Here is a 72,089-nt window from a genome sequence, read left to right as displayed (position 1 = left end):
ATCATCTGCTCTGCCACTTCCACCTCCACTCTCTTAAAACTAACTCAGGATACTTTCTCTTATACAGAACATTGGATGTTAGGTAACCACCTATCACTCAATGCATCAAAAACTAAAATCATGTTATTTACCCCTTCAAAAGGTACCAATATAGACAAGAACTCATTCTCCATTTCTAGTCAAAACAATACCTCTCTCAAGGTAGCATCCCATACAAAGCTTCTAGGAGTCCTTATTGATGAACAGTTAAAATTCAATACCCTCCTAAAAACTAATATAAAGGAAACTCACCAGAAACTCGGCATGCTCTGCCACCACAACCGCTATATCACTCCCACTGCTAAGTTTGTACTCTACCACCTACTTTACTCCTTCTATCCTGTATGGTGCCCCACTTCATATTAACCTTCAGTCTTCTCTAAAAACAAAACTATCCTCCTATTATAGCAAAATTTCTAAGTTTGCTACAGGCTATAAATCCTCCTCTCACCACTGCAATGCCCTACACCAACTAAATTGACTAGAACTACCCAACCATCTTACCTACATTCAACTTACTCATGTCTATAAACTCATCTTCAGTTCCTCCTTCTCTCTGCCTCTCCCTTGCCTCCTCTTTCAAAATGCATCTACCCAATGGACTTCTAAGATCCAATAAGCAGAATTTGCTTGAACTGCACAAGTCTGCTCGCCCACCAGGCAAACACCTTCTATTCTTTTCCCTAACTCGCCTCTGGAACTCCCTGCCATCACTTATTCGTACTACACACAACCACTCTACCTTTAAGACCCTGCTTCACTCCCATCTCAAAACCCCCTGGAAATGTTCCTGCTCTCATCCCACATGACTCACCTCTATATTATTCCCCATTTTTCGCACTTCTTTAATTCTCTCTTCTCTTTCGTCATACTGAGCTTGGCTGACTCCACCTTTCTTTTCACTCATTTTTCTCCTACTCTTATATTGCTTTTTTTCTTACTGTCCCTCCTTTCTTACATTTAACAACTAACATCCTACTATAACTCTGCTAAGATTACATGTAACACTCTTTTGCCAACCCTGTGATATTTCCAATCTGTAAACAAATCTAGAAGTAATATCCACCTATGGTTTTCCTTAATATAATTGACTTATATAAATATTTCCTTTTTTTTAACTGAATCTTCACTGCAGAACATAGATTTTTATGCTATGCAATACCTTCATTCTTCACCTGTATTACAAAATGTGAATGCATTCTCCTAAACCTATATTGTTGTCATGGAGTTTTTCTCCCCGGGACTCCATTAAAAATGAGATCTCCTTGGCCCAATGGATTATCCCGGTAAACAAACTGTAAAATAAATAAAATAACTACAATTTTCTGATGTTCTCAAACTCTGAAATTCAAATGTATGTTATTATTTAGTGACTCTGTGGTTATTCAGTTTAAACCTCTTACTGCAGGTTAGTAATGGGATATCCAAGGAAGGACAGTATTTCCTGCTATTCTGAATCATAAGAATGACTTGAAACTGATAGTGTAGTTAGTCGGTAATGTGCAGCACAAGGTTGTGGTGATTAGTCACGTTCTATCAGGGGATAATTTGATTTTCAAAAAGAAAGCAAAATAAGTGAGTGAGGGAAAATAACTGATTATTTAAGGCCAGACCAAAACAGTGGACATTTAATCTGTATCATCTACAGTTATTAGGGAAAATGGAAAGATGTATTTATCTCAGAAGGAAAAGGTGAAAGGTGGTTAATATGTGGGAAATGTATAGAATTTCATGCCATTACCAAGTTGACTCAGCTAAAAGTGTGCTGTTAAAATTAATAAGTGAACTGACTTTGGAGGGTTTATCTTTTTTATTTATTTATTTTTTTTTTTGGAAGACATGAGAACTGAATTAACTGGTATCATCTTTATGTCAAATGCCAGATCTTATTTCAATCAAAAGGAATATGGTTTACAGATGTGAAGAAAGGTATGCATGCAACTTGGTAGCCATCTATTTTTTTAGATCTCTATTCATTCATTTAATTGTTGGCATGAGTTACTGTTATAAACATTTTGAAGAAGAGATGAAAAAAATTGAAATAGGAAATTGTGGATATCAGTAAAAAAGAAGGAATCTCTTACAGTTGTTTTTAGGGTTTCAAAAGCATTACACAGAAGAAGAGATGGTGAATAGAGTTACTGGAATGATATTTTATGACTCTTTCTTGGACTAATCTAATTGATTTCCCTAAGTTTCAATTAAATGAAGCTTCAATAATATAAAAGAAACAGAGAATTTTAGCCCTTTCTCTCTCTCTCTCTCTCTCTCTCTCTCACGCACACACACACACACACACACACACACACACACACACACACACACACACACACACACATTCATTTTGAGACTTTCACTCCCTTCCTATTTATTTAAATAATATATCTTCATAACCACATAACTGCACATAAAGAAAAAAAAAGCCCACATGAAAACAGGAAAAACAATGCTAACAAGCTGAACTGTAGAATTTAAACCTCATTTAGTTTAATCTTTGATTAGCATAGTGTAAGAATTTTGTCTGCTCATCTTCAGAAAAATCTTAAAGGACAAGAGAAGCAATTGTATATAAGCACAGTTTTGAGGAGATTTTTGCTAGATATTTTCCCATGAAAGTTTGAAATTCCTGAACCCCTTCATTACCCTCTGCATCACCAAATGGCTCATGAATAGAATGCAAGAGATCAAAATAGTTGAAGTTACCTCCACAAGCAGACCAGTCACCAGTGGAGTCCCCTAGGGTTTGGTGCTGGTTCAGCTCCTGTTTGGCTTCTCCTTCTCTGCAGTTAAAGACAACACTAAAGGACCCTGGCTGATTAAGTTTGCGGAGGACTGCAAGTCAGTTGCAGTTATAGAATCCCAAAAGGACATAACCATCCTACCGGAAGGACTGACCAAACAAATAACTGATGCCAGAATCATGGACTAAAGCTAAATGCCAAAAAAATGCATTACGACATGTTTTGGTTAGTCAGCTCCCTTTGGGAGCTACCACACTAAGAATACACCTCTAAGATTTGACACAGTCATTCAGGATTTGGGAACTTATGTGGACAGCAACGTAACCTTCAACTTATATGAATCCACTGTGGAGAGGAGGTTCTTCTGTATTGCACAGCTTGTTGACAAGGGGGGTGCTTCTATGTCCAGAGGTGTCATTGTCTAGCCCTCATAAGGCCAATTATTGAGTATAATACCCCATTTTGCATGTGTCTGTCCAAACATATGCAACAGCTGGAATGTCCACAGAGATACCTTACAAAACTACTCTGCTTAAACATCTTGTCATACATGGATAGTCTCAAAACAGTACCACTATACTATTGTCTTATGAAATGTTAAGAAATGACCTGTGTCTGGCATACAAGGCATCCACTGACCTAGCCTCATGGGCTTACTTGCACATCAGCAAATCAAACAGCACAAGAAATACTCAGCCCAGGGATCTTCTGCAATATCAACAGAATTGTGTGGAGTCACAGGTATATCTCACACAGGACACCACTGCCCTGGAACAGACTCCCCTTCCATGTAAAACATCCGTATTCAAGCATAACTTGGATCTATGGATGCAAAATAGGAAATTTACTCCAGTGTTGCCCTCTTCTCTATTAATGGACAGCTACTAAATGATATATACAATGCTTGGCACCTTATAAATATCTATAGCATCATCCCCATTATTGTCAGTAAATGTAACATGAATCAAGTCCATGAAGGGGAAAGAGAAATCAAAACATCACACCGTCTGAGAAATCAGGCAAGACTTAAAATGGTCAGCAATGGCAGATAGCCGCGTACTGGCATATTTATCATGTTTTTAGGAATTCAAATTATTACCATAGTCTGGGCAATATGTTTCAATACAGCTTGTCAGAAATGTCCACATTTAACATATCCTGTGTAACTAATTATGCTACAAAGCAATGAAAAAGGGAGGATGCCCCCACATGCATAAAACACTAAGTTCACTTAATATCCATTGCCAGTTTTCTGATTGCAGTTTTCTACATCTGTGTCAGACACTTAACATGTTTGGAAATCAATAATAAAGCAGTTACAAAACTGTTTAAACTTTGATGATCACATATATTACAGACCTAAAGCAAAGCTACTGAAATGGACATAAGATATGTTTAGCAAAAAACTGCAGTATTTTTACTAGTTTATTTCATTGAAGAAAATATTCACATAACTACAGGTACAGGTATCATGCTTCAGAAATTGCTATTAATCACTCATTTAGAGGATATTATTATAAAAAAAAATAAATATAAATTAAGTAAAATATGGCTCTAGGTGATTCGGTCCTGTTGACTAATGTCACCAAAATGGGCATGGGTAGTTACTGGAATAAGTGGGTTGAGGACCCAACCTACACCAGGGACTCATGCTAATGGTGGGAGGGGTATATATGCCCTTATTGGCCAGTGTGTGCCCACCATAAAGCCCAGCAGCCCTGGGTCAATAAGCTACTGGCTAACCGGTGTCTAGTTGCCCAGCCTGAGTTACCTGGGATAGCTCTGTTGAGCGAAAGCTGGACATAAAACCAGTCAACCTGTCAAACATGAACTGAGAATTGCTACTCTTAATGTAGGTTTACTGACAGGACCCAGCTTGGAAGTGGATGACATGATGATACAGAGGAGGCTGGACGTCCTGTGTATCCAAGAGACAAGATGGAAGGGCAGTGCAGCAAAGCCATTTGGCTTGGGACCAGACTTTACTACAAAGGAGAGGGATAGGGTAGAAATGGTGTAGGAACTGTAGTGAGAGAGAGGCTTCAGAAAGCAGTGAGGGATATCATCAGAATTAATGACAGAGTCATGGTAATCAGACTCCAGTGTAATGACAGAGCCGTATTCATAATCTCAGCCTATGTTCCACAGCAGGTTTCTGACAGTGAGGATAAGACTGAATTCAGACAGCTGTTGCAGGACCTACTAGATAAAGCAGGACAACATGAATTGGTGTTGATAATGGGTGACTTGAATGCACATATTGGGACAGACAGAATAGGATATGAGGACTCCCTGGGTCCACATGGGTGGGGCAAAAGGAATAAAAAGGGATAGGCCAGTCTAGACTTCTGTCTGAAAAATGCCTTGATAGTAGCTAACACATGGTTCAGAAAGAGAGGCAGTTACAAGATCACATACAAAAATAGCCAACATGCGAATCAGGTAGACTTACTCCTAGTAAGGAAAAGGCACTGGGGTAGAATCCATGATTGATTGTAAAGTCATCCCCAGTGAAACAGTCGGCCCACAGCACAAACCACTAGTTGCCACAATCAGCTGCAAGCATTGGTCAGAGAAGGCTCTAAGGTCAACAGAGACCAGGCTGAAGATCTGGAGGTTGACTGGAGAGAAAGTACAACAGTTCAAGGAATTACTCAGGGCTCTTGCACCCCCAAGAAGAGGAAGAAATAGGTGGAGTTGAACAAGATTGGCAGCTCCTAAAAACAGCATGTCTAAAGACTACAGAAAAGATATGTGGCCGACCAGGTATGGAAATAAGGTACATAAGGAAAGCTGGAGATGGAATACAGAAGTCCAGGAAATTATCAAAAGAAAGAAGGAGTGCAGGAAAAAATGTGACATAGAAAAGACCAACCAGGCTAGGAAGGAATACTGGTTGGCTAATAAAGTAGCTAAGAAAGAAGTTGCAATATCAAAGAATATGGCATCAGAGGCACTCTACCTACTTCTGGAAGTGACTCAGTAAGTGGCACAAAGTATATCCAGTTGCAAAGTAATGACAGAAAGATAAAGAAGATAGTCAGACACCTATCATAAGGGATACCAGCAACAACCTGCTCACCAGTCCACAGGACATCAAAGGCAGATGGAATTAATATTTCCAACAGTTTCTGAATGAAGAAAACCCTACAGAAGCTGTACTGCCCCAGAGACAGCCAACAATGAGATAAGAAAAGGAGCCCACCCTAGAAGAAGTAAGAACAGCACTAAGGAAGATGGAGCCAGGGAAAGCAGCAGGCTCAGATGAGGTCACAGCAGATATAATAAAGATGCTGGCTGAGGTAGGGGAGAAATGGCTCCTGAGGGTACTCATAGCAGTGTGGAGAGAAAGGCATATCCCAGATGACTGGAGAATAAGCACAGTTGTGCAGTGTATAAGAATAAAGGGGACATCCACAACTGTCGGCAGTACAGAGGCATCAAAGTCCTATCACATTGCATGAAAGTTCTGGAGAGTGTGATTGGTAGAATGCAAGATGGGAGATGAGCAGGTCAGATTCAGATCAGAATGCAGCACAACTGACCCGATGTTTGCAGTGAGACAGACAGTTGAGAAGAAGCTAGAGATGAGGAAAGAGTCCAACTGAACATTCCTAGACTTGGAGAAAGCATATGACAAGGTCCCAAGAAAGCTGATCTGGGCAGTACTGCAGTGGTTCAAAGTCCCAGAAACGTCAGTAGAATTAGTGCAGGCTATGTACAAGGACCCAATGATTCAAGTACGAACAGTGTTCAGCCTAACAGAGGAGTTCCCAGTGGGAGTGGGTGTACACCAGAGTTCAGCTCTGAGCCCACTGCTGTTCATACTGATGATGGACTACAGTAGCAAACAGGTTAGGGGGGGCAGATCCACAAAGTTGCTGTATGCAGACGATGTGGAATTACAGGCGTGCTCTGAGCAAAACTTCAGCAAAAGTTTGGAGAAAGGAATGCAAACCTGAAGGCACATGGGATGAAACTAAGCACAGATAAGACAGTGGTAATGGCAGCAAATTGGGGAAATCAGAAGAAGCTGAGAACAGAGATAGAAGGCAAGATAGTGGAACAGGTAAACAGCTTCAAGTATCTGGGAGGGGTGGTTGAGGAGAAGGGAAGTCTGAATGAAGAGGTCAAAGCTAGAATCAGAGGGCCTGCAGCCAACTGGCATAAAGTGTTAGGTATACTCTATGACAGAAGAATGCCAAAGTAGCTGAAAAGTAAGATGTACTAGACAGTGGTGTAACCATTACTATATGCTTCAGAAACCTGGGAAGTAAAGGCAGAACAGGTGAAGAAGCTAGAGGTGATGGAAATGAACTGCCTGAGAGAGGTGGTAGAATGCCCACTGTGGGACAAACTAAGAAATGAGGACATAAGAGCAGAAGCTAAAGTCGCTCAAATTACAGAAAAGATCAAAGAGAACAGATTAGAGTGGTTTGGACATGTGCAGAAAAGCAGAAGGCAATCTGGTGAGGTAGATTTGGGACAGACAAGAAGAAGGTAAGAGGAGGCAAGGACATCCAGCAAAGAGGTGGATGGATTATGTGAAAGAAGATCTGCAAAAGTCAGACATGACTGTTGAAGAAGGCAGGAGTGTGGCACTGAATCGAGAGAGATGGCAACAGCTAACACAATACCCCGACCCCATGTAGAAAAATGGGACAAAGGGGACCGATGATGATGATGATGATGATGATGATGATGCTGATTGTCAAAAATAATCATGCATATAGATCCCAGTATTGTCCTGTTGAAGTGGTTTCCTCCTTATTCTCAACTTTGGCAATGACAATGCTTCCTTAAAAGTTAACTTGCACCATGTTTATTCTGATTAGCAACCCTACACAGCATCATCTGGTGTGAGCTGATCATATACAGTTCTCAAGATTGTGGAGTTAAATAGGGGTTCAAACCTGGCAATAACTAGTGTGGGTATGTATTTGACTATAGTGCTAGGTAGAACTGCCATATCCAACACCTCTGGCATGTACAATTCCCCTTAATTGAAACATTTACACTGGAAAGGGCTCCCACAACTATTTGTGGGGGAGGGATTGGTATAATGGCTAAGGTCTTTACCTCAGAGATGCAAGGTACACGGTATGATGTTGACCTGGCTAGGCTTATAATAGTCTGTATGTTTAATGCCTCATTTTTACCCATTAATCTAAATATCTATTAATTCTTCACAGTATGGAAAGTAAAACATATTGCATTTATACATAAAGTAGAGAGTACTTTATTTCATAAGAGAACACATATGACAGAGGAAATTATATCAGAAAAATAGTGTTAACTATAATTTTTTTTACAATGTTTTAAGTAAGAACTTGTTTGACCGATTCACAAATGAGCAGCAGTGTTATTTAAATTAAAGTCCATGATGAGTTCTCAAGTCACATTAAATATCTATTAGAAAGATACAACAATTAAACAATGATTGCAATCACAGGATTCATCATCTAATACATCTGTCATTTACGGTTATTAAGAACACTGGTAGATTGAGAGAGTGGTTAACACATTTCAAACAAGATACACCTGCTGATGACAAACTTAGTTTGGATTCTAATCTTTCTTGAGTACAAGCTCATCTAACATTAAGATTTTTTGATAATTGTATCTGTTCCACATAGTTATTTTGAAAGCACATTCCATGTTGTTTATTATGGGAAAGAAGAAGTCTGCATGTGGTCTTGAAATTACTGAGCAACATTTCTGAAACATCAGAGCAAACTATATTGCACAGAAAGAAGGACTTTTCGTGGCAATGATTCTGAATTATATCAGCCATTATTAGTCAGAAGGAATAAAACAGCAGGGACTGATACTTGTAAGATACTAACTGGACTCACTGAGTATGTTAGATAAATATACTTTATTTGCATCCCATATTGCAGTAGCTTCATGAAGTAAATAAAAAATTATTAAAATATTATCTGTTAATTGTAATAAATGTATATATTACATTTGGCTATTCAGGTAGAATATACTGAGGCAAGACACATTTTCAAAAACAACTTGGAGTCTGCTGCTACAGATAAATTAATAATAAATGCAAAACTAATTTTAATTAACTAGTTATACAGGTTTATAACATAAAATGCTTTTTTTGTTTATACACAGCATTGACCAGAACATTTAGTCTAATGATGATATTAATTCCTTACACAGTTTCCACAAAAAAGGTCATTCTAATCAAAGAACTTGATGCATGATAAGTTATTGTTATTGCATGTTGACACAATTTACAGCCAGATAGATAAATGACATATGCTGCCTTACTGTGATGTATAATGACATACAATCCTGTCATACAGTATGGTGAAAAAAAATGATTTACTGATGTGATAAGAGGTATGGAAACAAAATCAGTAAGGTAAGCTCTTGAATCAGTTGATGAAAAAACATCATCATCTGAGTATGGTGGAGACAAGATTAGTATTATTTTCTGCTGATATTGAGGACATGTTGCAAACTTTGTAACATACAAGTATTGCCTAAGATATTACTCTCCATTACCAAGCATGACCGCGGAAACACCACCTTATGGGAAGAGGACCAGGAGGTATTCAGATATGAGATAACATCTATTTTAAGTGTTTATTGCATAAATAATAGTAATGTTTTTATTTGGCTGTTGGTTTAAATATTTACCAGTCCATAGGAAGTGATATATGAAACTTCATGGTTCTTATATGTTGGAAGTTAATGCATGGTAATGCTATGAGCAAGATGTGCTGTCTTTTGAAGTGAATGATATGTCCCCTGTCTGCAATTTCTTTAGAGCAAAACTTTCAGTTAATTGCATTTGCTTGCAGAAAGAAAATAACTGTCACTCTTATGTAGGTATTTGTTGTATGGCAGAAGAAGAAAGGATACACGTGCCTACTGATGCTGTCAAACTATTTCATTTAACTACTGCCCACAACTCCTGCCCAGACTGAAAGTTACTGAACTTTACACATTCTCGTCTTCTCAGGAGTTCCTGTTTCTATTTTATATAGCCAGACTTAAGAATGGAGCCAGAACTTTTTAGGGACCATGTATATGGGAATGCATTTTCTTTAAAAATCAAAATTCCTGCTTACTGCATTTATGGAAATTGTGGTGAATATTTAAAAAGTGTTTCTGAATTTATAGATTTCAACTTGATTTGATTTTGTTTTGTTTTTAACAAACTCTATTCAGGCATTCAGAATATTCCTGAATATCCAACTTTAGCTCATCAGATAAGAAAAAGAAGACAACTGAATGGTATATACAAGTCATAACTGTTTTGTAAAGCATCACATACATAATAAAACAGGAAAACAATGACCAGCTTCCCTACCACTCCAAATGATGCAGCAAGATATTTTCAAATATGTCAACATTTTTCTGGCAATTTTTGTAGAAACACCATGTTATTATCTGTTTTGTTATACTACATTTCATTCTTACTTTTTATTGCTTTATATAATCATTTAGCAAATGTTTTTTCTAATTTTATGTTGTGATATTTTTGCTTTTTGATGCTACATTTGACCCACGTTGTGATACATCAGACTCCATTAAACCTTGACCTATTCATCTAGTTATATACTTAACAAATTAGCAAATCATTCTCCTTCTATGTTACTATCTAGCAACACAAAACTATTGGAAGCACATGCTGAATTAGTGTGAAAGAAATCTATAAGTAGCTTCCCAACCACATACTGAGCAATTATTTGGTTATGCTTCTAGACATTATGGTGGAAAACAATGTAATACGGTAGGCTAATGAGGCCTGTTCATTAATAACACTGGTCTTATTTGGAGGCCACTGGCAAACACCCTAAAAGTCATTTTCTAAATAAAACTTAAAAGTGTAAAACAGATCCTGAGCTGCAGGTGAAGATGATCACAACAGGCCAGAATGGAAATCAAATCAATTTTCTGGTCTAATGCATTGTTGCAGAAGGAATTTGAGGATTTATGTTTGCAGCTTTGCACATGTCAAGGGCACCCAGCCAGAGCGACCATCATTTTACACTACTGTATAGCTCTCATTGTGAAACAAACACTGATGCTCTATGAACGGTATGTTTGCTTGTCATTTCTCTGACTTAAAGGGAACAAAGGAGTGATGTGTTGCAGGGAAACTTGTATTTAAGTAAAGTTTAGTCAATTTGCAGTTTGTCTTGTCTCCAAAATTGGCAAGCAGTTGTGTAAAGGAATTGTTACTTTATTACATGGCATGTGATCTTGTAGTAGGTAAGGATGAGTTAATAAGCATCAGTTGCTGAGATATAGTGCTAATGATCGTGGCTTCTGCAGTTTTAGGGTATACAGGACATGTCAGGAATTCAGGAACAAATTATATCACAACCCAAGACCACAGTCTGCATATAATATCACTGCATAGTTTTATCAGCCTCCCAAATCTTATCCACTTCTCCAATAACCTCATGAATGCCTCCATGCATTCCCTGTCTTTCACTCCATCTGGAATTCCATTTTATGTGTTTACAGCTCTCTCTATAAAGTAGATTATTTCACCCCCGTATGACCAGTTGAACCTTGCAGTCTAGAAATTGTACTCGCTCTTCCCCACCTTCCTGTTCCAGACATTATCTCCCTGAATTGATTTTAAGAACCCATGCCATTACCTCCTGTCAGTTCTGGTCTGTAGGGGAAGAGATTTAATTTATCTTTGCTATTCTTTGGTCATATCCTGCCCCCTCCCCAAGGTCCTTGCTCCCTACCAATGGATCTCTTTTATAACCATTCTATCAGCCTGGTGTTCTTTTCATTATACTCAGTCCAGAACTGCACACAGTACTCATGCCAAGGGTCTAAGTAAGGCTTGTTATAACTGAAGCATTACCTCTCTCCAGCTGGGGTCTATTCTCTTATGCATATATACTAGGAGACTATTGACTGCTGCCAGGGCTGTCTCACTCTGGTCCTGCTGGTCCCATCCAAGTATATTCAATATTTGCATAGCTAATTGAAATCTTTGGCAATCAGTTTCAGTCCTACAAAAGGATACTTCACAAAACAGCTGCTTTGGCCAGGATGCAAAACTTTCCTTGACTGCCACTTGTTAGCTCATTTGATTAGTCTTTGCACATCCTTCCTTAGCCTCTTCCACCATTGCGACTAACTATGTGTCTTCAGCAGTGGGGCTGGACGTGTACTTTATTCCATCAGAAATGTATGACTGGAACACAGTGAAGATTACTGGACCCAGCACTGAGCCCTTTTGGTATCTTCTTCCTGATATCGCTATTCTTAAAACAATTGTCTGCATCCTTGCATTTGAAAATGTAGCAATCCAATTCTGTTGTCTCAATGATTTTCCCAGTGCCTTCAATTTTAATACTATTTGCCTATCTGGGACTGATTCAAAGGCCTGCCTCAAGTGAAGCTAGATCAAAACTACAATAATACCTTGGTTTTATCAAAGGGAGATCATGGCTGTTAAACTTGGTTGACTTCTTTGAAACAGTCACCAAAGCCATGGACGAGGGGAAGACGGTGCACACCACCTACCTTGACCTAGCCAAAGCCTTTGACACTATTTCCCACTCAAGCATAACAGATAAACTCTCCCAGCTAGGCATCAACATGTATGTTACCAGATGGGTACCCAACTGGCTCACTGATAGAACCCACTCAGTCAAAGTAGGGGAAGCCACCTCTAGTAGTAGACCCGTAATGAGCAGTGTACCCCAAGAATTGGTCTTGGGGCCTGTACTGTTTGGGATATACTTTTCTGAGGGGCAAGACAAAAACAGTGGTCTGTGGCTGACCAAGTTTGCAGATTATTGCAAGCTGGGCGCTATCTTAAATTTCCCTAGTAATGTGAACATCCTCCAAGAGGGCCTTACCCAAACTAATGACTGGTGCCAGAATCATGGCCTCAAACTGAATACCAAGAAATGCATCATTATCCCCTTTGGGGAAAATGTCATCCCCACTAATTATCAGACAATCCAAAAGGAAAAAACACTTTAATGACAAAACACAGCAGAGCTTTCGGACATAATCCTTCTTCAATACTACAAACTTATAAAATTTCTTTCATCTTATATACAGGCCCAAAGTAGTCATCTGGTTAGCAGCCCAAAAATCACATGACCATAAGTATCATTCAATAAGGCAAAGTTAAAACAACACAGATAGCAATGATTCTATAGTACATAACAAAAATTTAAATAATTTAAAATTCAGCTTGCTAATATGATTAATAATCAAAGTTACACATAAAATTCATATTATAAAATTCATATTGTAGAAACAATATACATAATTATAAATTCAATCTACTGAGCTTAACCAAAATTGGTTTAAGGCTCAGCATACTGTTCAAGCCAGGAGAACGGTCACCAGCAAACCTTAAAATCCACTCATATTCTTTAATTTCTAAGAAGTTATTTATATCACCACCTCTTGGGAGGGAAAACAATGTCAATAACCCTGAATTTAAAACATGATCTTGTCCACAATCTAACATATGCTTATATAAAGCATTTGTTTCGACACATCTTCTAATTTCAGACTTATGCTCTGTAATCCTCTCTTTCAACCTACGAGTGGTTTTGCCTACATAAAAAGATTTGCATAACACACAGGTAGCCAAATACACTATATGTGTTGTGTGACAAGTAGCTGAAACATAAAATTTAAAAGTTTTCCATGTTACTGGATGAACAAAAAGGTCACTCCCTGTGTCAAAAATATCTCCACAGCATGAACAATTGTGGCATTTACATGTACCATACTTAGAGGAAAGCGTTTTCACAATGTTGGTAGAAAAATCCTTATAACATAATGAATTTTTTAAAGTTCTCATGTTCCTATAGGCAAATAAAGGTCTATCACCCAATAAGGCCTTTAGTTCATTTGAAGCCATTAGTATCAACCAGTTCTTAAATATTATTTGCTTTATGGATGGTGTTGTAAGACTATATGCAGTTACATATCTAGTCACGTCCATACGCACATTCGTACTATTAATAGGTAAGGCATCTGACTCCAGTGGGTCAGATAGGAAGGTAGGAGCAAACTTAGTCTTCCTCTCCTGCATCACCTTATCTTTCTCCACAGAGAGTAGGACATTATCATATCCACTAGCAGAAAAATCCGCTAACATATCCTTTAATTGTAACTCAAAACAGCAGTCATCAGTGTTAAGCCTACTCAACCTTCCTAACTGGGACCTCACAATACCTTTCAAGATGTGTGGTGCATGCATGCTATGAAAGTGGGTGTATCTACCAGCACACACATCCTTTCTATGTGACTTAGTATTCATATGTCCATCCTTAAATATAACTTCTACATCCAAAAACACAATTTCAGTCTTGGAACAGCTCATTTTAAACTTTAGAAAGGAAGAAGCTCTATTCAAATAGTCCAAAACATATTCAATATATCCAAGCTGCCCTTCCAAAGTAGGAAACAATCGTCTACAAAACGTTGGAAAAATCTAATATGTTGTCTATAAGGGTTTAGATCACTCAAAATATGCTTACTTTCCCACTGGTAGAGCACTAGGTTAGCATAGGTGTTGGCTATGGAAGTACCCATAGCCACACCAATGAGCTGAAGGTACGTAAGTTCATTAAAGAGGAAAACATTATTCTTTAAAACCACATCTAGAAGGCTACACCACGTTTCTATTTTACCATAATCAGGGTTTGGACATGAAGTCAAAAAATCTCTCAAAAGGTCAATCCCATCATCATTCGGTATGACCGTGAAAAGAGAGACAATGTCCAGAGTTACCAAATAATACTCATTATTCATCATTTGTTCCTTCTCAGTGTCATAGCTTACTCGTAACTTCTGTAAAAAATCAAATGTGGCACTTAGAACTGAATCACAATTATTCAAAAAAGGTTGTAACTGACCATGTAAATAAACTGACAGGGGTTCGGTCACCCAACCTGCTCCTGAGACGATGGGTCTCATAGGTGGATCCATGATTGACTTATGGATCTTGGGTATTCCATATAGGCGGGGTGTCACAGGACAAGGAACTGTTAAATAATTAAATAAATCAAGATCTATCTGACCCTGCAGCTGTAAGTCATAGATGACCATATTAACATACGATATACATTTTTTTACATCCATGCCAGTGATGCGTTTAAAAGCAGTAGTATCCTCCAGCAAACAGGACATAGTATCTAAGTATTTGTCACGTTCCATGAGCACCACTACCCCTCCCTTATCAGCTTGTTTAATTATTATTTCTTTACAGGAGCACAGATCTTTAAATGCTTTAAACTCATCCAGTGTCAAGTTGTACTCATTCCTTTAACTTTTATTACTACTCTCATACAATTGCCTAATTTGTACTTCACACAAATCATGAAAAGCCTTCACTATTGGTACAGCAATAGGTATAAAAGTACTGAGGCGCTTAAAGCCTCTTTCTACTACAGATGATTGACCAAACAACAACTTTAAGTTTAACATTCTGGTGAATTTTTTCAAGTCAGTTAGTGCAGACACCATGTCATTTCCACCTGAAGGAATGAAGTTAAGCCCCTTTGAAAGTACTGATATATGGTTCTCTTGTAGCTGGAACGTTGATAAATTCAACGTACCTTTAATTATTTTCGGCCCATCTTGGCTGTGCCTAAAGGGCTGTTGAGCTTCCTTTTATTAGATGCCTCTGAGCATACAACTGGGGAATTCCTCTGCGTCGTCGGTCGTTCTTTCACGGTTTCAGGTCGCTCCAGTGAAAAACGCTTTGAAGCAAAACTAAAAGTTAGTTGCTGTGATTTCCTCCCCACCTCATCATTTGTATTTCCAGGCGTTGTGATCACTCGCTTCGGTGTTACACAGGAATTAGAAGTCTCTGCCCCTATGGCTGGCGTTACGGGTCAAACCATTCGCAGATTCAGATGGGGGTTGTACTACATGCCTTTTATTCTGTTCATTAGAAACTGCATTAACGTCGTTAATATCGTCCAAAGTATCCAGGTTACTTCTTGTTTTGACTTTATGAGCGTCAGTATTCATTTTGGATCTATTGCTGTTATTTATAGGGACGTTCTCCCTGGGCCAAGAGAAGATATTCCCTCTGCCAAGATCATTGATGTCACGAACAAGTTTTCGTTTTTAGTTGCTTCCATTCTGGCATCCAAAGTTTGTAGTCTCCCTACCATGTCATGAAAATGGTTAGACATATTTGAAAAGATAGGCATAGCCAATATATCATTTTCAAGGGTACAAATATCTTTCTTCAGGTCTTCCTCTATAGATAAAAATACTCATTCATGAGCAACATATAGTCCAAGCCTAATTGGATATTCAGCTGTTGCCACTTTTTTAGCAGCTCTGGGTATGCGTTCCCATATGAGGGCATTTTAAGAATACGTAGCCCTCAGGGAACAATCCCTCTGTCCATGTATGCTAAAACTAAAACGTTGCCATTGCAAACGTTTAAAAGTGTTAGCCTTTCTTTCTAATGTTTGTAACACTTTGTTAAATTCAGAGACAGCATCTGTGTCAGGTACAGCAGGATCCACAATTACAGGATTCATTTCCTCAGCAAAAGTTAATAAAGGATTTGTCTCAACATTTATTAGAGACTTAACAGAAACAGTTACACTTGCCATATCAGACTAGCAGGCTGCAAGACGGACCTTGATGGTGGAAAATCCTCACGGCAAATATATAACAAAATTGAAAAGTGCCAAAGTACTGCAAGCAGACAATCCAAAAGGAAAAACCACTTTAATGACAAAACACAGCAGAGCTTTCGGACATAATCCTTCTTCAATACTACAAACTTATAAAATTTCTGGCATGGATGTAAAAAAATGTATATCGTATGTTAATATGGTCATCTATGACTTACAGCTGCAGGGTCAGATAGATCTTGATTTATTTAATTATTTAACAGTTCCTTGTCCTGTGACACCCCGCCTATATGGAATACCCAAGATCCATAAGTCAATCATGGATCCCTCATATGGGAACGCATACCCAGAGCTGCTAAAAAAGTGGCAACATCTGAATATCCAATTAGGCTTGGACTATATGTTGCTCATGAATGAGTATTTTTTATCTATAGAGGAAGACCTGAAGAAAGATATTTGTACCCTTGAAAATGATATATTGGCTATGCCTATCTTTTCAAATATGTCTAACCATTTTCATGACATGGTAGGGAGACTACAAACTTTGGATGCCAGAATGGAAGCAACTAAAAAACGAAAACTTGTTCGTGACATCAATGATTTTGGCAGAGGGAATATCTTCTCTTGGCCCAGGGAGAACGTCCCTATAAATAACAGCAATAGATCCAAAAATGAATACTCGTATGCTCATAAAGTCAAAACAAGAAGTAACCTGGATACTTTGGACGATATTAGCGACGTTAATGCAGTTTCTAATGAACAGAATAAAAGGCATGTATTACAACCCCCCCCCATCTGAATCTGCGAATGGTTTGACCCACGTAACGCCAGCCATAGGGGCAGAGACTTCTAATTCCTGTGTAACACCGAAGCGAGTGATCACAACGCCTGGAAATACAAATGATAAGGTGGGGGGGAAATCACAGCAACTAACTTTTAGTTTTGCTTCAAAGCATTTTTCACTGGAGCGACCTGAAACCGTGAAAGAACGACCGACGACGCAGAGGAATTCCCCAGTTGTATGCTCAGAGGCATCTAATAAAAGGAAGCTCAACAGCCCTTTAGGCACAGCCAAGATGGGCCGAAAATAATTAAAGGTACGTTGAATTTATCAACGTTCCAGCTACAAGAAGCCCATATATCAGTACTTTCAAAGGGGCTTAACTTTATTCCTTCAGGTGGAAATGACCTGGTGTCTGCACTAACTGACTTGAAAAAATTCACCAGAATGTTAAACTTAAAGTTGTTGTTTGGTCAATCATCTGTAGTAGAAAGAGGCTTTAAGCGCCTCAGTACTTTTATACCTATTGCTGTACCAATAGTGAAGGCTTTTCATGATTTGTGTGAAGTACAAATTAGGCAATTGTATGAGAGTAGTAATAAGAGTAAAAGGAATGAGTACAACTTGACACTGGATGAGTTTAAAGCATTTAAAGATCTGTGCTCCTGTAAAGAAATAATAATTAAACAAGCTGATAAGGGAGGGTAGTGGTGCTCATGGAACGTGACAAATACTTAGATACTATGTCCTGTTTGCTGGAGGATACTACTGCTTTTAAACGCATCACTGGCATGGATGTAAAAAATTGTATATCGTATGTTAATATGGTCATCTATGACTTACAGCTGCAGGGTCAGATAGATCTTGATTTATTTAATTATTTAACAGTTCCTTGTCCTGTGACACCCCGCCTATATGGAATACCCAAGATCCATAAGTCAATCATGGATCCACCTATGAGACCCATCGTCTCAGGAGCAGGTTGGGTGACAGAACCCCTGTCAGTTTATTTACATGGTCAGTTACAACCTTTTTTTAATAATTGTGATTCAGTTCTAAGTGCCACATTTGATTTTTTACAGAAGTTACGAGTAAGCTATGACACTGAGAAGGAACAAATGATGAATAATGAGTATTATTTGGTAACTCTGGACATTGTCTCTCTTTTCACGGTCATACCGAATGATGATGGGATTGACCTTTTGAGAGATTTTTTGACTTCATGTCCAAACCCTGATTATGGTAAAATAGAAACGTGGTGTAGCCTTCTAGATGTGGTTTTAAAGAATAATGTTTTCCTCTTTAATGAACTTACGTACCTTCAGCTCACTGGTGTGGCTATGGGTACGTCCATAGCCAACACCTATGCTAACCTAGTGCTCTACCAGTGGGAAAGTAAGCATATTTTGAGTGATCTAAACCCTTATAGACAACATATTAGATTTTTCCAACGTTTGTAGACGATTGTTTCCTACTTTGGAAGGGCAGCTTGGATATATTGAATATGTTTTTGGACTATTTGAATAGAGCTTCTTCCTTTCTAAAGTTTAAAATGAGCTGTTCCAAGACTGAAATTGTGTTTTGGATGTAGAAGTTATATTTAAGGATGGACATATGAATACTAAGTCACATAGAAAGGATGTGTGTGCTGGTAGATACACCCACTTTCATAGCATGCATGCACCACACATCTTTAAAGGTATTGTGAGGTCCCAGTTAGGAAGGTTGAGTAGGCTTAACACTGATGACTGCTGTTTTGAGTTACAATTAAAGGATATGTTAGCGGATTTTTCTGCTAGTGGATATGATAATGTCCTACTCTCTGTGGAGAAAGATAAGGTGATGCAGGAGAGGAAGACTAAGTTTGCTCCTACCTTCCTATCTGACCCACTGGAGTCAGATGCCTTACCTATGAATAGTACGAATGTGCGTATGGACGTGACTAGATATGTAACTGCATATAGTCTTACAACACCATCCATAAAGCAAATAATATTTAAGAAATGGTTGATACTAATGGCTTCAAATGAACTAAAGGCCTTATTGGGTGATAGACCTTTATTTGCCTATAGGAACATGAGAACTTTAAAAAATTCATTATGTTATAAGGATTTTTCTACCAACATTGTGAAAACGCTTTCCTCTAAGTATGGTACATGTAAATGCCACAACTGTTCATGCTGTGGAGATATTTTTGACACAGGGAGTGACCTTTTTGTTCATCCAGTAACAGGGAAAACTTTTAAATTTTATGTTTCAGCTACTTGTCACACAACACATATAGTGTATTTGGCTACCTGTGTGTTATGCAAATCTTTTATGTAGGCAAAACCACTCGTAGGTTGAAAGAGAGGATTACAGAGCATAAGTCTGAAATTAGAAGATGTGTCAAACAAATGCTTTATATAAGCATATGTTAGATTGTGGACAAGATCATGTTTTTAAATTCAGGGTTATTGACATTGTTTTCCCTCCCCAAGAGGTGGTGATATAAATAACTTCTTAGAAATTAAAGAATATGAGTGGATTTTAAGGTTTGCTGGTGACCGTTCTCCTGGCTTGAATAGTATGCTGAGCCTTAAACCAATTTTGGTTAAGCTCAGTAGATTGAATTTATAATTATGTATATTGTTTCTACAATATGAATTTTATAATATGAATTTTATGTGTAACTTTGATTATTAATCATATTAGCAAGCTGAATTTTAAATTATTTAAATTTTTGTTATGTACTATAGAATCATTGCTATCTGTGTTGTTTTAACTTTGCCTTATTGAGTGATACTTATGGTCATGTGATTTTTGGGCTGCTAACCACATGACTACTTTGGGCCTGTATATAAGATGAAAGAAATTTTATAAGTTTGTAGTATTGAAGAAGGATTATGTCCGAAAGCTCTGCTGTGTTTTGTCATTAAAGTGGTTTTTCCTTTTGGATTGTCTGCTTGCAGTACTTTGGCACTTTTGATATCCCCACTAATTATCACATTAATAACAATATACTAAGCATGCAATCAGTCGTGAGGGACTTGGGGACCCAGGTTGATAGCAACCTGAAATTTGACCACTATGTTGCCTCCGGTGTACGGAAGGCTTTCTACATGGCCCACCTCATAAGTAAGGGTATTTCATCCAGGAACAAGGAGGTCATAACATCCCTGTACTCCTCCCTTATCAGACCCATTATTGAGTACAATGCTCCCTTCAGCATGTACCTTGCCAAGCACACGCAGCAGTTGGAGAGACCACAGAGGTTCCTGACCAGGAAAATCCAGGGTCTCAAATGCCTATCCTATACAGATAGGCTAAAAGCCCTGTCCCCCAACTCAGTCACATACAGACTGCTCAGAGGTGACCTGGGTCTGGCATCCAAAGCCATTTCAGACCCAGCCTTGATGGAGTTGCTGCATATCCATAAGACAAACTCCACTCACTCAACCCACATGCAAGGCCTTAACCTAGTCTGTGACATTAATAGAACTTGTTGGCGGGATAAGTTTGTGTTCCAAAGACTCCCCCATCTGTGGAATAGACTCCCTCTCCATGTCAAGTAGAATACCTCTCTAGCCCTCTTTAAGAAGAACCTGGACGACTGGATGGGAAACAGAAAATATACCCCTGGGATCCCACCTGTGTCCCTGCTGGACAGAGGAAACAGGTGCTGACTTTGAGGGAACATAGGGGAAATTCTTGGCTAGGCTTATAAGTGCCTATGGGCCATTAGCATAGTATCACCCTATGAAGCTATGAACCTTGTCAAATTGCCTTGAACCCTAGTCATAAAACTGGGTTAGGATTGCCTGATAGCTTCTTCCATTCATGAACTCATGTTAGCTATTGTCCCAGCACCTGCAGTCCTATAAGAAGCCAACTCACATTTCCCTCAGGATTCCCTCCCCTGCTTCAGATTTTTGGGTAACAGGCCTGTAGTCCCTTGGAATTGTTCTGCCCCCCCCCCCCACTCACTCACATGCATGGTGTAATCAAAGTTACTGTCTGCCAGTCCTCAGGCACATCTACAGTGGTCCAAAGCATCAGACAATGGATGTACCAGCACAAAGGCAGACTTCTAAGGACACTGGCAGGCAGCCATCTAGTGTATGAACTTTATCTTTCCTTAGGGAAATCATTTTCTTTCAAAGTCCTTCTTCTTTATTCTGGTATCTGCCAGCTGCTTTCCCCACTCTGTCGTAGCAGCTTCCTAACAGCATGTCAGCCTTTCCTTGATTGTATTTCTAAAGACTAGAGTAAATTATTCACTCAGCACATCTGCTTTTTCAGTCTTCAATAGTCTTCATCCCATGTTTGTTCAGTCTGACAAAGTGTTTCTCTCCCATCTTTCTTTCTACTGCACACCTAAAGTCATCTCTGTTCTCCTTCCTGACCCCTTTGCTGTCCTCACTCTTTGCACTGTGCTTTCTTCTCAATCTCCGATCTTCCTTCTACTTTTAATGCCCAGTCTTTAGCTTTAATCACTAACTTCACTTCCTTGTATATCCACCCTGGTCCTTTTTTCTCAAATCCTTGAATGTTGCCCTAACTATTATGACCCACAGCCATTTGTATTTACTGTCTCAGTTACCCTCAGTTTTCTAACTTACTTGTAATCCTGTTCCTCAGATTACTGTGATTTAATCCCAAAGAATCCCACAATTCATGTGCCCTTTGTGTTTTGACTTTTCTTTTCCACTCCAAACCACACATCAACCTGATCATCACTGGTGAATCAAAACATCACCTGGACATCCTTGACCCCATACACCTCGGTTATGATCACATTCAGAATTCTATCATTTGTGTAATAAAACCACACTAGTTGCTTAAACCACTGATGGACTAATAATTTTATTTATTTTATTTATTTATTTTATTTTACATTTGTTGACCGGGCTAGTCTAGCTGGATATATGTCCATTTTCAGTAGAGGCCCAGGGAGAAAAGTTCCAAGCAAAGGCACAGACAATCAATATTATATATAGTAATAGTTGACAGAAATACAGTAGATGGTTTATAATTGAGGTTCAGTTAGACTTGAAACAAAGCAGTATAGTCGGATATACTAAAACAAAATATATTTAGTAAGCATTTGAGAGATAACAATTAATAAAATTATTGACTAATATACTTTCATAACTACAAGGACTGATAGTGCAGTAGATCAGGAGAATAGAGAGAGCAGCAAGGGGAAGGAGGTGTTAGTCAGGGTTAGAGCAGGGACAGAGCCAGTGAGTTTTAAGGTATTCTTTAAGTAGTGTTTTGAAAAGAAGAGTGGAAGTGAGGGTGGTAAGTTTATTAGGAAGCTGGTTCCAACTTTTTCCTATTGTGTTGGAGAAAAGAGAGTCCCCTGCTTTGTTGTTGGATTTAATAGTGGAAACTAGTAGCTTATTAGCTGATCGAAGTGTAGTAAGATTTTTGTAGGGAGTGATCAGTTTATTGAGGATTGGGGTATTGTTAGGATGATAGAGAATCTTATGGGAGATGACAAGTTGTTGGCATAGCAGTTGCTTCTGCAGTTCTAACCATCCCAGTTGTTTGATGTTGTGACAATGGTGGGTTCTAAAGGGGGTGCCAGTGGCAAATCTGGCTATGTTATTGTAACATGCTGAGAGTTTGGAGAGGTTGCTTTTAGAAAGATTAGTATATATTGCAGAGGCATAGAATAGGGTAGAAATCAGATGGGTCTGGGAAATGGTTATCCTGGCAGAAGGGGTTAGGAAGGGTTTGATTCTGTAAAGGGTGCCAAGTTTTTTGTTAACAGACTTTATTGTAGAGTTAATATGGTGATCATAGCTAAGGTGGTTATCAATTGTTACTCCCAGTAGACGGGTAGTAGTGTCAGGGGATATGTTAGTACCATTGTTACAGGTTACAGTGAAGTACAGCTGAGATGACTTAAGAGTAGGAGCAAAGAGCAATAATTTAGTTTTTTTGGGGTTCAGTAGGAGACCATGTTGCAAGAACCAGTTTTCAGCACTGTTAAATATGGATTGGGTGATTGACTGGAGAGAGGTTATGGACTTGGCTGAACAAATTAAGGTAGAATCATCTGCATATTGTATGCAGGTGGCTTGTGGAATTGTGGTGTGTAGGTTATTTATAAATAAAGAGAAGAGAAGAGGACCTAAAATAGAGCCTTGACGTACTCCTATGTTCACAGGGAGTGGTGTGGAAAGATTATTATTCTAGAGTACGGCTTGGTGTCGGTTTTCCAGATAAGATTTAAACCATTGTAATGCCTGTGCATCAAGTGATTGGACCTTTAGTATGTCAATAAGCAAGTTATGATTCACCATATCGAAGGCCTTTGAAAGGTCAATGAAAAGTGTAGATGAAAATGTGTTATTGTTTCGGTTTTTGTTTATGGTGTCAGAGAAGGATAGCAGGGCAGTTGTTGTGCTATGGAATGGTCTAAAACCATGTTGGCAGCTTGCAAGTAAGTTATTCTGGAGAATGTGGTCAAGTAGTTGTCTGTGAATGCATTTCTCCGTTATTTTAGCTATTGGAGATAGTAAGGCAATGGGGCGAAAGTTGGAAAGTTCAGTAGATGGGCCACCTTTGTCTAGAGGGATGATATGTGATACTTTCCATATGGATGGGATTTTGCTTTCTGAGATTGTTCTATTTATAAGTATGGAGATGGGATAGGCAATGGCTTTAGCTGCAATTTGCAGGAATTCAGCAGGAAGACAATCAGCAGAAGGGGTGCAGGGCTTAAGTTTTAAGAGGAGGTTGCATATGAAGGATGTGGGTACTGGTTTTATATGAAAGGTAGGAGATGGAGTATTAGTGGTATCTAACTGGGAAGAGGTGACAGGTGGTAAAGTATTAGCTAGGGTTAGAATGGCTTTGGTAAAGTAGTTATTAAAGGCATCTGGAATTTGGTTGGCATTATTATGGTTGAAGCCTGCGGGGGCAGGAGTTGTAGAGTGGCCTGGCTTAAGAAGATTGTTTATGCCAGACCAGAATCTTTGTAGTTTTTGTTTGTGGGTTTGTTGGAGGTGAAGGTAATATTCTTTTTTGTCTTGGAGAATTTGTTTTTTGGTGGCATGTCTTAATTGTTTGAAGTGGAGGTGATCTGATGGGTTTTTTGTGGCTCTCCATTTGGCCCAGATTTTATTTCTGAGGAGGATCTTTTGTTTGGTTAGTTTTGCGAGCCAGGGGGCAGTTTTGGTCCTTATTCGGGAAGTGTGATATGGGGAATGGAAATCTAGTATTTGAAGGAATCTGGTATTGAAATAGGTCACTGCTTCATCAAGTTGAAGATGAAGCAAAGGTGACCAGTCACATGCTTTTAGTTCATTTTGGAAACTGACTGGGTTAAACTGTTTTTTGGAATGGGAGGTTTTAAAAGTATTAGTGTTAGGGCTATGAACTTTTTGTTTAATAATATAGGTTAGCATATGGTCACTAATGTCATCAGGAAGGGTTCCTGGTTTATAAGTATCAACATGGCTGTTGAGTAGTATCCAGTCAAGGGTGGATTCCTTACTGCTTGGCTTATGGATTCTAGTAGGAGTGGTTATTATTTGAGAGAAACCATGAAGATTTATGTGATTGGTAGGATTAGGGGAATTACAGGTTGCCCAGTCTATATTAAAGTCGCCTAAGACAATGGTTTCCTGAGGTAGGTTTGTAGAGAGGTAGCTAAGAATATTTTCCAGAGTGCTGATATTATTTCCAGGGGGGAGATATGTGCAAATTATATAGATAGATTTTGAGTTGTTAATTTGGAGTTTTATACTGAGGGTTTCAGCATTTGAATCTGAGGGTAGGGGCATATTGAGAGGTAAGATTTGGAGTTCAGATTTGTATAAAATGGCTACTCCTCCACCCTTTTTATTATTGTAGTCATATCTCAGGATATTATATCTGAGAGGGGTAATCTCCTGGTCCAGAGTTGAGGGCTTTAGCCATGTCTCTATAATACAGAGAATATCGAATGAGTGCACATCTAAGAATGCATGTAAGTGGGAAATTTTATTGTTGATGCTGCGGATGTTAAGGTGAGCTATCAAAAGGGAGTTAGATGATTTATTAGAGAGAGTGAGATTAGGAGGGGTTGGGTTGTGGTGGTTAGTGGGAATAACAGTATGAGGGCCAGGGTTTGGATGAACATCACCATCTAGTAGTTGGTGTTTTTGAGGAAGTTGAATAGCCTTAAGAAGTTTATAGTGATTGTTTAGGGTTTTTCTGATATGGAAGTAAGCCAAATGGGTACATCTATGATACTTAGGAAGTATATAGTTATGGTTGAGGTTATGTTACTGTGGCTGAGTAAGTTTATATGGGAGATGGGTAGGGTTTGCTGGTAGGGGTGGTGTTGTCCAGGAAGGTCAGCATGTTCAAAGAAGGTTAATGTATATGGTATAGTAAGACAAGCAAGAGTAGTAGTTAGGAGTAGTAGGTTTGTGTATGTATCCTTGTGTTAAGGGGTCATAGTGATGTGTAGATAAGGTGTTAGGGTATGTTGAGGGAAGAAGTGAGGTAAGTAAAGAGAGGATGGGGTGGAAGAGGGTGTTGTAAGAGGCTAAGGAGTAGATAAAAGTGGTGAGCAATAGAGTGAAATAAAGGTGAATGGTAAGAGAGGGGCTATATAAAGGTGAAATGGAAGGGGAAAGGCTGTATATTATTAATAAAAGTGCTGAAGAGATAGTACCTGATGAGGTAAATAATTATTAAGAACTTGTAGAGGTAGGGGTGGGGCTGTTAAGTAGAAGAGGTAAGGGATAGGGTGTTATATAGAGGGGGTGTGGTTACAGAAGTATAAAGTTAGGATCACTGGGGGTGGGTGGGAATTGGGGGTAGGGTAGGGGAGCAGAGTGAGCCCGTAGGGCAAAGGGAGCGGGTCACAGCAGCTAAAAAGTTTACAGAGACAATCAGAGAGGATGCGATGCCTGAAGCAGAGAAAGTGGTCACAGGTAAGTAGATGGTGGTAAGGAAGTTAACAGGAGCAAAGGACGGTGGAGTGGGGGAGCTAAAAGAGAGAGAAAAATAGTATGAAGGAGGGAGAAGAGATGAGAAGGGGAGTGAGAGGACCCAGGAAGTTTAGCAACTAGGAAAGGGGGTGGAAAAAGTGATAGGAATCAGGAAAAGATGAAGTAGAGGAAGGGTTGTGAGCCAAGGCTGGATTAGAGTGCCATCTAGTGGGCAGGGAGCAGATTGCAACTATCCATAAAAGTGTTAGATAGAGGTGATACAGAGAAATGGAGCCAGGGGCAAGGTAAAAACGTACCAGGGGAAGACAAATAGGTGCAGGGACTCCTGCTTCCACTGTAGCCAGGGCATACAAATCTGACAATCTGCTTCTAAAAGCTTCAGACTTAACCTATCAAGAACCTTTTTTCTCCTCTGTTTTTCCTCTACAGTACAGTTTCTCCTTCTATATATATCTAGTGGGTGGTACACTGATTCGGTCTACCAACCATCTCATTTCTGCTATCCTCCATTGCCTCATCACATGGTGGTATTCCATCACATGATGGTATTCCTCCTTCTCACAGAACTCACTGTAGATCATTGTGTGTATTGTACATAGTCAGTCACTGTAGCTAGATAGCATATGCGTATAAGTTGCTGAGGACATGCAAGATAAGTGCCATTTTGTATAGTCAGTCAGAGTGAATGCAGGCATGAATGGACATACATATGCAAGTGTGTCTGAAGTAATGAGTCAGTCATTTAGCTTAAATATATGTTCCTGTTACAGTTCCTGATGTGTTTATGTATAATAAACAACTTGATCCCCTCACAGTCTCTCAGTGTCTCATTTGAATACAAGAGACATGTGACATGGTGTCAGAATGGGATCTGAAGTTGAAGCAACTCGCAAACCATGAGGCATGGAGATAGAACTGGAGGAATATACAGGAGCCAATTCACAAACAGGTCAGAGGTAATTCGAAGGTACTTAAACTCATATACATGATTTTTAAGAAGCCAGATAAGTGACAAAGCATTCAAAATGTTCAAAATAATTACAGAGATAAAAGAAATGTCTGAAATTGTAACATACTGATAAAAGTATTTGAAATAAATACCAAAGTCTTCAAAATAATTTCCGAAGTGTTAAGATGTATGAAAAGACTAAAACGACAGCATTTTTTGCAATTTACTACTTCTTCGCATTAACTAAAACTTTTCGAAGTATCCAAAGTATCTGGAGTGCTCGTAGTGTTTGCTGTGTTAAAGTGAAGCCTTTTCAGAGAGATTGTTGTACATTTGAGCATAATTACAAGTACCTGGTCTATGCTTATATTTAAACGTATCTTGTTATTATGGCAGAGGGATTTCATAGAGCTGGACCGCTGGTGTTTGATAATAATATTACTGAGAATTGGTGAGTGTTTGAGCAAGAATATGATATTTTCATACAGGCTGCATTTCCTGATAAAGACACACGTAAAAAGGCATTCATCCTTCCTAATTTAGCTGGGTTGGAAGACAGTGAGAGGGAACATTCATTTGTGTATGAACCTGCGGTATGCAGGGGAGGGGGGAGAACTGCCATATTGTGATACAGGCTGAAATGCGGGAAGACCCTGAGTGCTTAAACTTGTAAATTTAGAGAAATGTGTAACCTTCAAATATTACAATGGAAAGGCACATGATGTACACAAGAAAAAAAAAAGCCTGGTGAAACTGTAGCAGAATATATTACCGGCCTAAAATATAAAGCTAAAATGCACAGATTTGGTGATCTGAGAAATGAGTTGATAAAAGACAGGCTTGTTTGTGGTGGTAATAATGATGCAGTGAGAAAGATTTTGCTTCGAGACAGTGATTTAATGTTGAGCAAAGCCATTGAGATTTGTCAAATATATGAGCTTACAGAAAAGTATATTTGTAAGCATATGCTTGCAAATAAGAAAAAACGTCAATGCAATGTCTGCCAGTATGAATGTTGATAGTGTACAACATAAAGCTAAGATGAAAAAGAAATAATCAAATGGGGCCACAACACTCAACCTTATTGTTAGCTATCGTAATTGGGGAGGCAGTCATGAACCTAAACATGAAAGTGCTTAGTTTCTGGTCAGCAGTGTCACAAATGTAAAAAGTGGAATAATTTCAAAAAGGCTTTGCAAGTCTATAGTGGAACATACCTTTATTAAAAGAGAGCTTAAGAAGAAGCAAGTAGCTCAGATGGAGAGCTGTGAGCAAACATTCTATGTTGATGGCGTCTCTGTGATTGATGAAACAGTTAATACAGTAGGTTATCAGTTATCAAAGAGTGAAATATTTTGTACTGTTCAGATTAATGGGAAACCTGTAAAGCTTAAAGTAGACACTGGGTCCAAGTGCAATGTTATATCAGTGCAAATGTTTGCCAAAGTAAAAGCTGGTGAGAAACTTGATTCAGCAAAGTATGCAAAACTAGTTGCTTATGGCGATGAAAAGATTCAAACTGATGGTGCAGTAGTTCTCACATACCATTCTATAACTTGCAGTTTTAGATAGTCAAACGTCAAGTGCAATCATTGTAAGGACTCAAAGACAGTTTGAGAATGGGAATGATTTCATTTAATAGAGAGGTCGACCATATATGTCTAAACAGCAATGATGGTTTTACACAGAATATTTCTACTGAATATGCTGATATTTTCACAGACAAGCTTGGAAACGTCCAGTCACATATTTTGTGACGTTAATCTATGAAGTATGCCCAATTGTCAGACCATCAAGGAAAGTTCCGGTAGAAATGCAGAGCAAAGTAAAAGCAGAGTTTGACAAAATGGTGAATTTAGGTATCCTTACTCCAGTAAAAGAAGGCATACTAGTTGTCTATGCATGCAGAACTTTAACCCAAACTGAAATGCAATATGCATGAATTGAAAAAGAGCTTTTGACAGTAATGTTCGCATGTTCAAAGTTCCATGATTATATTTATGACAAGTCTGTTCAAACAGAGGCTGATCACGAACCTCTAGTGATAATTCTGAAAAAGCCAATACATACAGCCACAGCACACTTGCAATGCATGATGCTAAAACTGCAAATTCACAGTTTCAATATTGTTTATACAAAAGGCACATTTCTATACCTTGCTGATGCTTTGTCAAGAGTGCCCAGACAAACAACAGAACAACATGATAATGAAAAAAACAGAATTTGAAGTCATGAGAGTTAAAAATTTTTCCTCATCATGCCTTGATGAACTCAGGAATCATATAACTTCAGACCCAATTCTCCAGAAGCTGAAACATCTCATCAGTCAAGGATGATGGAAGATGGACTAATCATGAAAAGTCGTACTGTGATAATTCCTACAGCATCATAACAGGAATATATCAAAATTTTGCATTCTGGCCACCTGGGTACTGATTCACCCAAAAGAAGGGCAAGAGGCATAGTATTTTGGCCTTCTACGTCAAAACATATAGAGAAGGAAACTCTAGCATGTTCCATTTGCAACATTACTAAATTCCACCAACAAAAAGAACCACTTCATCTAAACCAGGTTCCTGAACTACCATGGTTGACAGTTGCTACTCATATTTTCAAATGGAATGAAATGGCCAACATTACTTAGTGTTTGTAGACTCTTATTTGAATTGGTTTGAAATTGACCTTCTTCCTAACTTAACGTCAAGCACTATCATTACAAAATTGAAGAGACATTTTTCTGTTCAAGGTAGTCTGCACAAAGTCATATCTGACACTGGTGCATAGCTTACAATCAGCAATTTAAGAATTTTGCTGAGTCTTGGGACTTTGTCCATGTTACTAGTAGTCCTGAGGATTCACCATCCAATGGATTAGCTGAGCATGCAGTTCAAAGTGCAAAATACTTGCTGGATGAATCCAGGAGAGATGGTACTGATGTTTTTTTTAACCTAATTCATCTCAGAAACATTCCTCAAGATAATTTGCTTGGTTCACCTGCTCAGAGATTGATGTCCAGACAGACTAGAACAACTCTTCCAATCAGTAAGCAATTATTGATTCCAAAAGCAAAGAACAACAGAATGCTCAAAACTCAACTTTTGAAAAAACGCCAGTCACAAAAGTTGTACTACGATAAATTCAGCAAACCCCTCAGACCATTAAGACAAAGTGAGATTGTGAGAATGCCAACATCTAAAGGATAGGACTGAGTGGGAATTGTCAAAAATATTTGTGAAGAAACAAGATCTTACATTGTACAACCTGATGGAATGGATTTCAGAAGGAATCTAAGACACATATTACTAGTCCCCGAACTAGTGACACAGCAAATTGCCTGTGCCAGAGACTCTGTTTCTCAGAGTGACTCTACACTTGTTCAACTTCCAGAGGACAGTATTTCTTCTTCAAGTAATCCTGATGTAAACCCTATAGTTTCAATTGTAGAATAATCCCCAGAGACTGTCTCTGTTGCTAAACCCAGTCAAAGTGTTTATGTGACCAGGTAGAATGTCCAGACCCAATACAAGATACTCAGTGACTTGGACTTGAATTCATTTGTTGTTAAATGATAATGTGGTATCTAGCTTCTAAAATATTTTGTTGTCCTACTGCATGTCGAACAAATCAAAGAGGGAGGATGTAGATCATTGCATGTATTGTACCTAGTCAGCCACTATAGCTAGATAGCACCTGCATATAAGTTACTGAGCATGTGCAAGATCAGTGCCATTTTGTATAGTCAGTCAAAGTGAATGCAGGCATGAATCAAGATGTGCATGCGAGTGTGCCTGAAATAATGAGTCAGTCAGTTAGCTTAAATATATCTTCCAGTTACAGCTCCTGATGTGTTTATGTACAGTAAACAACTTAATCCCATCACAGTGCCTCAGTGTCTCATTTGAATACAAGAGACATGCGACACTCACATCTGATAACTTCCTTTTGTAATCACTACTTCACCTCCACTGCTCCCTTCCGTCATTCCTGAGCAGAATACACCCAAGCATCACCTTGCTTCCCCTCTTCAACATTGTTTCTTTATTTCTTGCGATATCCCCTTCACCTCTTCATCACTTCCTGCTCTCCCATTTTCTCAACCATAATCCTCATATATAATAGCAACCCCCTTTTATCCATTTTATGCATTGGGTAGGGTTGCACACCAGCAATGATGATCACCTAGAACCAATGCTCATACCTCTGGACGGCTAGCACTTTTTTCCTTATTTTTACCACCCAACTAACTACCCTTCTCATTTCTGAAAAAGCTAGCTGCAGCTTCTTGTCCAAGCATTCCTCTGCCATCACCCTGACATTTAAAGGATAGATACTGGAAATACTGTTGAGATGTCCAGCAAAATATTCTTAATGGCACTTTAGCATCACACTTATTTCTTTAGGGTTCTTCAACAGATGTATTTAAAAATACAGACAGACAAATTATACTGTTCTTGCTATAGAAATGGCAGAAAGCAGTTGGATCATGCTGCTATGAGTCATTAGTGATCCCAGTTTAAACTCTGCTGTAACTATTAAACCTGTTTAAAAAATTAAGCAGATTCGAAATATATTGTTTTTTTCATATTTAAATATATTGTTTTGCCTGCATTTTAATACTTTTGTGCATTATCTTGCAGCTATATTATTTATGTTGATCAGCCTTTCTCTTACTGCATGTTCATGTGTCAGAAAACCATGTATTTTATATCAGCTTGCATATTCATGAGCTGAAAGACTGATTGCTTGTGTTTATGGGTTTAGTATTTAAATCTTGGCATTTTAAGCTACTGTTTTAATATAAAAAAAACTTTTGGACCATGTAAATAAGCACCGCATTTGCACAGGCTTGCTCTTGTTTTAGCAAAGTTCTACAGAGTTTGGTGACCAGGTACTGCTCTGCTCTATTTATCTGATCAATCCAAGCCATCTGCTGATTTCTGCAAAACTTAAGTAGAATTTTTCACTGTATATTGCACTTATGACCTGCATTTTTACCATATCACTGCTTATTTGAACTGTTTTTTTTTCTGAAATTATTGCACATTGTTTGCTTTAGCATAGACTAGATTCAGACCTGCTGAATCTAGTTGTTTTTGTATAGCTGAGCACTAAACCAGGCCATCTTTTGTTGGAGAGGGTTCCCCTGCTCCATAGTGGCAAGAGTGTGCAGTTATAACTCATCTGATTGAAGGTTGCTGGAACGGGGCTCACTTTTGAGCTTTTTGATTGGTTAAGCCATCCCTGGTGAGATCTGACCACAAATCAGTCTCGCTAGAAGTAATATAACACAAGATTCCCCCTTAGCAACTACTAGACTAAAAAACTTCTTTGAGGCCAATTACAACCTTTTACATGAAGGCATAAATACCTTCTTAGCCTCTCCCCACTGATGGAACAGACACCTATGCTGAGTTATACACTAATGCTTTATACAAGCACCTGTAAAATTGTATTGAGTCTGCAATACCTGATAGAACCAAAGCAAGATCTGCAAGGAAAAACAAACCTGTCTGGTGGCCAACTGCCATTAACAGGTTATACAATAGGAGAAATAAATTGCTGCCTAAGAGTAGGAAGGAATGGTCTCAAAACTAGAAACACTCCCTCTTCAACTTAAACAAACAAATAAGACTACTAGTGAAGTCCTCCAAAGGTAACTACAAATCCAAATTAGCTTCCCTAACTAAGAATAACCACAAGCAGTTCTTTAGTTACAACTGTAACATCAAAGATAAGGCCCAGATTTAAGCTAAATTCGTAGTTAATGGTACTATATATACACAAATGCAACAGAACCTGTGGATACAGCAAACCTGCTGGCTGACAGGTTAAGTGAAAACTTCACTCCCCTGTCCCTGCCACATATAGCCCAAAGCATCCATAACACCTGTCTCCCATCTAGTATCTCCGAAGAGCAGGTCTTAGATGCCCTCTCCAAGGCCAAAACCACAGCATCTATGGGACAAGACAACATCCGGGACTGTTTTCTACATGGGTTAAAACAGGAAGGAGCATCACCATTGGGCACGCTTTTCAATCACAGCCTAAGCACTGGCTTTGTCCCAGCAGAATGAAAAACAGCTACTGTCATCTCATTGCACAAAGGGGGTGCATCCATGGACCAAGGAACTATAGACCCATCACCCTGACCATCCTTTTCTGCAAGGCCATGGAATGAATCATCATGGCCCTTATTAACAAAGATATAGGAAATCGCCAACCACTCAATCCCACCCAGTTTGGCCTTGTCAAGGGGAGATCATGCCTGTTAAACTTGGTAGATTTCCTTGAGAAAGTCACCAAAGCCCTAGACAAGGGCAAATCTGTTCATATGACCTTAGCCAAGGCCTTTGACACAATCCCCCACTCAGGTATCATTAATAAACTCACCCAGCTGGATATTACCATATATATTGTCAGATGGGTTGCATATTGGCTCACTGATAGAACTCATTCAATCAAAATAGGGGACTCCACCTCCTCCACCAGTGGTATTTCACAGGGAGCAGTTCTGGGACCCCCTACTGTTCATAATCTACTTCTCCAAGGTATAGGCTAAAACTAAAGGACTGTGGCTGACACAATTTTCTGATAACTTCAAACTGGGACCTATCACTGAAACACCTAGTGATATCAACATCCTGCAAGAAGGTCTTACACAGACTAATGAATGGTGCCAAAGTCATGGTCTTAAACTTAATGCAAAAAAATGCATTATCATCTGCTTTGGCAAGGGTGATGTTCCTACAAACTACCACATCAATAGCAATATCCTAAGCACACAGTCAGTGGTGATTACTTATAAAGCTTCAAAATGTTTGGGGAAGGAAGGGAGGGTGAGTGTACAGGCACATGCATATGTGTGTACATACTTGCTTTGTTTGGCACTATTTTTGGTTATCTGTCATTTTTATTTTTTACCTAGAAGTCTTTTATGGGTCAACAGCAACCTTAACCTCAATCACCATGTCTCCACAGTGGTGAGAAGGGCATTTTATATTGCTCATGTTATAAGTAAGGGCATTGACTCCAGGAAAAAGGAGGTTATAACTCCACTGTACTCTTCCCTCTTCAGACCAATAATAGAGTACAACACTCCCTTTAGTATGTTCCTTTCAAAACAACTATAACAATTGGAGAGACCACAAAGGTTCCTTACAAAGAAAATTCAGGATCTTCAAGATCTGTCTCATGCAGACAGACTGAAATTATTGTCTGTTTACTCTGTGTCATACAGACTGCTCAGAAGCAACCTGAGCCTTGCATATTGTGCAACCTCTGACCCAGCTTTAATGGAAATGCTGCACATTCACAAGTAAATGGCACTGTGGTCACTCACTCAAAGGACCTTAACCTGATATGGGACATCAACAGAACTTGCTGGAGAGACAGATTTGTCTCACAGTGGTTGCCCCACCTTTGGAATAATCTTCCTATTTTTGTTAAACAAAGCCCCTTGTTGGCTCTATTTAAGCATAATTTGGATGACTGGATGGGTACCCAGAAATTCACCCCGGGGGTTCCACCTGTGTCCCTCTTGGACAGGGGCAATAAGTGCTGATTTTAGTGTCTGTTTGAACCAGACCCCCCTGGGAACATGGGTTGAACTTGATTAGGCTTGTAAGGGCCCTGAGGCCATTAGACTTTTAACCTCCTATGATCCTATGATCATAAAATAATAATACTCTATGGTTTATCTTTCATTTCCACGCAGTTGATTGTAGGCATTATAAAAACTGATTTTTATGAAAGAAATTTATTCTGAAGAAAAGCAATTGGCTAAATACAAGACTAGTGTAAATATATATATATATATATATATATATATATATATATATATATATATATATATATATATCAATGTCTATTAATCAAAAATGAAGCTTGCCAAGGCAAGCAGCATAAAACACCCAGTGAAAGCTAGAAGTTGATACTTTTAATTATAAATCTTCAAAACATTTGGGGAAGGAAGGGAGGGTGAGTGTGCATGCACGTGCATATATGTGTACATATTTGCTTTGTTTGCCACTATTCTTGGTTATCTGTCATTTTTATTTTTAACCTAGAAGTCTTTTATATGATACCTTAAGAAACAGAGAAGCCTTATCAGTCACAAAAATAGAGAATACGCACAAATGTTTCCATGCCTGAGAGGCAGTTTAGTGTTTCATTACTGATGACAGTTACATTTCACCTTGACAGTAGAGTGCTGTTGCATTTGTGTAATACTCTGAGTGGCACAGCAGAGCAGTCAGTAGTTTTTTCACTTCACTGCAATACATTTTCCAGTTTTATTCTTGGCTGTGGTGACTTCTGTGTAGAATATGCATGCCAGTCTTTTGTTCACATTGATTTTCATTGGTACTCCAATTTTCTCCCACATCTTATGGCCATACAGAACAGTAAAGTGGACTGTTTTTTTTTTAAATTACCCACATAGGTGTATGTGGTATACATGTGATCCAACAGAAAGACCTGCACTCTACTTTCATTCCCTACTTGACCAGTAAACCCCTTGGGTAGCAGTAGCTGGTCATTGGTTATTACAGGAGTTTGAGGAAACATGTAAGCATGGATAGAAATTTGGTCAGCACTGGTCCAGTTTCTTTAGATAATGATAAATGTAATTAATAAAAGTAAATGAACATAGGAAGAAACACTAGTCACCAAGCTGACATGCAACTATGTAAGTGTCTTCTAATACATTTTGGATTTGCTCTACAATTTTCAGGCATACCCTGTTTTGGATAATCTAAATTTTCAGAAAGATGTGCAGTAAAATATGAATTAAACTGTTCAACATATAAGCTAATATAGAAATGTCTATTAGTTATATATATTTTTGCTGTAGACAGAATGCTTATTTTAAGGGCTTTACTTTTTTCATCATTGCCAGTTGTACATTTCAGAGAAATAATAAAAAATGATGCACATTCTGATTTACTCCTCTCTCTCTATATATAGATAGATAGATATATATATATAGATATAGATATATATATAGATATATATATATGTGCTTCCCTTATTGTTATTCTTTAATTCTCCCATTTCGTTAAAGGCACAGGTTTACAGAGCGAAGTATTACATTTGCACTGGATTCAGCTGATGATAAAAATATGCTTCACTTGCAGAAGCTTATTGAGAATGGACAGCAGGAAATGAAAAATGTTCCACCTGTCTGTTTCTTGAATCACTTGGCTCTTCACAAACCTCACTTCATGACTTCTTTATTAAGTGCTTCTTTCTTCCTTTGTATTCTCCTGTGAAAAGCCATTTCCAAGTGTGTTTCCGTAATGTCAGAATAATTGAATCATAGGCAAGAGCAGGGCACTGCAGTAGAAGTGTCATTGTGAATTTATTATACATGTAAATGATAACATTTCATAAATTTCTCAGTATGCTTCTGAAGGTAGACTAAAAAAAAGGTGCACGGTTTCAGGCATTTTTATTTCTAATATTAGTTGCTTATGCACTATAATGGTGTGTTACTAGTCTAGACTGCTCATTACAGATAAAAAAAATGTCAATTGTCATAACAAATACAATCCAATTTGTTTTGTTTTTTTCCCTATTTGTACTGAATATATAGGTAAGCAATTGTTTTAAAGGTACTTCTTTGGAGCTAATAACAGAGCAAGTAGTATATACTGTATAACATCAATGCTGAAAAACTAGTGGGATAATCAAGCCTATAGATCCTAGATCACATGACTATACAGTATTCCTGTTCTGTACCTGCAAACATATTATAAACAGGATTTAATATTTACTGAATATGAACCCTCTACTGCAAGACAGTTTCTCATGTCTAAATTCAGATTTATGCAATGTATTAAATTTCATCTGGTCCAGCTTCTTCTACTCCAGTGCCTTCAGATCCATAACATTTGAAAACGAAACCAAAATGTAAGGCCGCATGAGGCTACACAGGCGAATGCAGTAAGGTATTTCAAACATACTTGGCTTATACACAGGAAATGAAGAAAGTTAAACCATGCCATAATAGCAAAATACAAAATGTATGCATTCATTAACATTATCGCTTTACTTTTTATTTTTACAGACTAGACAGCTGGCCAAATTTTATAGAAGTGATACCACTGGGGGCCAGCTTGTCTTTACCCATTTGATGACAACAAATCTTGTACAGCTGTAATGTTTCTAGTCACTAACAATCAGCCATGACTTTTCTCAATTTAAGTATTAATGTGCAGATATTAAAATTAAATTATATTATAGTACAATCCATGCAACATCATTTTCAAGTGTAAGACCAGAAATAAAACAGGAATATTATCAGTTCAATGTAATTTGGCATGATAACCATATCTAAAACTCCAGTTTCAACAAACTCGAATTGCTGTCAGTACTAAAACTTGCATTGACACATTATTCCTCTAATGACGTAATCTATATTGTACTCTAACATCCGGGTTATAATGTCAAATAAAAAGAGTGTCACTTCCCCTGTTTTGTAAAGTTTTAAAAATTACAATATCAAGGATTTAACTACAAAAAACAGAAATGTGTCAAGTATTGTCATTACTGCCGAGTGACACCTCCAGGTGTTTCTGCAGTTAATTCCAAAACCATGCCAAATACAAAATATTAAAAGACTTCACGTTAAAGCTTCCACAATGGTAGAGACAACTGTTTTGATATCTGACCTCTGTCTAGTGCAGGTAATGATAATAATTTGTTCATATAATATTTTATATTGTCATACATTTCATGTTTTTAAATATCTCTACAACTAATTAGTACAGACAGAAAGCTGTCGGCTGAATGAGCAAACTTCAGCTGACAGAATGTGTGTAACTTGAGTGGTTGGTGAGATACTGTAAGTGGTTTACAAATTACAGACTTAATAGTTACTGTGTTTACTTATTCAATCAAGTTAAGACCTAGACTCTAAAGAATACTACCATTATATAAATAGCTTGGGGTGAAAAGTTTGCCATTTATACTTCTGCAGTAGCCCTTATTGTTTTAGAGATATGAACATGTGTTGCCAGTACATAATTCGATTTTATCATAAAGCTTAGTCTCCACCCATTGGAAGTTACAGTGCAGGTTTCCAGAGTTTCATTGAAAGGAATGAGTTATTGCACAAAAAAGGAAAATCATCAAGAAAAATCGGTGGGTGCAGTTGAACTACATCTTTAAAAAATATTTTAATATTTAGACTCCTTTTCTGCCTTTTGATTTAGAGTAATAATAACCCCATAATACAGTGCAAGTGTTCTTTTGTAACCTATAATCATCCCATTGGAGAAACCCATAATACAGTGCAAGGGCTCATTTGTAACTATGTTTAAGCATTACTGATTCAAACAGTCAAAACATAGCTAGAAAACAATGTTTGACTTTTCAACATTTACAGAAAGTCACTAATTAAAAGAATGAAACCTAATTTAGTAGATGTGATTTTTTTATCAGATTTCATTCAGATGGTCAGGATTCACACCACTCGGTGGCCTTTTTATTCACCCTTATATCTAGGAATTTCATCAAGCTAAATGTGTAACATGTAGACAAAACAAAAGCGTTGGACAACACAGCTATGCTACATCAAGAAATGCTCACCCAGGGAACGTTTGTGTCTAAATGTTTTTATCTAATGCCTTCTGCATGTAGCTCTTGAATGTATATTGCTGGTTTAATTTTAAATGATCTTGAACTGGGGACATTTTCAGTTATTTATACCACATTAGTAATAGTAAATTATGATGTAAGTGATCCTTATAAAGGTGTTTTTATTAGCCTTCCTATAGGTTCTTTAATAATGAAGATTTTGTTTCTGGACTGTGTGAGAGAAAATCGTTTACCTCAGGACAATTTTACCTTAACCATTGAATAGAAGCAACAGGCAAGCAAGTCGTAATATTTCTTCTGATGGAAAATATTACTAAATGGTGAATTGATCAAAAAAGTAATGAAACAATTATTATGACTTTATTACAGGAAGGCTTGTAAAAAATAAATTGATTCAAAGTGCATACTTGGTTATGACTTTTGTGTCTTTATGACTTCTAAAAAGTGTAGAATCTAAGCTGTTGGCATGCCATAATGAATTTATCCACACATTTCCTGGCACTTTTCTAGCAGAAAACTAATTGCACGTATAAAATATTTTGTAGAGTATGGTACAGTATATGGTTGTATTTTATGTAGGCCATACTACCCCAAAATTTTGAAAATGTATATTTCTGATCATGTGCAAATTAATGTTTAGATATTGTAAATAAGAATTTAGGAATATGACTGTGTCAGCAGTGTCAGCTGAACATGGTTCTAATGTACAAGCCTTTCAGTTTATGGTGAGGCAAGTGAATTTATCATGAATTGTCTGCTCTGTGTTCTGTTTGCCCATTTAAACATCATAGAGAAACAAACTTCCCAAACAATCTTTCCATAGGAAATTATTGACAATGAGGTTTCAAAGTGTTCATCTGAAGTGATTTATTTTGTTTGAGAGATTTCTTCATATTTCTGTGACCATGTAGTCAGTACATATCATTTTTGGGATGTGAAAATAACTGACATTACTGTCTGTAACAGTAATTTAGACTGCTTCCAGAAAATTCATTCAATAAAATCAAAATATCTCCTGCAATTTATTTATTTATTTGCATTTATTTGACTCTGAATTTTCTATTGTATGTATGTGATTATGTGGAGCTTTACTGCCCGGCTTCCACTGAAAATGGGCTCACTTCGTCCCAGTGGACTTTTGCAATAAACAAAAGCAAATAAATAAATAAACAGATATTCTTCCAGCTATACCTCTTTTACAAGCTCTTCAAAAAAAGTAAATTTGCAAATGAGTCAGTACACTATCCAACAGAATTTCCATTCCTAAAAATCACCTTTAATATCCTGCACTATGTTTAAATTTTTAAAAGACAAAACTAATTATTTAACCACACCAAGCATAAAACCTAAACAGTCTACAGTTCCTATTCTCCACTGCATAAACTGCTTTATGTCCTATCATAACAATAATGGGTCAACGGATTATTTCCTTTCCAAATCATACACATCTGCCCAGGTATGCAATAACTACAAAAATGATAAATGATTATCAATGTCAACTTCATAATTTCTCCAACTCAAAGCCATCATCTCACATGCACTGATATTTAATTGGGTCTATATTAGAAGGCCGACTGGTTAGGTGATCAACCACCTAAACATCGATCTTCTAATATCGAACTGCACAATGTCAAATGTCCCCGGGAAACACGTCCCTTGGTCACAAGACAAAAAACATTACTTTACATCTAAATTAAGTGGGGGACTGTGCCCCCCACACCCCTCCAATTAAATATACCAACTCCGAGATCACTCAGCAGTAGGGAAATAACAAACTCCAGCGAATGGCCAAGGGAAATCTTTCCCTGCATTAAATCAGCCGTTCGCTGTTTTTGCTTTCAATATTAGAAGATCGATGTTTAAATGTTCAGTCACCTAAACATTCGGTCTCCTGATAAAGACCCATTGAATTGCAGTCTGTCTTAAATGTCCATTCCAAATCCTCTATCACTGCATCCCCCCCAAAAAAAAAACATAATCAAGTGAAGCTTATGCACACATTTTGACAAAGCATTGCTAACATGCATCATAATCAGAAATATTTTTAAGTACTATGCCAAAACCATAAGTAGGATGGAGCAAAAGCTTTTAGAGAGTGAGATTTATAGTGCAAGCACAGTACCATCGTTGATAATTGCTCGTATTCCTTGGACATGATTTTTTTCTTTCTTTTTTTTTTTTTTTTTGTTGCTACTCATGTTTGGCTAGTGGGTTTGGGGGTGTCATTTTTAGAGAACTGTCCGAAGCACATATTGTCTTAATTACTGCTCTGTTCCAGGAGTGCAAATACTGTGAAACCCTTAATTCTACATTAACTTTACTACAGATCTTCTTACTATCCAAATAACCTTAGTTTCTCAACCTTCTAACTTATTTATTTATTTATTTATTCATATTTGTTACCAGAAAGCACCAAATGGGCCATGCAATACTCTTTTCAGTGGAGACTGGGGAGAAAAGCTCCAAAAAGTATATTAAATTAAAGAGACGTACCTCCCTGGACTACATGAAAAGAGACATGGAGGAGCTCTCCGATCTTGTATCCCAGGCAGGTATGACCCTAACCCTGAGTAGCATCCTGCCATCACCCAGAATGATACCACAGTACAAGGACAAAATGATTGACTTCAACAATTGGCTAAGCTTCTGGTGTCATTCTAAGCGGATCCAGTATTTGTCTGCCTGGGATGACATGATCGACAGCCCACAATGCTCTGCCAGAGATGGCCTGCACCTGTCGCCCTTAGGATTCCGGATACTGGCTAAGGCTCTTGCCACCCCTATAGTGCCTTTTTTAGGCAAGGTTCAAATGACAAATTCACCACCGTAACAGGTACAAGAAAGCAAAATCTGAGGGTAATGCTACTCAATGCTAGAAGTCTAAACCTCAAAATGCACTCACTCGAGGCACTCCTTAAAATGGAGAACATTGACATCTGTGCAGTGACAGAAACCTGGTTCAAAGCTCCAGAGAGCACCCCTGCATTACTAGGCTTCAATTCATACCACACCTTTCGGCCACCTAACCCAGAAAGAAGCACTAAAGGCAGAGGCATGTCCATATTTATTAAGGATATCCACACCTCCAGGCTAGTTGCACAGCATAATGCATCCGAGATTATCCAAGTGCAACTAACTCTGGGCAAGACCGCAATCCAAATTGGAGCTTGCTACAGACCCCCCATCTTGCCCCAGGATTCATGCTCCTCATTTCATGATACACTGGAAAGTATTAGGGTACAACCCAACAGCCTAATAATGGGTGATTTCAACTACCCCATCATTAACTGGGAAAACTACTCATGTACCAACTCTTTTGCTCAACGTTTTCTAGAATTCATAAATTCCAACGCCTTGGATCAACTTATTCACACCCCCACCAGGGGCAGCAATATCCTAGATCTGGTCATTGCCAACATGGGAAACCAGTGTTCCACACCAGAGGTCAATTCCTCGTTGGTCAGATCCGACCACAAGCTAATCAGCCTAGACATCCACATCCCACCCCCAGCCCCAATTAGGGAAACCATCGTAAAAAACTTCTCAAAAGCCATCTTCACACTTCTTAAGACAGAAGTGGCAAACTTCATGACACCCATACATATGGACAATAGAGGTATGACTGCCGAATCCTACACAAATGCACTTTATAAGCACTTACACGAGTGCATGGATCATGCTATCCCTAATAGAACCAAGATGTTATCCTCCAAAAAAATGAAGCCAATCTGGTGGTCCTCTGCCATAAACAAACTCTACAACAGAAGAAAGAAACTGTTGCAAAAAAGAGTAAAATCCCATGACTGGAGGAACTCCCTTATCAACCTCAGTAAGAAACTGAGATCCCTCATAAAATCCTCCAAAGCTAGTTACGAAAACAAAATTGCCACTGACTCTAAAGACAACCACAAAGCATTCTACAGCTATGTCAAGAATCTAAATGGGAACACTCAGATCTGCTCTGAGTTACAGCATAATGGCACTAAATATACAGAACCAACTGATATTGCCAACACCCTAGCAGATAGGTTCAGTGCGAACTTTACCCCCCTCTCACCCCCTAGAGAGCCCATCTCTATACCGGAAGAATGCAAAGTTCCTATAATCACGGCTGCACAGGTAAAAAACACACTCTCCAAAGCCAAGAACACAACATCCATGGGACCTGACAATATCCCAGGCTGCGTTCTACATGAACTACAGAATGAACTGGCACCCTACCTAAATACCAAGTTCAATCATAGCCTCACCTCAGGCTTTGTACCCACTGAATGGCGCACCACGACAGTTATCCCACTCCACAAAGGGGGAGCCACGATGGACCCCGGGAACTACTGCCCCATTAGCCTGACGAGCCTGGTCTGCAAGGCCATGGAACATATCATCGGGGAACTCATAAACAAAGACATTGGTAATCTCCAAACACTGGACCCTACTCAGTTTGGATTTGTAAAAGGCAGATCATGTCTCCTAAACCTGATAGACTTCTTTGAAGCAGTCACCAAAACCATAGATGAGGGTAAAATGGTTCACACAGCTTATCTAGATCTCGCCAAGGCTTTTGACACCATCCCCCACTCTGGAATTATAGATAAGCTCACTAAACTAGGTATAAATCCCTATGTCAGAAGATGGGTTGCAAACTGGCTCACGGACAGAACCCACACTGTGAAAGTAGCGGATTCCAAATCCGACATCAGACCAGTGACAAGTGGAGTACCACAGGGTTCAGTCCTGGGCCCTCTCCTGTTTGGTATCTACCTCTCTGAAGTGCAGGCCAACACAGAAGGTCTTTGGCTAACAATGTTTGCAGATGACTGCAAACTAGGAGCCATAATCAAAACTCCTAACGATGTGGACAAACTACAAAAGGGCCTCACTGAGACAGATACCTGGTGTCAAAGCCATGGCCTGAAGCTCAATGCCAAAAAGTGTATTGTCATCCCCTTTGGTAAAAACTCTGTACCCATGAACTACCACATAGCTGGTAGTCTACTTAATGCCGAAAATGTGATAAGAGACCTTGGGACACAGGTGGACAGTAGTCTCTCCTTTGATAATCACATTGCCACAGTGGTCAGGAAATCCTTCTACGTGGCTCATCTCATCACAAAAGGATTCTCATCCAGAAAAAGAGGTCATTGTTCCCCTCTACACATCACTCATTAGACCCATTATAGAGTACAACGCCCCTTTTGGTATGTACCTCACAAGACATCTACAACAACTGGAAAGACCACAGAAATACCTCACAAAGAGGATTACTGGCCTCAAACAGATGCCCTATGCAGACCATCTCAAAAAACTACAGCTTTACTCCATCGCATATTGCCTACTCAGGGGCGATCTCTGCCTAACATACAAAGCTATGTCAAACCCAGGGCTGTTGGACATGCTCCACTTAAAGAAATCCCAATCCCTCCGAGCTACACACTCTAGGGACCTTAACCTTGTTACCACAATAAACAGAACATGCTGGAGGGATAAATTCCTGTCCCAGAGACTTCCCATACTCTGGAACAGACTACCTATCTATGTCAAACAGAGCTCCTCATTAGCACTCTTCAAGAAAAATCTTGATGATTGGATGGGAAATGGGAAGTTCACCCCGGGGATCACTTCTGTGGCTCTGCTCGACAGGGGCACAGGAAAATAATTTTCTTGGGTGGCGAAACCCAGGGTACATTTTTTTGGCTAGGCTTGTATGGGCCCTAGGACCGATAGCCTAGTACCTACCTATGAACCTATGAAAAGCATACTATGAGGTGATATTAGGAAGTGAAAACAAAAACCAGAAGACAAAATTACCCTGTACTTGTGAATGCCAAGGGAAATTGGAGAAATCTTTTTTACTACTTGATTCATATGGACATTTTGTCGCATAGGACCTCTTTGTGGACATTTATTTAGCATCTAACATAACTGATTTTATCCTGGATTCTGTCTACAGCAGCCATTTGAGTGTGGAGAATTTACAAGTGTGGACTATACAAGAATTCCCTTGGCGTTCACAAGTACAGGGTAATTTTATCTTCTGGTTTTTGTTTTCACTTGTTTGTTACTTTTTGCGTTTGGTGATATTAGGAAGTCTCATAATACAAGCAATACTTCAAGTTTAGTGATTAAAGAGTACATATTACCTTCTAGTCCATACTGAAAGCAATCAGTATTGAAAGTTGCAGTAGTGGACACAAGAAAAAACATCAGATGAAGTTAAATACATTCAATATAAATAGGGTGTAAATACAATAACATAAGTGTGTGAGGAGTCTTAATTGCCAAAGAAGGAAAAGTCAAAAATAGGGTCTAGCACTGAAGAAGAAATAATTAAGTTAAGTCAGTTGTTAAATGGGAGTAGAAGAAAAGAAAGATATTAGGAGTTAATGTTCACAGTGATCCAATCTTACCTAAAAGAATAGAGATTTAATTACTAAGTGAAAATGTGGGTGAGGAAGGACTGCACTGTTAATGTGGATAATCAATAGTTATAGAAAAGAAGAGGTTCACAGTTCAATTCTGCAATTCTGAAAAGAAAAAAAACTGTAGAGCTACTGATGAGAGAGAACATGAGTTAGCAATAGTAATGAATTATTTTTGTCTAAAGACAAGCTGAAGCACAACCACCTGGCAAAAACTCAGACTCATTTATGGTTTGCTATATTACTAAAATGCTAAATACTTATTAAATATCTATTCAGCTTAAACAAGGAGTCACAATGATTCTTAAACAGTTATGCTGACCAGTTTAATGACACACAAACCAGCTTCATGTCCTCCCTAGCAGAAAATTAATTTATCAAAATACATTTAGGGTACAATAAAAACAGTATATGCCTTAACATTCCTACATTCCTGTAACAGTCTGTAACAGTTGAAATACATCAGACTGATATGAAAAAGAAACATCTGATGATTCTGAATAATGTTAACTCAGACTCTAATTTTCCTTGCATTTTTATTATAGCAGTCTCCAAAATGTACACTCTTCCTGGAACTCATTTAAGATTGCTACTTCCCGGATAAATATAACATCTCCTCTTTCTTTCTCTTCTTCTGCTTAACCTCTTCTCTCTTCCTCTCTTGTTACTAGCAATCACTCTGTCATCACCCACCACACCTTCTAGAAGAGCCTGTCTTAACTCTGTTTGACAACTTGTTTCATTTATATATAAACATTAAATCAACCTTTTGTTACCCACCCTTTCTAAATGACTCATTTCTCTGTATTGTGATATCAATCCTACTGCCTAGTTATTTATCTAACTATATCCATATAGAGTACAATTGGTATAAAAGCCTTATTATTCTATGTATAGTTACAATTTTCTTATCTACTTGATCATTGCAAAATTTTAGATTAATTGTATTCTACCTTAAATTATTGATATTGTAGAACTTAAAGATTTTGATTGTACTGTGTTTAATGGACATTTTCTCCCCAGGCCTATGCTGAAAAAGGGCCTTTGTACCCAAACAGCCAGACTTTCCCAGTCAATAGATTTAAAATAAATACACAATGTCAGATCATACTCCTGTTTCAACATCTCGTACCAAAATCTTTAAGTTCAACACCAATATCATAGTTTTTCCAACTTCTATCATTCTCCGATAACAACCAAAATAAAACTTCCTTACAAGATACCATTCTCTTTACAGTACCCCACAATATTTCTGCAAAGACATTCCTTACTCCCTCAAGAACCTCGCTAGATCTTCCAAAAAAGTCAACTTTGTCAACAATTCTTTCAAAATTGCTGACTGTTAAACACTCTTACAGGACCAATAAGGTATAATCATTGCTATTGATAACTATTTGCATAATTCATATATGCGGAACAATTCACTGCAACTGCTTAAAAAGGTGAGCCATATGAAATGTTTTAGTTCTGAATGTATCACATTTATGAGTTACAGCTAAACACTGTGAAAACTGTTAACCAAAACACGAAACACAAACTTGGAAAAACAAAAAAAGTGATACTGTTGAACAAATCACGCTAGTCTCTACTAAAATAAAGTAATTTATTCCGTTCTGTTAGCGCTTTCGTGCATTAACAGATAGATGCACTTCTTCAGACAACATTTTAAAAAATGACTGGAACATATATAGGAAACCAATTTGTTCACACACCCAACAGCTCATTATCAATTAAACATTTAAAACAGTTGATGCACTAACTACTTAAAGAGATATGTATTAAGTGCTTTTTGTTACTTAAAAAATCAACCATTAAAAATCAAATATATATCGAATTATAAATGCAATTTCGTCATGTTTTATAAATAAATGGAAACATATATTATTAACCAACGTTCTAAATATTTCCTAAGACACATTTTAAAGAGGCACTTAGATATATATTGTATATTGCCACTTTTTAACATTTAACACTGCTAAATCTATCGTTGTAAAGCCTTTAATTTAAGAAGGCATTTAATTGAGCAGTGTTCATTTATACCTGGATATACATATGCTTCAGTTTTGAATTGCCACAGCAGTTCCTGCTCCTCAAGCCTCAAATGCCAAGGTCCACCTCTAAGGTTTTTATGGACCTTATTTACTACATTAAATAAAAAACTATGGTTAGGGAACTCATTAATATGTTTTGCCAAAGCATTTGTAGGCATATTCCTAGATATAGCATATATGTGTTCATATATGCGTTGTTTTAACTGACGCTCAGTTTTCCCCAAATAGAAAGCAGAACATAATTTACAGGAAGCCAGATAAACAACACCAGAGCTTTCACAGTTATACTTATCATTACAATAATACTTTTTATTTTTAATCTCAAAAGAGGAACCTGTTTTTATATACTTGCAATAATTGCATCGTCCACACTTAAACATTCCCTTATTTGGTTTATAACTAATATTAGTTAATTCCAATAACATCTTAAGAGAAGGTGCCTTTTATATACCACTACTGGTTTATAACCTAGTATGGAAGTGGAATTTATATCATTGGACACCAATTTCCAGTTATTGTTTAATATCTTCCTAACTTGAGGGGCTAGATCATTAAATTGAGTCAAGAAACTAACATTATAATTAGTTTTAGGTTGGTCGATGATTTCTGTTCCCTGACTACTTACATTTATTTCACATACTAGGTTATTCATTTTTGTTGAACCAGATGTTAATATAGGATTCATAAGTCCCTTATTTCTTTTAATACTGACCTCATTAATGATGGAATGAATAAGTTTCTTTGGATATCCTCTGTTACTAAACATTAGAAATAATGTGTTACATTCTTCAACAAAGAGGTCATCAGTACTACCCATACGAGAAGCGCGGACTATTTGGCCCTTTATTACACCTAATTGATAATGAGCTGTTGGGTGTGTGAACAAATTGGTTTCCTATATATGTTCCAGTCATTTTTTAAAATGTTGTCTGAAGAAGTGCATCTATCTGTTAATGCACGAAAGCGCTAACAGAACGGAATAAATTACTTTATTTTAGTAGAGACTAGCGTGACTTGTTCAACAGTATCACTGTGAAAACTGTATTATGTAACTATATTTCTAATATGCTTTAATAGTGATGGGAAATTTGCATTTGTATGTTTTCCTCATATTTAATATATATAAAGATACATGTTTAAAACCTGAAAATGTATTCTGCAGTGAATGAGTGATAAAACACAGGGCAGGATTCACAAAGCCTCCGTGTAAGAGATACAAGGCTTACACGGAGGCTGCAGTTAAACGGAGTGACGTCAGCATGTCATGCATATGCATGAGGGCATGCTGAATCACACCTAAGGCTAACACGGTCCGTGGAAGACAGTAGGGGGCGTGTCTGTAGGCCGAGCCCTGCAAGCGGACACGCCCCCAGAAGAGTAAAAGTGCTCAAAGTAAACACCCACGACAGAGTCCATGTAAATGTGAATAAACACAACACAACACATGCCCCCACAGACTATGAACATAAAATATATAAATGAACATGTTATATATTTTTTTAAATTGCCAAGATGTTTGCCCGTGAGTGCGCTCGTTTGCGCGGGCGTGCCCGTAGCTTAGCCACAGTTAGCAGTCAGTGGAAAAGCATATAAGAACTAAATATGCAAAGTAAGCCCAGAAGCAATAGCGTAGCGGTAGAGACGTCGGCTGAAGAGCAGGCAGTCATGGCTCGAACCCCCACAACATCAATTTTTATTTTTAGTAAAATAAGCACGAAACAAGTCCCTGACAAATATGTACACATATAAAATTATATTCTATGTAATGAAATAGGCCATTTATTTTGAAGAAATGTGAGATAACAAAACAATAAAAAATGCCAGATGTGCCTATAGCTGAGCTACAGTTTAACAAGGTGAGTGCATCTGCCCGTAGGTGAGCAGTGGTTTAACAGGTGTAAAATGAGTGCCCGTAGGTGAGCAGTGGTTTAACATGCTGAAACTGTGTGCCCCTAGCTGCGCTGAGCGTAAGATGCGTGCTAACAGCCAAATGAAGCGTAAACCAGCGTACCCCATTTGCACGGAGCTGCGCACCGTGCCAACAAGCTAACAAACGGGCAACGTTGAGCAAGCTGTATCAAAACTGCCTTTACACAGGCACACTCCCTATCCTGTCTAGACAGTCATTAAATATAAAAAGCAGTGGCCGGGTTCAAACCCAGTATACCATGCACCATAGTCAAGGTACTGAACCCCTAAGCCATGACAGCTGCATTTAGAAATGCAGTAATAGCAAATATATAGGAATGAATAGAAAGTGGATCATGACAAAGCAGGTTTTGTGAAGTTGATACAATTCCAAAATGGCCAATCACAGATAAGTGCAGGAAAAATGGCATATATAAGCCCCATAGGCGGGAATACACAGCATAAACGATTGTAGAACTAACTTGCAGCCAGAATGTCAGGAGTAGGTGAGGGTAGTTGCTTTTGAGCACAGAGGTGGGGCATTGAGGAGTCCATATACATGGTCTGGCTCCTAGTCCACAAACTTGAGGCCCAACTCATGCAGGGCCAGGTCCTGTGGGGAGCATATAGGGCTGAGGCATGGGACCGGTTGGCTCATGATCTCACCAGTGCCACAGGGATTCCAAGGACTGGTGAGCAGGTCCGTCACCACCATGCAGACCTGAAGAGACGTAAGCAGGACCAATTGAACCTTTGGATCCAGGAGGCCTGGCAAATGCCCAACGCCCCACTACTGAGTAAGTTACATTTAATTATGTATGCAATAAATTAAACTAGCTGATATTATGGAAATGTGTATTCCAATATTACTTCATTTATATTACAGCTGCAGGTGTCCGTTCTGCGAACCACAGAGCCTATGGCGATAGGCTGGTGTGGTTGCGCCACCAGGCAGGTCAGTAATCCACTCCCAGTAACTGTAAAGAAATATAAAAGTATGACAGTTAGCAAAAGAGTGCAGTGTAGTCACTAAGTAATAAAATGTGCAAGTAACAGTGTAAGAGTGTTTGCAAGTATTGCCTGATTACAAAAGTGTGTTGCAGTCTGTAATCCAAACAGATAAATGAAAATGTCTGAAATAAAGTCTGAAATAAAGATGTCCCACCTGTAATATAATAGTACACAACCTGCAGCAGGCTGAAAAGTACAGCTGCAGAAGATGTTGAAATACTGAAACATGACAGATGTGAGACTGCTGGAAAGGATTGTAATAATTACAGGTAAAACATGTCAATAAAGCCTAGAAGTAAGTACCATCCTGAATAGTAAAATGAAAACAAGTGAGAGAGTGTGAGAAAGAGTTATGAATCCACCAATAAAGTAGTAATAACCCCTGAATAAAGTATACTGCAGTCAGTACAGAATGAAATGAATGTGACAAGTAGAACCAAACTACGAAATGTGTTCAAAGTGTTGCTGCAGCTGGAATGTGTATCCCAAAATCTGGATATGTTACTCTCAGTCTGCAATATGCAGATAGTATGATTGTCTGAAATACCAAACATCCACAGTTGTCTATAGCTATATAAAGCAAATGTAGCAGGATGATGTAGCTGAACAAAGCCAGATATGAACGTGTATGAATAACAATAAAATGTATACTGATGTAGCAGTAACAGTCCTATCACCAAATTGAAGTAGTTATCATATAGGAAACTGTAGTTAGAACAGTAGTGTTTATATATCTGCAGCTATTAGAAATGTACAGAATATGTATTGGTATTCAAAGGTGTTAATAATATTTTCTTCACCCCATCCTATAACCACATATAATCCATTCCACGTGAAATTGGTATGTGCAATCACAATTAACACCCCTGGACATTTGTCCTGTTGGGTCATAAATATTTGCATGTACATTGATGCATCTGCCCTGTTCATACATACAAACCTGATGGCCTGTTGCCATCAATCAACCCTGCATGTTGTTGGACTGTGTATTGCTGTTCATATTATGCATGTGTTATGCTCACTGTTCAATGGTGTGAATATCTGGGTGTTTGGTTAATGGGAATACTAATGCATGCTGTTACAACTAATTGCGAATGGTATTGTATGTTACTAACCCAAACTGTCATGACATAATGCAAAACATAGGATGACAGGGAAGGCGGGTTCCAGCGGACCCACCTCTCCCACCTCAGCTGGCGAGTGCACCTGGCACTAGTGCCCAGTCTGGACCCTCCTCCAGTGTCCCTGTGCCACCTGCGGGTGGAAGCGCTGCAGGGGATGGGGCTCATCCCCCCTCTGCAAGAGTGGCCGGAGGAGAACCACCACTCACCCTCCGTAGCGTCCGGACTGTGGTGCGTAGGGAGATCCAGAACTCTGTTCTTGGGCCCCTACACCAGCTTGAGGCACAGGTGGCACAACTTACGGGCATGCCTGTTGCCCGGCCTACACAGCCCCCAGCACAGCCCCGTCCTGGGCAGTGAAGGAACAGTGGCAACTGCCCATGGGTGGGGATATCAGTTCCACTGTTGCCATCTGTGGGCTCATGGGCTCTGGATATCCAAACATCCATCCCCGTCAATTGTGTAACCCCCCACACGTGTCATACACCACCCCTGTATGCATCTTGTTTGTCTTGTCTGTTGACCTACCCAACCTACCACCCCAGCTATACCGACTTCCTTCACCTGACATACCACTCTCACCTGAAAAAAAAAAACAAAAAGGCCACTCTGTACCCACAAAAAAATTACGCCCCATACATAGCTGCCCATTCCGCACACATGTATGCTGGACATGGAAACTATCAATTACAATTGGCTGTACAACAAGTATTATTGTTGTCCTGACACCTCTCTCAGGGGTGGAAGGTTTCAAATGTCACACCAAATTACATACATATGCACAGCTGTTGCTGATGAAGAAATGGGCAGCTATGGGCCTTACCTACATCCCTCCTGCAAAACCCAAGCTTGTTTCCCTACTGTCTTACCCTCTTTGTGACCCCTTTTTCACCACTTTCCTGTCTCCTCATTTTCATTTCTTTCAAAGAAAATAGTGTGGGTGTGCGCCAGAGTAAGCACTGTTAAGCGGTTGCAAGCGGGTGTGCGTGGAGCTGAACGCCAGTGCGCATGCGGGAGCTCCGTGCAAACCAGTGCTAACCCGGTTACAACTGCTTAAAAGTGCCTTAGTCACTCTGATTGACAGGTCCTGTAGTCATTTCAAAAGCAAAAAAAAATCCCACTGTCAGTCCCAAACTCAGGACCTTGGAAACAGTAGTCTGCATGACCTACCACTAAGCCATGACTGTTATACAAGAACATTGTGCTAAAATAAATATATCATGTAATAGTAGGAATGAATGTAAAGGAAATATAGGATGTGTAGTACACAAAGCATGTCATTTATACTTACTGTCAAAACTAGTGTATTTCCATAATAGTAGTGTGTGAACAGAAACAGCCATGCTAGTTGGTAGCTAGTAGGTAATAATGTCAGTTAATGTACATATATAAATGTATGTATATTTACATATGTATATATATATATATATATATATATATATATATATATATATATATATGGGAACACTTCACATAATCGAATTATTAAAATCTCGATTTGCATATGGTCGAGACCATATGATCGAGATTTTAATAAATCGAATGTGTGTAGTGTTCCGAAATAACACTTTACTTACCTGAATACATTACGTGCACACAGAGGCAAGTATTGTTGCATGCCTTGTGTGTACGTAATGTATTTTTGTTCGTGGTGTTGGCAGGAAGTAAAGAAATCTCCGCTTTTTGCTTCGCATACAGCAAGACGGAGATTTCCCATCTCCCACTGTAGCGATCTTGGAGTTGGTATATTTAAGTAGGGGGTGTGGGGGCACAGCCCCCACATGGTGCAGGGGCTAAGCCCCGCAAAAGCGAAGCTTGTGTTTTTTTTTTGTTTTAATGGTTTCCCTTCAGAAGTTCGAGTTTCCGAAACTCGAGCTTTTGGTTTCGGTTATTTGTAGTTCGAGATTTCGGAAATTCGATCTTCTGAAGTGAATCCATATATATATATATATATATATATATATATATATATATATATATATATATATATTTGTAAGTGTCAGTGTGCATACACACTTACTACAGGAAACAGGAGAGAGGAATGGAGAAATGTGAATCTACAACACAGCCTGAATCATGAGAGAGATACTAACCTTTACACTCACAGAACAGTGTCCACAGCATACCAGCATGGTCCCCGCCCTTACAATCTGAAAGGGCAATGCCTATCTCACATACCCTTTTATAGCACTGTCCTGAAATCACAGTGAGAACTGCAATCAGTACACAACTGGCTGCATGCAATTAGCAAATGCTGGCTTACAATTGGTGCAGAGGCCATCACACGGACTTATGCAGCTACCTACAAAAGAATCCTGTACTCACACTCCACACATGCAATACTTTCATTGCACTGTCTGGAGGCAGACAGAGAGAGAGAGAGAGAGACAGAGAGACAGAGAGAGATAGATAGAGAGAGAGAAAAAAAAATTAAGAACACAAACAACAACACACGGTACATAAACTAAGTTGAAGCTGTCAGCAGTGTCAGTACCAAGCTGTGCCAGCAGCAGCAGGAAGCTGTAGTAGCAGCAACACAACCAGCTGCGACAAACACAGGTAATGTAAAGTAACAAGTTAATAGTCTGCATACTGTGAATCCTCCATATGTGTCATAGGTCTGTATCTATAGGTATGTCCATGTGATATGTTGTGTGCACATAGTTCCACCCAAAGGGGATGACTATACATTACATGTCATTCAGTGTTAGGCCATGATCCTGGCACCAGTTTGCCGTTTCAGTGAGGCCTGTCTGTAGGATGTGTGTGTCAGCTGGTGTAACGATTATGGCGCTTAGTTTGCAGTCATCTGGGAACTTTGTCATCCACAACCCGCACATGTTTGCTTTTACATCTGAGAAATAAATGCCAAACAAGAGGGGTCCTAGGACAGAGGCCTGTGGGATACCACATGTGACTGGCATTGAGTCTGACATGGCTCCTACAATATCGATATTATGGATTCTGTATGTCAACCAGTGTGCAACCCATCATGTGACATATGTAGTAACATGTAAGCTAATGAGCTTGTCTATGATGCCTGAGTGGAGTACTGTGTTGAAGGCCTTAGGCAAGTCCAGGTAGGCTATATGGATTGCGTTGCCCTCATCAATGGCTGTAGTGACTGTTTTGAAAGGTCAACCATGTCCAAAAGGCAGGATCAGCCCATCACAAAGGCAAACTGGCTGGGAACAAGTGCCTGCAGGTACCTAATATCGCTGTATATGCGTCCCATACTGAATCATTCCATAGCTTTGCAGACCAGGCTGGTTAAGCTTATGGTGCGGTAGTTCCCAGGGTCAGTAGAGGTGCCTCCTTAGTGGAGTGGGACCACTGTTGCTGTATGCCAGTGTTCAGGTACATATCCCGTAGTATGGCCAAGGTTAAATATCAGTCCTATATGCGAATGTATGTCCTCTTGGAGTTCACGTAGCACACATCCAGGGATACCATCAGGTCACATTGATGCTGTGTGTTCTGCTTTGCTGAGGGCGGCCCTCACCTGGACATGTGAGATGATAGGGAGGTTACATTCAGCTGCGATAAGTATTTCTAAGTGTGGGGGAGAAGGAAGGGGGACACGTGCACCGAACCAGTCTGCAAGAATGTTGCCAATATCTGTGTGTTCAGTGAATGTTAAGTAGGTGTGTAGTAACTCAGAGCATATCTGAGGCGTTTGGTCCATATGTGTAACATAACTGAAGAAGGCCTTGTGGTTATCTATAGTGTTTGTGGCCATTTCCCTCCCAGAGTAGGCCGTGGATGTTGTTATGAGAGACCGTAGCTTATTACCAGTGCTGACCACAGATGCCTTCCATTAATGTGAATCTGCTCTGTCCTGCAGTAGCCTCCTTCTATCGTTATACAATCTGCCTTTGGCTGGGGTCCACCGGACAGGATGCCTAACCTTTGTGCATAGGGTCTGGGTTAGATATGTGTGTGCATGTTCCATGCATTCTTTGGGATGTCCGTGGGAAGCATTCACAAAGGGGTCAGCAGTGTGGGTTGTGGCTTCCACTGGCCCAGTGGGCTGCATGGATACCATGTCAGTCCTAACAAGTGAATAACTGTCTAATCACATACATATCAAAGCAGTCTACTGTGCTGGTGGTGGTGGTGGGATATGTATATCCAGGCTGAGTAACTTGTGTCCAGATCACACTAGTGGATGGCGTTCCACATACAGTACCTTGGTATGAACCCCCAGAGTGAGGTTGTGCATTGGACCCGTCACAGTGTGCTGACCGATGGGGCATGCTACTATGTTGTATGGAATGTGTCAGGTATTGTTGCACAGGTGTTGGCTGAGCACTGATATCTGGCCATGTACTTGTGTATCCACCAAGAGACACACACACGCTACATATGGGAGTAGTAGTATATCACTACAGTTGAGTATCATGTATAGTATGTGTGCCATATATTGCTGACATAGTCTGCTGATATCCTGCTTGTGTTCTCTTCCAGGGACATGGCACGTCAGCGTAATCCTGCCTACTCTGCAGCAGAAGATGAGGAGATACACCAGAGCCTGGTGCGGGATTATGACATACTGTTTTCCCGCACCAGCCAGAATCAGCAGGAGAGGGCTGCACTGTGGCAAGACTTTGTCTGTAGGGTAAATGACATTGGCACGCATAATAGGACATGTGAGCAGGTACGACATCACTGCAGTGATTTAATCAGAAATGTCCGTCAGTGTGCGTCGGATATCCACAGGCAACAGGTTGCCACAGGAGGTGGGGTGGCCACACATCCCCCCCTCACCAGACTGGAGGGGTTACTCCTAAGTGTTGTGGCTCCAGCCCCAGAACATCAACAGCAACACACCTGCATCATGATGGAGGCTGGATCCACACAGGAACATGACATGGAGCGTGCAGGTAATATGCCATATGTACACTTGACTGTTCTGTACACTGTTAGTTTATGCATGTGTAAGGTGTGTCCGTGGTATGTAGCTGTCAACATAGTATGTAATTGTGCAGGTGTGATATTGCCAATATCAGCAGCTGACGTGTGAAAGGCAACTGGTGTACTACTGCACTGTATGATATGCAGTATCAATGGCACAGTTGTGCCCACTGACATTAATCTCCTCCGGTGTTACAGCAAGGCAGCCCATCCATGCTGGTGAGTGTGTTTTAACAATACCTATAATAGTCCTGATAGTGCTAGTAATACTAGTGTAACTCAGTAGTGCTCTGTGTGTATACTGCGGGGTGTGCATGTGTGCATGTGTGCCTGTGTCCACGTGTGCATGTGTGCATGTGTGCACGTGTGCCTGTGTCCACATGTGCATGTGTGCATGTGTGCATGTGTGCCTGTGTCCACGTGTGCATGTGTGCATGTGTGCCTGTGTCCACGTGTGCATGTGTGCATGTGTGCCTGTGTGCATGTGTCCATGTGTACACGTTTCCACGTGTGCATGTGTGCATGTGTGCATGTGTGCCTGTGTCCACGTGTGCATGTGTGCATGTGTGCATGTGTGCCTGTGTCCACGTGTGCACGTGTGCATGTGTGCATGTGTGCCTGTGTCCATGTGTGCATGTGTGCATGTGTCCACGTGTGCATGTGTGCATGTGTGCATAAGTGCATCAATGGTAACATTGTGTAGACATTGTAAACTGTGTTTCCTGTCTTCCTCCCACAGGTTCTGGTGCTGCTCTGGTGTCCTGCAGCAGGGAACCTGAATCTGGTGCCACAGGTACTGATAATGATGATATCTGTGTAATGGCACAGGAAGGTGTGTCAGGGTCCGTCATTGGTCAGCCAATTGACAGTACACAGCTGTCAACTCCATCATTGCACGCAGTCATCCTGCCAGTACATCCTATGTCACCATTGTCCCTAGGTCATGGACAGGATACAGTCGGCATTGACCAGGGTAATGTGGTATCTGTGGCACATGCTTCCCCACACAGCAGCCATGGGCAGGGTCCTGCGATGGTACCACACAGACAGTTGCCCATGGGTTCTCGTGGGAGCATCCGTGGGCATACTGCCTCTGGCAGACGTGCCCAAAGAGGTCTGTCAACCTCAGCTATGTTTCAGGCTGTCATGCAGGCACAGTCACATTTGGAAAGGTACACCAGACAGGGTCTGAGGGAGCTGAGAGCATGTCGCACAGCCATGAATGACAGTATGCGTGACATCGCGGATGCTATCCATAATTTCACCGATGTCAAAGACAGACTTTGTGGGGACATATTACAGCAGTTCCACAACCACATGTCCATGAGCCAGGGCAATAGTGGATGGTTGCGGAGTCGACGTGGCCATATGCCAGCAACAGCAGCAGCTGGCAGTCAGCGCGGATGACAACAGGCCCGCAGACGCCTCCATAGTGCCAGCAGCAGCCCCAGCAATGCTGGGTCTGTGCTGTCATCGGAACGCCCCAGGAGACCACGTGCACGTGGCTCTGGACAGTCCCAACAGGGACCTGTGTCCAGTCAACACACTCCCGCTTCTGATGACAGTACCCAGTCTGGCTTAGTACTGGATACGGTCCATAGCACCCCTGCCAGGCACAGGTACCGTGTCCGTGCCCACAGACACTGATCTGTATGACCTGCCAGGTGCAGTCTGTGGCTGTCCACATACTCCTGTATATGGCAGCCATGAGGTGGAACTGTGTGCGTGCATACACACATGTGAAATGTTAACACCTAGGGCTACCACATACACGCACACACTGCACCAACAGTGCCCCACCCTGTACTGCTGTCCCTCACCAACACACATACACACACATGTCAATTGGTGGTATCAGTGGCAGACTCAGGCATACCTAATTCACACCCTGTGCATATGATGAAATTGTGCCACCTCCTGCAATCTCCAACATCAGTGCAGGAACAGGTCAACACGTTGCTGATGCACAGGGTGACTACATAGAAGTGTATTAGTAGTATCATGTTGGTAACAGTACAGTGTGCTGATATGACTGTGTGTATATCCCAGCATGCCTGATGCAGTAACCGTATGACTGTCCTGAATTGTTATCTACACCCATAGTAAGTACCATAGTGTAACAGCTGCGCATTATTGCATACCGGTGGTAAGGATGTCAGCAGATAGCCACATACATGGGTAGCACAGGGGGGAAGCTAATGCAAGTAGTGATACGCAATGATGGACATGTACAGTAATGGTGGCAAGTTGCCCACAACGACTATGCAATGTGGATGTTTGCGCATGTTGATATGTGTGCAGTACCAATGTGATACAAATCACAATTAACTATGACATAATATCAGTTCTACCATGGACATCTGAGCTGTGCATTCCTGGGTACATGTTGATAGTGCCTACATATTTGCACTGTTACCTACTGTTAGTGTTACCCCTTCTTTGTTGTACAATGGACTACTTCCAGCCCTGCTTACTGTAGCTTTGTTTGCATGCATGTTCGCTTGGAGTTCCTTGGAACACTGCTTCCACCTGCAATGCAGAGTTACAGTGCTTCTGTGGACTCCTAGTGACATCTGCATTGCGTACTATACGTATGTCAAGTTTCCACATGACAGAACGTCACTGTCTGTCCTGTTCGCAAGTACGTTGCCTGTGACACATTGCACATGACTTACCTGGCATTTACCCACGTGTGCAGTCATATATGCCAGTGCTATGAAATCAGTAGCAGTACACCCACACATACATACCTTCAGTATGTTGTTCCCCATTGGCCCTATGTGTTGGTAATCACCATGGCAATCACACTACTGTGGTAGCATGTGCAAAGGTAACCTGTGAATCACCTCTATGGTCCAGTTGTGGTTTATGTGAATCATGTGGCAATGTCACAGCTGCCACATGTATGCAGTCAACCCTCACCCCTGGCCAGGAACGTACAACACATGTGTGGGATGCCACCACATAGCCAATCTGGGGACTGAGCACTCTGAACCCAGTACTGCCATACCCTGTCAGGTGGCATGACATACTACAGTAACTACAATACCAGTCTGACATAGACCCACACTGACAGCAATCTGAACACACTGGGGCATACTTGGAGACTCAGAATAGCATCCTGCCTGAGCATCACACACCTCCGCAGCTGGCACACAGGCATACGTTACGTTGGAACAGAGCACATGCCACACATGGCACACACATCCCATGTGCCACACACTCACAGCCTGTAGGGCTACACAACACACCTGCTACAGATGTGTCAGGTACCTCTCGTGGCCGCTGCAGTGGGGTCCTGCTCAACAGGCTGTACATGGTGAAGGTCACAGTGATATGCCTGTGGGGCACTATGGTTCACCACAAAACACATGCATACAGGTCAGTCAGAGGCATGGACACATATGACTCAGTCATTGACCATGCCACTATGGATGACCTGAGACATACCTCCCTGGACTACATGATAGGGAACATAGAAGGGATCTCTCAGCATGTGGCATGGGCCAGTATGAGCCTGATCTTGGTTGCCATCATACCCTCACCAGGTATGCTACCACAATATGTAGGAAGGGTGTTCTATGTCTACATTCTGCTCAATCTCCAATGCCATTCATAGGGCATCCACTGTCTGTCAACGTGTGCTTACATGCTAGGGAAGCCACAATGATTTGCGAGGGGCAGCTTGCACGTGACACCCATGGGCCATTGTATATTGGCGAAGCCCCTTGATACACACATAGTGCCTTTTGCTGCAGGACACGGATTACATAGCCACCTCCATGGGTATCACACAGGATAGGACACTAACAGTGATGCTACACAACACCAGCAGTGTACACCGCAAGATGCATGCACTGGACACTGTCCTCAGCAAGGTGAACTGCAATGTCTGTGCAGTACCAGATTCCTAATTCACAGCTCACAGGTGCAACCCATCACTGCCAGGTTATACCTCATACCATGCCTGTCGTCCCCTACACATGTAACACACATGGACAGGGGGTGGTATCCCAAGGCACCACAGATACACACACCTCCAGGTTGTTGGCACAGCACAAAGCATCAGGGTCTATCCATGAGCAGCTAACAGTGTGTTGGACTGCCTTCTGGTTCATAGCCTGGCACACACAACCCTCCCATACACAGGAAACCCACCTATCCTCCCTAACAACACTGGCAATATGACAGTCTCAAGAAATGTCTTTATATGGCTGGACTGCATCCAGCCATTCATTGTGCGTGAGCATTACTGTAGCTACAACACACTAGCTGAAAGGTTCCCAGCATGTGGTCACTGAATTGCAGTGGAATAACATGTTACCACTCCCACAACAGGTGGGAACATGCAGCACCTGTTCATCGACTACATGTAGACTATATGGCCCAGACCAGATGTGTATCCCCTGCTATAGGTATTATACCATATACAACCCACACTGTAGAGACACATACCGCGTGCGGCCCCTGCACAGTAAGACACAGTCATATTGTCATGCATTGCGAATACCATTTATCCACTCGAGGCATGTGTCAGGCATGGTAACTACTGCGGGTCACAGGTATTTATGTGCATGTGTCATTCACATACATCATGTGTGCATTGCCATTGCTGGTTTAGGCAATGGCATGCATTGTTATGCACAACAACCCACACAAGGTCATATTGTGTGACACAACCACACGTGGCAGTTGTGGGTTTCCAAAACATACCTATCTGTGCTCTGACAATGGTAATAGACCCAGTAGCGGAGCGCACTATTGGCATTACTGGCCAAGTAGCCCTGTTTGGCTGTACTGATAGTGTGGTGACATCCCCTGTGTTTACTGGGGGAATATGCAGCATCTGGTGTATTGTAGTATTTGCCAAAAGGATCTGTTCTCTCACACTTGCAATTACACACACCCTACTACCCCCCTCCACACACACACACACACACACTTGCCATTTGCAGGTTTCATACACCTACCTAACTATGTAACAACACGTGAGAGAGACGCATTAGCGAAGCGCACTATTCGGATTACTAGGAGGTTCCTCTTCTCCGGCTGTACTTATAGGGTGCTGACATCATCAGTGTTTGGAAAGGGTAATGTGCATCATGTAGTGTAATCTCCTGATTGCAAAAAAGCACATGTCGATTATACAGAATTGCACCCACACAAACTCCCCACATCTAAACACACACACTTGCCATTTGCAGGTTTCAAACTCCTACCTAACTATGTTGTAACACTTGAGATAGATGCATTAGCAGAGTGTGTTATTCAGATTACTGGGAGGTGTCCCTTCTCCAGCTGTACGTATAGGGTGCTGACATCATCAGTGTTTGGAAAGGGTAATGTGCATCATGTAGTGTGATCTCCTAATTGGGAAAAAAGCACATGTTTTTCATACAGAATTGTACACACACAAACTCCCCACATCCGAACACACACACTTGCAGGTTTCAAACTCCTACCTAACTATGTTATGACACTTGAGAGAAACGCATCAGCAGAGTGCGCTATTTGAATTACTAGGAGTTTTTTCTTCTCCTGCTGTACTTATAGGGTGCTGACATCATCAGTGCTTAGATAGGGGAATGTGCATCCTGTAGAGTGTTTTCCCAGTTGCCAAAAGGGACATCTTTCTCACACAAACATCCACACACGCTAACCCCCCCCTCCACACACACTGGACAGTTGCAGGATTCAAACTCACTCGCGACAGACACATTAGCAGAGCGCGCTACACGCATCACTGGGAAGTTTCTTTTCTCCTGCTGTACTTATAGGGTGCTGACATCAACAGTGCTTAGATAGGGGAATGTGCAGCCTGTAGAGTGTTTTCCCAGTTGCCAAAAGGGACATCTCCCACACACAGACATCCACACACACTAACCCCCCTCCACACACACTGGGCAGTTGCAGGATTCAAACCCCTGAACACAGCAAAAAGCTTGAAACCAAGACCAAGTGAAAAGTATAATCCAAGGCAGCGAAGAGCAGCAAGAAACAGCGATGAAGCCAAAGGTAATCTCCACAAAAAGTTTATTCAAACACACGACATAAATTTCTCCTAGTCCTTCTCTCAAACACACGACATAAATTTCTCCAAATCCTTCTCTCAAGCTCTTTCACTCAGTGCAATACTGAGCTTTATCAAGATAAAAATGCAGGGCAGAACAACCTTATTTGTAAGTCTTTTAATGAGATCATGTGCTTCGTTAATTAAAACCAGTCAAGTTACAATTAAAATTAATTGGTGACCAATTTAAAATTAAAGAGCAAGATGTTGTATGAAATACATAAAATCCTAAATAAAATACCTTTTGTTAAATATGTTGTAGTTGAAAAATATGTTATTTAAAAGATATGTCATTTGAAAATCACAAAGCATTCGTGTACAAATAAATAAATATTGTTATATGTTAATGTCCCATGAAACCACATTTGTAGTGATTGATTCTTATAACACTGTTTAGTGTGCAATAAATATTACAATGGGGTACCACGAATAAATGATGTGAGTAATAAATAGTAATAGATAAAAATCAAATGTTAAAAATACAAGAATTAAAAATAAAAATAATAATCAAGTATTAAGTGTTCAAATGTTGTTACATAGATTATATTCCCTATACTCAGAATAAATATAAATATAAAATACAAATAATTTGATACAAATAAGTAATGTTGATAATCTCTTACTAAATGCTGTATGCTATAACTTAGCACTTCTTAGTTTTAAAACACTACTTAAATTTGTGTAGTCATTTAACCCTGGCCATTTAGCTGCATCCAGTCTTAGTTGCCATATAAGCTCCCTATATTCCAATTTTGTCTCCCAGTCACCCCCTCTCTTGTCGGGTGTTATCTGGTCTAACACAATGAACTTGATTTCCATATCTGGGCAGGACAAAGAGTGTTTATAAAAAGCATCGGTCTCTTTTTTCTTGGAAATATCGTAGAAATGCTCATAAATTCTTCTCTTTAGAGTCCTTTCTGTTTTCCCAATATAGAAACTTTGACATTTTATACATGAGCTTAAATATACAACATATTTTGCATTGCAGTTAAAATACCCATTAGACCGGAATAGATATTTCCTAGATGGGATGTATATACTATGATCATTCAACATAGCAGTGCATTGTTTGCACATTCCACATTTATAAGTTCCTTTCTTGGATCTACTACCAGTGGTATTTGTCATTTCTTTTCTTTCAAATAGCTCTTTCATGTTAGTACCCCTGCGTCTAACAAATGTGGGTTTAGTTGGAACCTTTGTTGAAAAATCATCATGCAATGTAAGAAATGGCCAATACCTTGTTATTGTTTCCTCTATCAGGTCAGAATTGCTGGAAAATGTGTGTATGTAACTAGTTTGTTCTAGCTGCTGAGTGTTCTTATGCAAGTTATCCACTTGCGGTAACATGCATCCTAAAAGTGGTGGGTATTTTTCTTCTCTACATGTGGAAATTTCCATGACCAAATTCTTGATTAGTTTGGCGGGTAGCCCTTTCACAAAATTTCTCTTCTAAAAGCTAACCTCGTTTGAGAAGTATTCCGCAGTGCTACACATTCTAGAACGGATAAGTTGCCTTTGATAATTCCTTTCTTTTGATAGAAAGGATGACTACTGCTAAAGTGTAGGTAAGAATTAGAATATGTGGGTTTCCTGTATACTCTTGAAGCAAACTTGCCATTGGTGAAATCCTTGATTATAGTTACATCTAGATAGTTCAAACTAGTGTTACTGACCGAGTGTGTAAAGGTCAAAAAGGAAGTGGTGGAGTTAATGTAATTTACAAATTTCTGAAAATCCACCTCTGTTCCATGCCATAACAAACATATATCATCCAGGTATCTAACATAGTGTTTAATGTGTTTCACCCAGTCTGTGCCAAATATGAAAGTCTGTTCCCATTTGTGCAATACAATGTTCGCATACAAAGAGGCACAAGAAGCCCCCATTGCAACTCCCAATTTCTGTTTGTAAATTTCGCTGTTAAAACAGATGAAATTATTGTTTAACACAATACCCATGAATTCGACTAGCAAATTCACAACATTGGCACCAAGATTGGCTTCTTTGACCAAAACGTCTTTGAACCAATCCAGACCTGTCAAATGTGGTATACTGGGGAATAGTTGCACTATATCGATAGTTACCATTAAAAGGTCTGGGTGGTACAAATGGGATCCCATACCCTTTAGGAAGTCCCAAGAATCTTTGCATATGTGGCTTAGTGATGTAACAAACCATTTGAGGACGTAGTCAATAAATTTCCCCAAAGGTTCAGTGATGCTTCCTTCACCAGAAACTATTGGTCTGAATTTTAAAGGGTCCAGTCCTTTGTGGGTCTTTGGAATACCAAAAATTACTGGGATTCTTGGTTTGGCTACAAACAAGTAATTATATAGCTTTTCAATAATGGCTCCTTGTAAAAGGTGGTCCATTAATAGATGGTTAATTTTGGAATATGCTATGTGTAGCTCATTTGTTGATATCAAGCCATAATGCTCAACATCCTGTAACATGTTGTAAATATGCGCATCATAGTCTATATTGTACATCAAAACTAAGCCCCCTCCTTTATCCGGTTTCATTACTCTACACCCTTCTTCCTTTAAAAACCTGATTATGTGTGTTTCATTCAAACTTAGATTCTGGGGACCTGCAGCAGGTTGTCTAATGCCAATAGCTCTTAGATCTCTTTCCACCAATTCTTCAAACACCTTAGTGGAGGAGTGTGTGGGAGGGTTAAAGGTACTCTTTTTAGTAAGTATGTCACCTTGACAGGGTTGACCCTTGAAGTATAGAGACAAATTCAATTGCCTAACAAACATTTTAAGATCTATCAGTTCTTTTTCAAGATTAAATGATCGTGCTGGTATAAAATGCATACCTCTTGTAAATAAGTTAAAATGTTCCTTCGTTATCTCTAAATCAGTAAAATTATAAACAGTAAAATTATTATCCGTGGTCATCGTGTAACTGGTGGGGGTAATAGGAGGTGAATCCAAAGGTACACAACTCTCCTGGTCGGGCATAGCATGACTGATCTCGGTTACTTGTTCCATCTCCTCATTGAGAATCTGCCCCCCCCCCGATTTGTCTGGGGGAAATATAAAATCCTGATGAGAGTTCTTTCTTTCCTTTTCCGCTAGTCTCTCACTCCTTCTAGGTAGGTCAACCTGCATGTCATCATTATTAAAACTACGGACATTGTTGTGCTGTGTAACAGTGTTGTTAGTCCATCTAGCCTTTACTGGGAGTGGGTAAGCCATGCCTTCGCTATATTCTCTAAGATCCCTTTCTAATTTGTGTATCTTGCGGTTCACAACCTTAACACAGAACCTGTCTACTTCATTGAAAATATTATCATAGTTATACTTCACTGAAGGAAAGTTCTTGTCATTTACTAATGCGTTATTCAACCCATTTAAGTCCTTAAGCAGAGCATCAGCCTTAGCTTCATACTCTGCTACCATAACCTCTAACATTTCAATCCCTGCACGTTTAAAAATGTCACACAGTTTCTTGTAGTATGCAGTACCTTTTTGAACATTATTTGGAAACTTAAAACATCTTAAACCTTTGGGAACCCTTTCTACTTTCACACATTCTTTTAAATAGTCTATTTCCAGTTGGTTCATTTTGTAGGTGTACAGCTTATCACGTAATGTGTTAAAGTCTTGTTCTATATCAGCGTTGTTAACAGTATTGTCTGTACCTTGTTTGAACCAGAACTGTTGTTCCGCCCAGGCATTGAAGTTAAAGTCCTTATTACGGTCACCTACATCACTCGCACGCTGATTGTTTGCTTTGTTTGTCTGTTTACTCATGCCCTGCTGGATACTAGACCCAAACTGAACGCCACTGCTTGCTGGCAAGGGTTCACCAGAAATACAAAAACCTCTAAGGAAACAGTCCTGCAGCGATAAATTCAGTGAATCCAATGAAAGCAAATAGTCGCTTAGTAAATATAATATTGTAAGCACTTTTATTTCACACAAGAACTTTCGGTAGGCTTAATATCCTACCTTCTTCAGAAAAAACCTTTAAAGCCTACCGAAAGTTCTTGTGTGAAATAAAAGTGCTTACAATATTATATTTACTAAGCGACTATTTGCTTTCATTGGATTCACTGAATTTATCGCTGCAGGACTGTTTCCTTAGAGGTTTTTGTTTTCATTGGTTTGTTTGGCGGTTTGAGTTCACCAGAAATACGTCATCTCTTCTGCTCCAGCCCCTGTTGCTGGTTGCCTGGCAACGTTGAAAGCATGTCCGTTTTACTAGTGTTGAAAACTTCTGTTAACTGCATTAACATGTCCAATACTCTGTTGAATTCAGCCCTGGTAACTGGCCCATTTTCATCTAAAGCTTTGAGCACCTGTGGGGTGCCTATGAAGTCACTCTGTACCACTTCCTCCGCCATGGAACAAATTGGAACCAAGAACACAGCAAAAAGCTTGAAACCAAGACCAAGTGAAAAGTATAATCCAAGGCAGCAAGAAACAGGATTCAAACCCCTACTTAACTAGGTTATGACACTCATGACAGATGCATTAGCAGAGCACGCTATTCACATTACTGGGAGGTTTCCCTTCCCCTGCTGTACTTATAGGGTGCTGATATCATCAGTGCTTAGATAGGGGAATGTGCATCCTGTAGAGTGTTTTCCCAGTTGCCAAAAGGGACACTTCCCTCACACAGACTTGCACACACATCAACCCCGCTCACCCACACACACACACACACACACACACACACACACACACACACACACACACACACACACACACACACACACACACACACTGAGCATTTGCATGGTTCAAACCCTACCTAACTATATTATGGAACTTGAGGGAGACACATTAGCAGAGCGCGCTATCCGAATTGCTGGGCATCTGTTCTGCACCTGCAGTATTTATAGGGTGCTGACATATTTATTTCTACAGAGGCATGTACATCTAGTACTACCTGTCAGATGGGGGATAGCATATATATGCATTTGCAGCCACCTACTTCAGGGTCAGATATGCACATCGCACTGGCAGGTTATTTTCTATACCATGCTTCGTGACCACAGGACCTGTAACACACAACACAACCAGTCCAGAACACCACTCCCACATCCAGGACACACACTTTGCTTCCCTGGGAACAGTGCCGGGATATGCAGGTGTTCACATACACCATTCCAGTTGTTAACATCAGGTACAGGCATATTGTGTGTGGGAACTACTCAGGCCTCTACAACTTTACCCTACAGCCACTACAATTTGTGGGTCCATGTGCTATGGCAGAACCACTCACCACAGCCACATGGGGGAATACATATTGCACCTGTCCATCTGCAACATAGGTACTCACTGTTCCACACCAGAGGTAGACCACCATTGTTGATATCTGACCATACCCACCTTTCCCTGGACATCCATATCCCATCCCCACCCCCAGGCAAGGTTGTCACTGCAAACAAACTGTATTTAGCACAAGCAGACTCTACACTTGTGAAGACTGGGGTGGACGACTTCAAAGGACCCATGCTGGGGAACTATACTGGCCACTCTGCATAATCCTTGACAACTGCATTCTATGAGCATGTGTAAGGTTTGCATTGATCATGCTATCCCACATATACCCATGACTGCTCCACAACAAGACACCTGTCAGGTTTACACCAGCCATATATGAGCCGTCCAACAGACAGAGTGAGCTAATACATTGCAGAGCTGTAGCCCACAGAGGGAGGACATCTGTGAACAGTACCGGCATGACACTTCATTCCCACATAATCATCACAACACATGGTTAGTATACAGTGCCTCCGTCTACCTCTGACATAGCAGTGATACCCAGGGTTAACCTACCATCTCCCATCCACTCATCAGGATTCCTCTTGAGGGGTGTCGATAGGTGACTCTCTGGATAACCTGTACCGGGAGTTTACTCAAGAGTGGGGGTGGCTTCTGTGTTATGGATCATTCTGTACAGCTTGTCCTATGTATGTCAGTGCTGGGGCTCAGGTCTCTCATGTGCATAGCTCACTGCCATTCAGATTGTACAAGGTGCAGCATGTTCATTGATTCCAGCTTGGACATGGCTTCATACATCAGGCACAGCTTGCCTCTGGGTGGGCAGTATGGCAGTGTGTGGAGCTGCAGTTTGTTTAATCAGGCAACACATGGCATCTGTTCATGCTCTTTGCTACTCCTGGTGGGGTACTGTTGTGGACTTTACAGTTGATGGAGGTGTCTGCTGAGGTATATCCCACAGAGGTTATTGTAGTCAATTGTGACGCTGATGAAGGATGACTGCAGAGCCACAGTGACCTCCCCTTATCTACATCTGACAACCTTCATGATTGGGTGGGTATATGGTATGTTTCTGCGAACACTACAGCCACATGTTTGTCCAGTGCAGGATATCTATCACCTTGTGTCCCCAGGTCTCTCATTACATGTTATGTACGTAATGGGTTAACACCTGTGTGGTAATTGGTGGGCACTTACTGTATATCCACGGTGGTTGTCTATACACAGTTCTGCAATTAGCTTGCTGACATGGCTATGGCTCCAGTTGTCTGTTTCTATGTGGCCCTTTTGTGGGTTGCTTGTGTCAGCTGGGGGTCAGATATGGTGGGCAGTTTGTACTCCTCTGCATACATGTTCAGTCACAGTCCTTCCATGTTGGCCTGTACCTATGGGACATATATGCGGAACGGTGGAGGTCCCAGGACCAAGCCTTGTGGGATGCCACTCATATCTGCTTTGTAGTCTGACATGGATGCAGCATGTCTGACCATGTCAGTTCTGTCCTTGGTCTGGTTTGCAGCCCCTCTACTGACATAGGGGTTTATATTTAAGCTGGTGAACATATCCATACTGAACTCGTAGGGTATTATCTGGAAGCATATGCACGGTCCAGCTACGCTGTGTGGACCACATTGCCCTCATCAATGACCTTAATGACTGTTTCAAATGGGTCAAACATGTTTAGGGGCAGGATCTGCACTTACGACAGCCACACTGGGTAGGTTCCGGTGTCAGTAGATCCGTGATAGCTTTATGTCTGCGGTACATACTGATCCTTTCCATAGCTGTGCAGACCAAGCTTGTCAGGATCCTGGGGTGGTAGTTTACAGTATCCATTCAGGCAACACCTTTGTTGTGAAGGACCACTGTTGTTGTACACTGCTCTTTGGGTACATATCCTGTGGTAAGGCTGACATTGGGCAGTAGTGTGATTTGGCATTCCATTATTCTTGGAGTCCATGTTGGCCTCAGCCCAGGACACCATCACATACATTTGCTGCTGTGTGTTTTGCTTTGTAGATGATGGCTGTTACCTCAGCATCTGCAATGTCAGGGGACCAGCAGTCTGTTGGGATAGATATTTTGCATTCTGGGGGGGGAGGGGTTTGCACTGAACCTGTCAGGTTGTATGTTGGCAATATGTGTGTGTGTTTGGTATGTTGTTTGTAATATCTGTGTGATTCGGAGCATATCTGTGAATTCCCAACATGGTTCCTACCATCAGTTGAGTAATCCTTGTGATTATCCTTAGTGTCCTGTACAATTTGTATCTTCATAGGTTCATAGGTTCATACTAGGCTATCCACCCTAGGGCATTAGTAAGCCTAGCCAGAGTGTGTGTGTCTTTTGCCGCCCCTTGCTATGTGACTATTATGGCCATTTATGATTTTCTTTACTGTGCCTCTGTCTGGACGTGACACAATGAAGACCCCCAGTGTACATGTACGATCATCCATCCACTTGGCAATATTCCTGTTGAGGGGTGTCAGTGAGGGGCTCTGCCTAACATGGATTGGGATCCTGTTCCTGGGTGTGGGGAGCCTCTGGGTTATGTATCTGTCCCTCCAGTACATCCTATTTCATTATGTGTTGAGGCTGACATCTGTCACTCTCACAGCTCCAATGGCTTTGATTTCCTGGGGTGGAGCATGTCCATTACTCCTGTGTTGGACATGGCCTTGTACAACAGACATACAATGCCTCTGTGTAGGCAGTCTGTGACTGCATTCAGCTGGGGTGTCTACAGCCAGGCAGCATATGACATATATTTGACACCCTTTATCCTCTTGGTGAGGTACCTTTGAGGTCTTCCTAACCGCTGCAGGTGTACATCCCATATGAGTCATTGTACTAGATTATGGGTCTGATAAGGGAACTGTACAGGGGCACAGTGACCTCTGTTGATGTAGATGTGAATCCTTTCATGATATGGTGTCCAATATAGACAGTCTTCCTAGCCACATTGGCATTGTGAGTGTCACATGACAGGTTACTGTCGACTTGTGTCCCTAGGTCCCTGATTACTCCTTGCATACATAATGGTTTACCACCTATGTGGTAATTTGTGAGTACCTTGTCTGGTATTTGGTGGGACATTCATACTGTCCAGTGTCTTCAGGATGTCTGGGTGGGGTTCCTGTGTGTGAGAGTGTGGTCTGTCACATGCTACAGACTGTACAGCAGTTTTGGCTACACTTAGGTGCACATGGGTGGTCTCCGCTGCTTCGTGCATTGTCAGTTACCTGGCCGTATGGGTGTCTGTGCTGCATATGGATACTCCCCCTCCTTTGATGTTTTGGTCCAGGTGTTGGGACCATAACGCATGATATGTGGTATAACCTGGTAGTGCTGGTGTGCTGTCAGTAGGCTTGCAGCAGGCTTCTGTCACTGCACAGACATCGATGTTCTCCATACTGGGAAGTGCCTCAGGTGCATGCATATTGCAGTTTACACATCTGGCATTGGTCAGCATTACCCTTATGTTTCTTACCACTTATGTTTTCTAGGGTGGTGGGTTAGTCTTTTTGGCCTTGCCTACGTACGGCTCTATGGAGGTGGCAAAGGCCTTATCCAGTATTCAGACGCCCAGGGCTAACAGGTGCAAGCCATCCCTGGAACAGCAGCATGGCTTGTCATGCATGACATCTCAAGCAGACAGACATTAGACCCTCTTGGACTGACAGCTGTAACTGTGCTACTTGTTAAAGCTGATCATTCTGTGTTTATACTGTGGCATCATTCTTGGTGAGGGTTGAATGCTGCAAATGGCCAGTGTCATACCGGCCTGGAGTACATACTCAGAGAGCTCATCCATGTCTGTTTTCATGTAGTCCAGGGAGGTACATCTCAGGTCATTCACACCAGCATGGACAATGAGTGCATCATATTTCTGCTTGCTTTGGGGTGACCTGCGTACTTGTGTTATGTGGCATATTGTGGCAGCCTACAGGCAGCTTACTGTACCCTTTCCCTTGTTCAGTCTGGTGAGTGGGACAGCAGTGTGTCTGCCTATACAGACACCTATTACAACTGTATCAGGCATGTTGTTTCTCCTTCTGGCCTGTAACTTTTTGGCACACCAGCTTTGTGTACTATGTGTTGCATGTGCTATGTTTGGAGGTTGTGGTTGCTTGGGGTCTGCTTTGGAGGCCTCTGTTGGTGTGGTGTGTTTGTAATTAGGGCCTCCGGGAATGTTTTCTGTGTTTATGTGTTTGGTTTACAGTTGTGATAGGTCTATGTGGGACTGGGTTTGTGGTGTATGTGGTTACCTTCTCCTCCTGACTAGTTTTGACAGTACTGAGTTGGGGGAGCTCAGCCTCCGGTTTGGATAAATGGTTGCATCTCTCACATATATTTGTATTTATTGGGGGGAGTTGTGGGTTGTCTGTATACTTGGGGCAGGTGTCACATTGCCTCTGGATTCACAGATTCTACTTGTTGTGGCTGGCCTTAGTGGATTGTATGTGTGGACATATTTTATTGCCACACTACTGATCAGTGATTACTTCCCTTTTTATGTTTGCTCTATCATGTAGTAGCTTCTTCATTCTCTTGCATGGTTTGGTAATGGCTGGAGTCCAGCATGCCAGATGCCTGTGTGTATGGCATTGTGTCTTGTTGTTATTTGTGATTGCATAATCCAAGCATTCCTGGCTGTGTTCATGGAATGCCTGTATAACATGT

The sequence above is a fragment of the Protopterus annectens genome, chromosome 7.part0 (genome assembly GCF_019279795.1).
Source record: "Protopterus annectens isolate FY-2018-M chromosome 7.part0, PAN1.0, whole genome shotgun sequence".
NCBI lineage: Eukaryota > Metazoa > Chordata > Ceratodontiformes > Protopteridae > Protopterus > Protopterus annectens.
This window is presented reverse-complemented; position numbering follows the sequence as displayed.